Source organism: Sphaerodactylus townsendi, linkage group LG11, assembly GCF_021028975.2.
Source record: "Sphaerodactylus townsendi isolate TG3544 linkage group LG11, MPM_Stown_v2.3, whole genome shotgun sequence".
NCBI lineage: Eukaryota > Metazoa > Chordata > Lepidosauria > Squamata > Sphaerodactylidae > Sphaerodactylus > Sphaerodactylus townsendi.
Window position 1 is genome coordinate 47,896,793 of NC_059435.1, and position 72,089 is coordinate 47,968,881.

Consider the following 72,089-nt stretch of genomic DNA (forward strand, 5'->3'; position numbering starts at 1 on the left):
CTCTTAACCTCCTACGCCACTGCTGCTCCTGTTATATTAAAAATATAATAGCTTCAGGAAGGCATGATCTGATTGGCTGCCTTTGCTTCTAGGGCACATTTAGGCCCCTTCAGCACATGTGGAATAATGCACTTTCAATCCACTTTCAATGCACTTTGAAGTTGGATTTTACTGTGTGGAACAGCAAAATCCACTTTCAAACAATTGTGAAAGTGGATTGAATGAGAACGGGCCTTAGACTCAAGCCTATTCATTGGGGGTTTACTCGTAGTTATTGGTTCTTTGGATGGTGCTATATATAAACTGGTAAGTGTAATCTCAGATATACCAGCCAAAAAGTAGGCAGGATGAGCTGATTTTAGCCAGGAGGCTTTCCACATTGTGTTGACCAACAGATTAGAGTGGACAAAGCTAAGAGTCCTTTCTGAAACAAAAGCTCAGTTGTGCATCATTGCAATAACATTTCAACCCCCCATCAAATCCCTATTAATATTCAAAGTTGTGAATCCTACTACTAGGATTGTCAAAGCCTGAAATGTGGTTAAAGGTTATCAAAACAGTATCCCTCAGCTTGCTTGTGAGTGGAAGGAATGGTTATTTCTGCCATAATGCACAGAATTCTAGACACACATACACTTGGCATGACATTGCCAAACACAACCATAATTCTTAAGGTATGGATCTACTAGAAGGCTTTGTGACTATCAATAGTGATGAAAATGAATGCTCCAAATAGGACAGATGGTTGTTTCAGTCATGACTGAAAATTGTAAGTGAAAAGGGCCATAGCTCACCGGAAAAAACAAGTTCTTTGGATGCCAAAGGCCCTAGGTTCACACCCCTGCATCTTCAGTCATATTAAAGTATCTCAGGTAGCCAGCTGCAGAACAGACCTCTTTCTAAAACCTCAAACTATTTATTAAGGATTGACATTTGGAAAACTCAAATCAGGAAAAAAATCAGATCCCAATTTTTTCAGCACTTTTCAGGCCCTTTTGGCCCACCTCCTTAAACCCCCTTAGAAAACATCTCTCCCTCTTTCCCTCCCTCCCTCCGTTACCTGAAGCCTAGCCAAGCCCAGTGTTCAACTGCAAGCTCCATCTCCAAAGTCCACATGGAAGCTGAGCCTGCAGTTCAGTGCTGGTCTGGGCCTGGCTGCATCCAGTTTTCAGCTGTGATCTTCAGCGGTTGCGCCTGCAGTTTAAAGCTGGACCCAGTCACACCAAGCCCACAGTTTAATGCTGGGCTTGACCTGGCTGCAGATTAATGTTTGACTCAGCTGAGCCAGGTCCAGTGTTCAACTCTGCACCTGCCTCTGAACTCCACTTGGGTCTCAGGGACAGGCAGCATGCAGTTTAAATCTGGACCCAGCCAGGCTGAGCCTGCACTTCAACACTGGGCTTGGCCTGGCTGCAGCTGAATGTTGGGCAGGCTTGACCTGGCTGGGCCCAGCATTCAGCTCTGCACCTACCTCCAAACTCCATGATCTAAGAGGCAGCAAACAGCAGGAAATGCAATACCCATGCAGAGTTTGGAGATAGGCATATTTTTTGGGGTTCAGGTTTAATAACCCCAAATTTTGTAATACCAGCTTTTTTCAGGTTTTTTAAAAATTTCAGCATCCCTTAAACTCAAAAAATACTGAAAAAGGTGGCAAGGGGGGGGGTCAGTTCTGCACCTATGTTGTTCCCTCTAGTGGTCTATTTGACATTGCACAGCTTTAAATAGATCATTAAAAACTTCTGTTGAAATCTGGAGGGAGATACACTCCATTTAAAGCTGTGTGATGTCAAATCGATTATGAGAGGGACCAAAACACCTATGAAATTGCCCCCCTTCCCACAAAGAAACTGGGAGTTAAACATGAGGAGCATGAGAATTCAAAAAAGCCATGAGAAAGGGTGACTGGTTCAAGATCATCCATTGAGTTTCTATGGCAGAGTGGGTATTTGAACCCAGATTCCATTCCATTTAACCACAACACTAAGCCTTCTCAAAAATCAGGAAAACTGATAGTTTAAACCAGGAGTGTCCAACTTTAGCCCTCCAGATGTTTATGGAATATGATTCCCATCAGCTTCTACCATGCTGGCAGGGGCTGATGAGAGTCATAGTTCATAAACATCTGGAGGGCCAGAGTTGGACACCCCTGGTTTAAAGAGAGTATACATAAACTTTTTGGTCCAGGATAATTACTTAGCAAAATGAAGCTTGACGCTGAACATTATAAGCTGAGCAAAATTCATATTCTGATTATCTGAACTTCTGAACTAAACCTTCTGTGAAATCACATCATTCTGAAGCCAGGAACAGCGAGATCCCATGCCTTGTCTTACAAAGCAGTTTCCCTGGGTTCATCTTCTAGTGTTATCACACTGATGGCAGTTTACATAAATATGGGCAAAACTGAAATCTCACAAAGTTTGCATTCTTCGCATACTCTACTTAGACTCCACAACTACTGATTACGCTTTTTTAGTGGCAATTGGGTTAACAGAATATCATTGAAGTCCCTTTTCACTGTTAAGTGAAAAGTGACATGTGAATAAGATCTTGTCCAAATCATGTTTAAGTGTCTATACTAATAGAAGACAGATAGGTAGATAGTTGCTTAGAAATATGACACAAGTACAAATCAATAATTTGTCAGTTATATAACTCTCTGGGGTAACATTTTGCACTTTACTTCTAAAAATTAATGATGGCTATATTAGTCCTTGTAAATCAATGTAATAAGGAGGACTCCTCCTCCAATTATGGTCAACCAGTCCCTGAAGTCCCATCACAAAAATCTCTTTCACTTAATATTCCAAAATATGCTACATGTGCATATGACGGAAGAGGAGAAGGTGAGACAGTAATGGAGGTAGAGGTAACCATTATATTTTTAAACATCAAGAACATCCTATGCTTCAAACCCAATATGTTGTTTCCCTTCTATTACAATAAAATTAATGTTCTTGCCTCATTGGTTTCCTGGTACAAAGCGAACAATTACTAGAGAAAAGGGACCAATTCATATTATGTATTTACAAAAAAACCCACTGAAATTTACAGAATCTGTTCCTAGTAGAGAACATTAACTTTTGAATGCCAACGTTGGCCTGAATGAGATGCAGGATTACTTGAGTCATAACAAAAAATCAGCATTTCCTCAGGTGTTTTCATATGAGCTTGTACTGCATGTGCAGTAAAATAATGCATATATGCCATGGCTGAAATTCAGGCACAACAAGGCAGAATTAGATTCAGTAACTGATGACTGGTGGGAGTAAACAATTCTATCTCACAAGTGAAGGCTTACAGCCCAATCCTGAGCTTGAGGCAGATACAAACAGTGCTACTGCTGAGCCACTGCATTGCCCCCAGGTGATGTGGGGAGGCAGTTGAAGAAGCCCTTCACAGGACTTAACAGAATTACATCCCTCTTTCGGTTAGTGTTAAGTTAAAAACTTGGCCACACCATTCCTGGTCCTAAAGCCCAGGTACACACCAGGTTGTTCCACCAGTGCTGCCCTCTGGCGGGTTTTGCCATCGCAAAGCTGTAGGATGCCCAGGCACCAGGGCCTTTGCTCTCTACACCACCAGGAATGCCCCTTACACCAGTGGAGAGGGCCAGAGGTGTATGTAGGGGAAATGGCGCCCAGGGCAACACCTGCCCAAGTGCCCCGCCCCCAGTGCCCATGCCCCACACCACAGCCAGCCCAGAGGATGAGGAGCAGTGGGGGGCGGGGGCGCATGGGCCCATGGCAGGCTTACTTCAGCTGGCCCAGAGGAGCAGAGGAGAGCGGAGTGTGTGTGGGCCCACAGCAGGCTTACTTCAGCCAGCTGATGGGTGGGTCATTCTCATCAGCAGTGGGGCACGACATAGCTCTTTGGCATGCAAATGTGGCAGTTGCCTCTGTGCCAGCTTTCCTCTGCTGCAGGAACCATAATCAGCACTGGGTGGTGGTGGTGGTGCTCTGGGAGCATTGTCAAGGGTGGCCTATCTTTTATCAGCTTCCAAAGGGCTTTCAGCCTGAGAACCTCCTTATGCTGGCAGCTGGCTTACAAGAAAAAAATATGTTGTAGCCTGTTCATCTGCATGGCGTTTTTCAGGCAGCTGGGGATTTCTCATGTTTTTTCTGTTTGCTTCATTACCTGAAACTCCTTGGAGACAATTGTGCCATGACAGTGCTGTCCCCTGCTCTGTGAATCTGTCCTCCCATGCATGAGAGGTTGTCTATTCAGTTGTCTAGGAGGTGCCAGAGAACCTAAGTAACTTCAATTGCATAGGGCAGTTTTCATAGCTGAACACAATGTCACTGAAATTGGTATTGTTTTCAGCTAACGATGTCTCCCCTGTGTATTGGAATCATACAATCATAACAGTTTTACCACAGCAATCAAAACAAATCCACATGAATTTAATAACCATTGATTGCAGCGTTCTTTGCCTTACCCCTCCCTCCAAATAATTTTCCTGATATAAAATCTAATTGTCTAAATTCAAATTGCTCAGCATTAGGGTGTCACAAGCATAACTAGATATCGGTCACATTACAAGACTAAAAAAAAACCCCTTGTCTAAACATATAAACAAAGAAAGGTATTCAAGAACTGTGCACATCAAAAGAAGGGAGACAGAATGGGAGAGATTGGAAATGTGCCCAATCTTATACAGCATTTGTTGCCTTAAAAATCCCTTTTTACTGTTATAAAAATCCATTTCCTGTTACTACTGCATGCTTACTTGGAAGGAATTGATTTTCTGGACCCATGTCAATTTGGTTTCAGGCATGGTTATGGTATGGAAAGAGCTCTGGTTGACCTGACAGGAATCTTTATCAGGCAAGAGACAGGAATACTGCCCTGTTGATTCTCCTTGATCTCTCAGTGGCTTTTTGTCATATTGCAATGAATTAGCATAGTAAATAATATAGCAGAGATGCGAGTGATTTGTTTTGTAGAACTTTACTAGATAAGAAAATAACATTACACTGAATATAGGAGCAGTAGATTCTATCCATGCAAGTGCTCAGTTTGTGTGTGCAATCTATATGTGCCTATGTGTCTGTCTCTCCTTTTTTGCTGTAAGAAGAAATGGAGATCTTTCTAGAAGCCAATTGACCATGCTGGCAGGGGCTGATGGGAATTGTAGTCCATAACATCTGGAGTGCCAAAGGTTCACCACCACGGCCATAGACGATGGTATTTTGCTGGACTGGCTTGGGGGAATAGGGTAGGGAGGCATTGTGTTACAATGGCTCTTCTATCTTCATGGTCAGTTCCAGAAACTAGCATGGGGGAATCATGCCTGTAGTCCTGGGAATTCCCTTGTGGGGAAACTGAGGCTGAATCCAGACAAGGCAGAGGTTCTCTATGTTTTGGGCTCCTGGGTCCACAAGATTATAGGGCACCTGGTTCTGGATGGGGTTATATTGCCCCAGAAGGATTGGGTGCAAGATTTGGGGGTGGTCCTGGATTTATCACTGTTCATTGAGTTTCAGGTGATGGTGATGACCACAAAAGCCTTCCAGCAGCTCCGTCTGGTCTGCCAGCTTAGCTTGTTTTTGGACAAAGGGTACCTGGCCACAGTGTTACATGCTCTGACAATCTCTCAATTGGACTACTGTAAAACACTCTACATGGGGCTGCCCTTGAAAACAGTCTGGAAGTTGGAGCTAGTGCAACATGCAGCTGTCAGCTAGTACATCAGGTCAGTACATCAGCACATCATGCTGGTCCTTAAGAAATTGTCCTGGCTCCTAATTCATTCCTGGACCCAATTCAAGGGGTCAGTGTTGACATACAAAGCTCTAAATAGTTTATGCCATGCCTATCTGAAGGGGTGCCTATGCCTATATGTGTGTGTCCAGGCACTGAGGTCATTGGGGAAAGTGTTCCTGGTAGTATCTCCCCCAACTGAGGTAAAGGATTGGTAGCCTGTGGAAGAATTTTCTCTTTGATTGTCCCAGGATCTGGAATAGTCTCCCCTCAAAGATTTGCCTTGTGCCTACCCTTTATGAGTTTAGGCACATGGCAAAGGCCTTCCCCTTTGCCTAGGCATTTGGTTAGCATCACTGGATACCCCCTCTACAACTGCTGGTCCGGGGAGTGGGGTGGGGGGAGTTGGGGTTGGAGTTTTTTAAATGTTATTTTTATTTTGGTTTAATTGTTATATTTTATTTGTGATGTTTTTATTGTGGTTTTTATTGATTTTAACCTGTGTAAGCCATTTAGAGACGTTTGTATGAGGCAGGGTATAAATATAAATATTTATAAATAAAATCAAAATAAATAAAAATGGGTGCCATGACAGCTTCATAAGAATATAAGAAAAGGCATGCTGTATCAAACCAAGACCATTAAGTTCAGCAGTTTGTTCACACAGTGGCCCATCAGGTGCCTCCAGGAAACCCACAGGCAAGATAACTTCAGCAGCATTATCCTGTAAGCAGTAAGCAGCATAATATAATAGGCATGCTTCTCTGATCCTGGAGAGAATACTCATGAATCATGACTGGTATCCATTTTGACTTGTAGCCATGTATAGTCCCATTCTCCATGAACATGAAACTCCATTCTTGCAGTCTTCCAAGTTGGCAGCTATCACCTCATTCTGGGGCAGGGAGTTCCATAGTTTGTGTTGCATGAAAAAATACTTCCTTTGTCTACTTTGAATCTCTCACTCTTCAACTTCAGCGCATGACCCCTATTATGAAAGAAGGAGAAAAGGTCAGGCTGTTCTCTACTTCTTTTGAAGTAAGACAGAATTAAGGCAGGATCCAGCTAGCACTACCCCTGCCAGGTTCCCAATGGAAAGATGCTTTGTAATGATCCTACGCAAATGTGCATAAAACTCTGCAGTTCAGAGCATAATCAGCTGTTGTTTGCCTTCCAGCCAAAGAAAAACCCCTCATCTGTCAAATGCAATGATTTTGTAATTTGTGACTGATAGTGTTATTGTGTACTTGCTTTCCCTCCGTCCCTTTACAAAACCGTCTTCACATTCACTTGCTCTCAATGTCATAATATACTGTAAGGTGCCTGTGGGGAGAACGCCAGCCTCTGGGTACTTCCAGAATGCTCAAAGCCATTTCACTTTAAAACAAAATTCCTATCCATGCAACCTTACACAGCCTGTACCATTTACATCTTTGAAGCTGTTGGAGTTTATTGCAGGTGGACTCCAAAGAGCTCTAATTTCAGCCCAGGATTAGCCGAAAGTGATGGAAGAAACAACAATTCTCTAGATTGCCAATTCTAATGTTAATAACCCAGATGTTGCTGGTCGTTGCCAGCTGGGAACACAATGGCCGAAAGCTCTGCATATGGAATCTAATGATGATGAGTGAATCATTTGACCACAACGAGCATTCTTGGCCTATGTTATTATTATCACATGTAACCTCATTCTTTTGCCGATGTCACAGGGAACACGGCCACACCAAATGCCAGATTGAAGGCTCTTTTCTTTTATGCAAATGTTCCTCTCTACAAATCATCAGGTCTGTCACATTCTATTCACAATTTAAGACACAAATAAAATCCGATCCCTGCAAAGTTCAATAGTATCTGGTGCCACAAAGGAGCCATCCTTAAATTATATCATGATATATGCTTTAGCGATTCTTACGACACTTGTATTTCTTTACAAAAGGGAAGAAAATCTCAATTTTAACAGTGAAGTCCTAAACACAATTGCATCCTTCTGAGACCATAAGATTTTCCAGTTTTCACAAGGAGATGCTGATTCTTTTTCTAAACTGATTTTTTTGTCGGTCTGTCTATGGAATTCGTGTGCTGCCTGTCCAGAGTCCTTCCATCAAGTAAAAAAATACCATAAATCATAACAATAAATTATTGATACAGAAACAAGCCACTGAAAACCAACCCAGAGCACAAAACCAGCATAAAATAAGCAATTAGCTTCTTTAAAAGTGTCCATAGAACATACTTCAGACAACAGATCAACTTAGAAAAAAAAGATAAAATCTATTAGTTAAAAGGTAAAGTTTCCCTTCAGTCTTGTCCAACCCTGGGGTACCACTGCAAGCAGTGATTTCATAGGCAAGCCTCTTTTGTGGGGCAGTTTGCCATTGATTTCCCCGGCTATTCTTTACCCCCTAGCTATGAGCTAGGTACTCATTTACTGACCAAGAAATGGATGGATGGCTGAGTAGACCATGAGCCAGCTGCCAGAATATCTGACCCACAGGGGGCTCGACTCCTGACCGTGTGAGTGGCAGTGCAAGCACTTAACCACTATGCCACGCGACTCCTCTATTAGTTAAAGGACTGGGTAAAAAGAAATGTTTTGGCTTGATGCCTAAAATAAATATTGTAAACACAAGTGAGCCTCAAGAAGGATAGCATTCCAAAGGTGCGGTGACAACGTTGAAAATATCCAGTCTCTAGTTTTCATCCCTCTCACTTCTGTGGAAGGATAAAGTAGGGATTGGGAAGCAGATCTCATCTGGTAAGCAGGATATATTTATAAGCATTGTATCTTAACCTTACACATGCTGGTCTCCTATCAAATGTGTAGCTTTGCTCTGCCTTGTTTGATGTCCTATCAGAAACATCCTAATAACTTTAATTTGTATGCTGAAAGAAAGTATAGTGATATCCCAAGTAAGGAATGGATAGATACATCTTCCTACCACTCAGTAGTATATTCTAGCAAGAGGAGGACATAGGGCATTTCCCCACTCACCACGACCCCCCCCCCCGATGCCACGCGCTGCTCTCAGCACATGTCATTTCTGGCACGTGCCCAGGTGTCCCCATGACCCCATGCTCTGCGCAGGGTCATCAAAAGGCGCCATTTACAAGAGCACCAGGAATGATGCGCACTGAGGGGGCGCGTCAGCGTCAGGGCGGCTGCATTGTTGCCGCCCCTGTCGTGGGGAGTGCCGGGAGACCCCGCGCTACTTGAGGAGAGTAGTGCGGGGCTTAAGGTAAGTGGGGAAAGGCCCATAGTGAAGTATTGCATGCACCACATCTGGGAGAGCAGCATGGAGGATCGAAGTCTAAGAAAGCAACTTGTTCATTGTATAACTATATTTGAAGTCTAATTGAGTCGCACCCTTCTAAGCCAGGCAACTTCAATGGACTTAGAAGGGTATACTTTTGATTAGGAGTGTGCTGTTACCATACAGACCTGAGTAGAATTAACCATAGAATCATAGAGTTGGAAGAGACCACAAGGGCCATTAAGTCCAGCCCCCTGCCATGCAGGAACACACAATCAAATCCATCAGTGGATTCAAAATAAATGGGCTTAGGCTGGAGTAACCCTACAAAGAATTGCACCATTAATGAAACAAATGTTAGAGATTTGTAGTTGAAACTTTACTAACCAAGTTCTAATTCAAAAAGTGCTCATTAGTAAATAACTAGCATTAAAGCCCATTGTGCTAAACAACACAGTGGGTTCTAGATAGCTGTTGGTGGTGATCCTGGCCAGGCAGGATATGTTTTTGTGATTGTGTATGAAGAACCAATCCAAGTTACTGCATACTTTAAGTTCTCCGGAGGGGAAAAAAGAACCCAAGTTGCAGCTGGGTTGAAGGAGCCATTTTTTCAGACTTCTCAGGAGGGTAGAATGTCATGCAGTCCACCCTCCAAAGTATCCATCAAATTTGCCTAACAATTTGGTCCAGAAGGATTTTTTTGTGAGGAGAATGTTCTCCAGGCCCCAGCTGGAGGTTGGCAAGCTGTTAAGGTTGCCTCACAATGTGGCCCAGAATGAGGATTTTTGTGAGGGAATGTCCTTACTGTGAGGCTGTGACTAGCCCAAGGTCACCCAGCTGGAGTATGTGGGAGTGCCCAGGCTAATCTAAATTCCCCAGATAAGCCTCCACAGCTCAAGTGGCAGAGCAGGGAATCAAACCCGGTTCCTCCAGATTAGAATGCACTTGCTTTTAACCACTATGCCACATTGAAAGTGATGCTGTTTCAGGGTGGGGGCTTACTGTGAGGCAAGTAGTCAAGGCTGGTAGTCAACCTGTAGATGGTGGGGGGGGGGGAGGGTTGTAAATTAAGCCTTGATGAACAGCTCATATCTGGCAGTAAAGGATTATTGACAAAGTGGTAATACCTCTGTAAAAAACTAAAAGGCATAATTTTTAAGGGGAATAATACAAACATGTTGGTTAGAAACAGGCAATCAAAATAATATCAAATATTTGTAGTAATTCTCTACACAAGACGTCCATGTAAAGAGCCAGTCATTCCAAGTATCCCAGCACTGTGATTTACTCCACATAAGTGGTAGGCAAGAGGCCAGAGAGGGTGAAGTGGAGGTGGGAGAGAAAGTGAGAAAGAGAGAGAGAAAAAAACCCCAGAAATGATTATAAGTACCTAGTCATACAGGCATGAGCAAGGTGGGAGCCACAAGCATCTAGGGAGACAATTATTCAAACTTAATCAAAGGAGGGAGAGAAGAAGATACATATAATACACTTCAATGGAAACTCTGCAGTTCAAAAGATAAAGTCCTGGACAGGAAAAAGCTGCTTTGGGGACTGTTTCAGGCCCCAGTTATAAAGCCAGCAACAATGTCCCAAGTCAAAAGGGTTTTTTAAATTATTATTCTATTCAGATCTGGAAGGAGGGGAGGGAGTAAGATTGGTGGTCAGATTGCAGTATGATTGGTTGAAGGGGGAAGAAAGACCAATTCAAGCAGTTCCTGGGAGAGTTTCCAAAAAGGTACAAAAGAGACAGGGTGTCTGCTTGAGGGCAATCTTGTCAGAACAGCAAATGTTGGCTACATTTGATCAGTGGGGGATGGATAGGAGACTTTTCTTATAAATGTTAACATGGGGGAAATTCTGCTTTCAGCAGATGGTAAAATGGTAGGTTCCTCGGGTGGCTTATAGACACACTAATTGATTAGTGAGTGGCCATGATGAATGATTTGATTTGATGTTCTATTTCTGTTCAGGTTATGCAAGAAGAGCAGTCTGATTAGAATGAACACTATCTGACCTTTCAGTGAGGTGTCAATTCCTGAGAACTTTATCCCATTTGGGTGTAGTGCAAAGTTAACTTAGCGTCTGCCTGTATTGTCCTGTTAGGTTCCCTCAGCTAGTTGGAGGGAAATCTGTTGGAGGTCCCTGGCCCACGGGGTTTCTGGCTGGTGACCACGAGAACTTTTAGGAACCTGCTCCCCACCTGGTGGAATAAGATCCCAAGTGAGATCAGGGCCCTGCAGGACCTAAATTGTTTCTGCAGGGTATGTAAGACAGAGCTTTTCCACCAGGCATTTCCATCTGGCCAGCCAGCCTGACTTGATTACTACTCTCATTGCCCTTCCATGGGCATGGCGGGGAGGGAAGTCACCATCTGAGCTTGTTTTTATGGTTTTTATGTATCTGAACTGCTTTTATGACTGTTTTATTATTCACCGCTCTGAGCCCCATTGGGGATGACGGGATATAAATGGGAAAAAACCATGCTGTATATTGAATAGGATTGATTCAGTGGCCTCCTTGTGCTTTTAATTAGATCTTTATTAAATTTAGAGGGCAAGTGAATGGGTTTAGAAGGGAGTAATTCTGCTTAGAATTCCAGCATTAATATAAGGAATTATTTCCATTATTTCCTCAAGTTTCTAACAACTCTTGGAATGCAGTTTCCCTCTTATGCCACACATTCTAAGGTGTCCTTTAGGAGTTGGTACATATTCCAGCTTTTCTTTATGAGCGCCCTCGTCTATCGTTGGCCATTTATGCACTTGTGGCCTGCTCCACAGTGAGCGTACATTCCCTTTGGATCAAATTCTTGGTTGTGTACATGTTTCCGGTACTCCTGAACTCATTACACTGTGATTTCTGAAAGTGGGTAAAGTTTGACTTCTTTCGCGACTGGGCAGAGAAAACAGAGTGCATTCAGTCTATTTTGGGTTTTCTTGCTCCTCCCAAGCTTTTCCTGCCCACACAGCAGCAGCATTTCCACCCATTCTTCAGGCTAGCATTTCAGAAAGCTCAGAGGAAAGAAAAATAAATGCTGTAGGTCTATTGTAAGAGTGATAGACCAAAAAAAACCTGGTTTATTTTAGAGCACCAATAATGGTTGTTGGCTTGCCATCTAGTATTGTTTGTCTGTGTGCTTTTAATTGAATGTTGTATTTTGCCTGTGTTTAAATGGTTTAATTTTTTTTAAAAAAATTTGTCACCTTGATGGGGTGGAAAGGCAGCATAAAAAAGTTCCTAATAAATAAGTAAGGGCAAGTTTCATATCTTATAGCTGCAAATTTCATAACCTGAATGAAGAGATACTTTATTTTGTCTGTCCTGAATGAGTGCCCATCAATTTCATTGGGTAACCTCAACATCTTCCATTAGTGGAGAGGGGAAAAAAGCTCTATACAATGCATAATTGTGTAAAGTTCAGTCATGTCTGCTTTTAGTCATCTTTTTTTTCCTAAACTAAACAAGCCTCAATTTCTTCAGCATTTCCATCAAAGGGAAGTGCTCCAATCTGTTGATAATGGTGGTAGCATTTAACAGTACTCCACATATTATGTGCCATTAAGGATCAAAGCTATCACTCTGTCTACCATATCAGCATTCAGGAACTAGACCAGAAATGTCTAAGATATTTGCCTACTCTCCGTAAACATTTTGACTAATATAAACAATATAAGTAATGTAAAGGGCCTTCAGCTTCAAACACTGATTAAATTTTCTGTAGGACAGAACAAGGAAATATGCTGTGTAATCCTTTGCATATATATTTTATTTTTAAATTTTATTTTACATTTATATCCTGCACTGCCTCCTCATATTCCAGCTATGCAACAATGCAACACTTTCTTGTAAGGGCACAAAACAGTAACAACACTAGAAAAAGTGGCTACACTAAAACACGCACACAACTTTTAAACAATGAACATATCACAGATTAGAAAGTTTACAGAACTAAAACACACACATAATTAAAGAAAATTCAGAATTAAAATAAGCCAATAATTAAAACCACAGAGTTTTACAGAACACCCAATTAAAGTCAATGTAGCTAAATCCACTGAAATAGTTTACCTCAACCAAATGCTCTCTGGAATAAAACTGTATTTTATGCTTCCCTAAGTTTCAGGGGTAAATCACACAGTGTTCACTGGGCCTTACTGTCAGGTAAGTATGCAGGAAATTGCTGCTTTAATGTTTAATTGTTATACCTTTTGGGCAGGTTGTGTCTCAGCCTTAAGACAGTTCTGTCCAGCTTTGACACAAATAAATAAAGGTTACAGTGGAATGAATAATGGGTGCCTGTCTAGTCTATTTCATTTAGGTCTCAGTTTCAGACTTGTCAATTTCTTTCAGCATCGCTAGCTCCATAGAGAAACGGCATGTGTAGAAAAACAGACTACTCCACAATTGTTCCTCTTCCATGCACTAGTGATTTTCCCATCAAATATTCTTTTTCATAATCTTGTTGAATCTTGCAAAAAAAAATCTTCCAAATAGAACACTTTCAGATTTGAACTAGAGGAAAGGTTGCTCTTAAAAATTTTAACTTCTTGCAGTGATACCATACTTTTCATAGTACTCAGTCTCTGTTATCACGCACTTTCTCCACTATGAATGTAATCCTTGCTTTGGGAAGTATTCTCAGATTTGTATAATTTAAATTAAAATATCTCCGTAATCATATGATGCTCTTTTCCTGCCAAAAAGAAGTTTCTAACTCTACATGTAAATATGAACTATTAGTACAATAAAAAATTTAAATGATGAGTGAATGACTGATGATGATGATGATGATGATGATGATGATGATTGAAGTGAAGAACAGACATTTGCTGAAGACCCAGAAAGCCAAACAAGAATACAGAAGAAATGTACTTAAAATGAGGACTGAAAGCTGACACAACAAAGCACTGCACAGCCATTTTCTGGGGAAGATCCAGGACAAGGAGTTGGGGTTGGAGTTTTTTAAAAGTTATTTTTATTTTTGGTTAATCATTATATTTTATTTATGATGTTTTTACTGTGGTGTTTATTGATTTTAACCTGTGTAACATTTATATTTATGCACAAATTACAACATAAGAACAGCTAAAAACTGGGTGGGAACATTGTCCAGAGAAAGTCATGGAAAATGAGAAGATGAAGATCCTGTGGGACTTTCAAATCCAAATGGACAAAGTATTGGCACATAATACACTGGACATCACAGTGATCAAGGACAAGAAAGTGACCATCATCGACATAGCAGTACCCAGTGACAACAGGGTCACTGAAAAAGAACATGAGAAGGTCACTAAATACCACAATTTGAAAATCAAGCTTCAGCATCTATAACACAAACCCGCTGAGGTCATCCCAGTGGTAATCAGTGGGCGCCATTCCAAAAACACTAAGGCAGTGCTTGAAACATCTTCAAATCAACAAAATTAACATCTGTCGAATTCAGAAGGCTGCCCTGCATAGTGGGCCCTTTCCACATGGGCGGTAAAGAGCGCCCTAGGGATGCTAAAAACAGTGTCCCTGGGGAGGGGTTCGCACGGCCGTCGCCGCATCGCATCAGCACCGGCCATGCAACCCCCGAGCGGCGCAAAGACACTGCTTCCGAACCTTGCTCCCCCAGCGAGGTTTTTCAGAAGCAGCGTCTTCCAACTGCTGCCATGCGAATGGCAGCGGCTGGAAGGCGCCATTTCCCCCGCACTGTCCCATAACACTTACCTCATCTTCTGGCTTCTGGCTCATCGCAGAGGCCAGGGGAAAAGCCCCCCTGGTCTGCGACTCCAGAGCCGTCGCTCCAGCCTGCGGGGGCGTGTCCCCTGGCCTGTGTGACGAGCTGGAAGCCAAGAGATGAGGTAAGCGTTCAGCGAAGGCGCAGCCTGTGTGAAGACTGTGTCGCTGCCTGCTGCCTATCCAACACTGTCCGTGTGAATGGTCCCGGGTGTGTGTGTCGGCATTGTATTTCTTCTTCTTCTTCTTCTTCTTCTTCTTCTTCTTCTTCTTCTTCTTCTTCTTCTTCTTCTTCTTCTTCTTCTTCTTCTTCTTCTTCTTCTTCTTCTTCTTCTTCTTCTTCTGGGTGGGCTGCAGCCCTTGTTGAAGCAGAGGAAGAAGAAAAAGAAAAGTTTGGATTTATACCCCCCTCTTTCTCTCCTGTAAGGAGACTCAAAGGGGCTTACAATCTCCTTTTCCTTCCTGCCCCCTACAACAAACACTATGAGAGGTGGGTGAGGCTGAGAGAGCTCTGAAGAGCTGTGACTTGCCCAAAGTCACCCAGCTGGCATATGTTGGAGTACACAGGCAAATCTGGTTCCCCAGATAAGCCTCCACAGCTCAAGTGGCAGAGCGGGGAATCAAACCCGTTTTTCCAGATTAGAGTGTCCCTGTTCTTAACCACTATGCCACTGCTGCTCCCAAGAGGACATTTGGGGCAGCAAAATACATTGAGCCAGCCATGCTTCTTCACAATTCAGTGTGGGCCCCTAACTTTTCACACGAGTAATCCAACATCACTGAAATAAGTTGGGTAGGCTTCCTTCACTTTAGTGGGTATGACTGTGAGCTGGCTCTTGTCCCTCTTCTGTTGTTTTCAGCAAAGGTTTGGGGATAAAGATGTGTGATTTACAACTTTCATAAGAACTTATCCAACATCTGTCACATCCAATGTTAGAAATCACCTAGAGCAGAAGTAGGCAACTCTCTTCTCGTGTACCAAACAATAGTGGAACCAAACCATTTTACTCAATGCACAGAGCCAGTTCTCTGCCCAGAGACCTGAGGTGGGTCTGTCATGTACTGGCAATGCTGCAGGGAATCCACTTGCTTCAGTGTGCCTGGCTAAGTATGGCCTTCACCTTCCCCATCCATACTTTTGTATGCCAGCATACCAGTATCTTTACAGGCAGATGTTGCAGGCTTTTTGACACTCTTAAAAGATTGCTTACTCTTGGCACAGTGAGACAAATGAGGAATTACTGAGTGCATTTTTGACCCTTAATTCTTCTACCTCTGTGCAATTTGTTTTGTTTTCCAATGACAAGTATGGATACTCGTTGTAAACATTTCCAGTGGCACTGAACAATCTTACAGTTGAAGGCATGCACAGGATGAGTTTATGATCACAACAGCCTGCCAGATTTGGCCCTTAATGGACAGACCAGCTTTGCTATAATAAGAAGTGCAATTTGAATAGCCCTGAAATACAGCTGATTTGTCATTCCACAAAAGGTTTGAGTTCACTCTTGCACCTTTGTATCATCAATGTAATTACCCCAAATTGCCTGTTTATTGTAAATACATTTAATCAGACAATTAGAATGCAATTATTACACAGTTTTATCTGATTTGCAATCATATAATTGCTATTTGTGATGTCAAAATCCTCATGCAATGAACACTAATAGTGTGTGTTTTCCCACCCTTGATGCACCATCTTGGATAGTTTTAAATTGTTTAGATTGTGTTAAAACTTTATATATTGTATTTATTGTTTCATAATTATACTTGTATTTATGTAGATTGTTAGTTATGCTAAGCTGACCTAGTGGGGAGAGCCGAATATCCAGCTGCTGCAAAAAGATTGCCCAGACTGAGCACAAACAGAGGATGGATTTGTGCCTCCCAGCAAGCCCCTACTTGTTGCAGAGGACCAGTTGTGCATGTTTAAAGACTGATTAGGGCCACTGAGTTTTTTCTCAGGTCGTACATTTTATATGTAGAAGGTCTTGGGAGCAACGTGGCATCTCTCATTGATGATACTTAGGTAACACACTGAGAAGGATTTTTTTTTACCTGACATGATAGAATTGAAAATAGTGAGCTAGATGGACCAGTGGTCTAAGGAAGATTTATATGGTCATGTCAGGAGTCACTGGAAAAGACAATAATGCTAGGAAAGGTTGAAAGAAGCTGAATTGACTCTATAAAGGAAGCCACAGCCCTCAGTTTCCAAGACCTGAGTAAGGCTGTTCACAAAAGGACATTTTAGAGGGCATTGATTCATAGGGTCACCATGAGTCAGCAGCAACTTGATGGCATTTAACACATACACACACATAGCTCCAAATAAGGAAGGCAGCATGGTATAGACCAATCTTGTCAGGTCTTAGAAGCCAAGCAGGGTCAGCATTTGGAATTGTGCAGGAAGGGCACTTTTGCACATGCAACATAATGCACTTTCAATCCACTTTCACAATTGTTTGCAAGTAGATTTTGCTATTTCGCACAGTACAATCCAGCTGCAAAGTGCATTGAAAGTGCATTATTCTGCATGTGTGAAAGTGCCCAAAGACTCTGCAGAGGAAGGCAATAGCCAACCACCTCAGTTCAAACATTTACTTTGAAAGCCTCTTGCTGGCGTTGCCATAATTCATCTGTGACTTGATGGCACTTTAAATATACATACACACACATCTTCAAATCCATGTGGAGCCCATATATTTTGTTCAGCTCACTGTGGAATCAGATATCTGTTCCTCTCTAGCCTTCAGAGGAAAATGAAAACTATTCATGTTTTAATTTTCCTTGTTTGTGTGGGGTTTTTTTTTTGGGAAGCTGACATTCCTTTGCATTTGATCCCAACTCTCAGGAAAAAAAACACTATTTCGGTTAGCCCAATTTATTTATTTATTTAACATATGATTAGCATTCTAAATACAACTGCAAGAAGATTTTCACCTGGGGTTTCCCTCCAGGCTGCATTTTAAAGTAAGTGCTCCTCAACTGCAATGTAAATCCATTAGTTATTCAATCAGAGATCATAATGAATTTATTTTGCAGCAATGCAACTGTCATGTTGACTTGTATAAGGGTGCCACTATAACTCAGCCTTGGATAAACATTAATTAATTAATGGATGCAGACCAGAGCTAGAATGTGCACAAAGTAAACCTACATGGCACTTCTGATCCCATCATGTTAAAAATTCAACTTTCCAAATATTGATTTGGCAAACAGATACTGAAGAAGAGAGAAGCTTATTGTTAAATATAAATGTGACAATTAACCTCTTTTTTTCCTTTGTAACCCAGGCACACAGGGTTAATTGAACAAACCCTCAGCCAAGCTTACCTGCCTCCCCCCCACATTTCTCTTTTAAAATAACATAATTTAATTAAATTTGTGGATGAATAATCAGGCAGCTTCTGGAAATAATTTAATAGGTCTGTTTCACTTAGAATGTATGGGTGTGTGGCTGGGGAATGGAATGAACTAGTTCACAAACCTAAATGGTGATAATGAAAAGGAAAAATGAGCAAAGTAGAGTTCTTTTTGTTGACGATGGATGCACTTCATAGAATGATGCAGCTGAATTTTTCTAGCACTTTAAATATCTTTCCTTGATTACAGTTTCACTGTTTCCAGAGCTTCGCTGATGTTGGACATGATAACAGCTCTGAATGACACCCAATCATAGTACATTGCTGTCCTCAGTGATAAGAGTTTAAGCTACCTCATAGTTCCAACTTTGAGTTACAAAGGACAACAAAACCCCCTGGGGCTCCTCACCATCTTATAGAAGAATTGCAGGTTTTCTTAGTAATCAAGGCTTTTGCTCCATCAAAGTTTGTCTTGGAAGAGAAAAATATTACAGCTGGATTGAAATTTATGGGAGGACGAAGGAGAAGGTTTATTGTAAGAGAAAAGCTTTGCAAATGTGAATGTCCAGGTAACAGTCCATTTTGAATAACAAACATAGGTAAATGCTTGTTCCTGACTTCTGTGGTTTTAGTGTGGTATGTAGTATCTGGAAAATGTTAATAAATGTTATCAATAAATGTTAATATATACTTATTATGTTGCTTGAATTGAACCAGATGCATTGGAATGAATAAGTTGCAAAGGATTTGTTGAATTTCTCAGAGCTTGTTTAGGAATAGAAGATCTTGTTCCTTTTCCCAAGAGAGAATTTTCACATGTTTCATTGTTTAAATCAACTTTGCAAGGTTTAATTTTCATCCCTCTTACCAGACCTTTCTTTTGTAGGTCTGTTATAATCTTGTAGAAACACTGACCTTAGTGGTCCACTGGAGTTGAGATGCTGAAGATGGTGGCAATTGCCATATTTTCCAACTTGAGCTATTAACCCCCTTTGGTAGGAAACATCCAAGACATGTATCCCTTTTATATGGAATGAAAATATAATGAAACTTTGAAAGGAGTCCTCATCCTGCTCCTAGTAAACTTGACAAAAAAACTGGGAGATCTTCCTAAAAGGTACGGAATGATAAACGACTGTAGAATATAAAAAAGAGTCTAAAGAAAGTCATATTAAAAGATATTGCCTGAGGAGAAGACATTTAAATGAGAAAGCAGCTTTAAAGCAAAAACTCCAGATCTTCTTCCCCTCTCAGTTGGCTGGTTGTCAAAACAAAACTGGAAAAGAAACTACTTTACTAATACATCACCAGCCAGAGAAGAAATAATATGAATCTTTGCATTAAGCTACTGAAACTGTGGAAACAAGGATATCTAGTGGATCCAGGATCCTTTAAATAACTGCAAGTCTTAAGGGCATATCTGCTAGTATGCTAAGTCTTAGAGCAGAATTAAACTCCCTGAAAGACTCTGTCAATAGCAACATACCACAAATGATGTTACAGCTCAGTAAAATTATTAAAGAGATAGAAGATCAATTTCAGAAAGTAGCACAGATAGAGGAGAAAGTGGAAAAGACCGAAAAGGAAGTAAAATTCTTAAAGCAAGAGATGGACTCAGTATATTCGGAGGTTAAAATACATGACCTAGGCCACACAGCAAAAGTACAGTGGCTTGCAGTCAGGATACAGCAACCCGCTGTCCCCATCAGCACGTTTGCATGTGGGTTGCTGTCGTGCCTTTGCACACAGGCGCGTTTTTTGGTTTGGTACTTACCTTCCTTGGCTGCGTAGCTATGTGGGCAGGCAGGCATGGACCCCCACAACCATGCTGCCATCCCTGTGACCCTGCATGGATATGCAGCTGAGACGGGACCTCTACCAACAAAGGGAAGCGCAACCGATGAAAGTGCTTCCCGGCCAGCCATTCGCGAGTGAGCAACTGCAGCCTGGGTTAAAACTAAAGAATCACAGATAGCGTGATTCTCAAATAACCCATTTCAGGGGGACTAACATGGGACAGCCTCACTTTAGGGACAGGAGCCATGCAAAGTTCCCTGTCCCTGGTTTTGTCCCGTCCCCAGCCCGGGTTTATTGGTTTGGGTGGAAGGGGCCCTAGTCATTTTTCAACTGGAATATCAACTCAAAGAGAAGACCTTGAGCCTGAAAAAGGTACCAGAGGATTGAAATCCAGAAAAAGAGAAGCTAAATAAGAAAACTGTCTCAGTCCTGGCCAATCATTTGAAGATGAAAACAGAAGATATGGTGTCCCAGATTGAAATTTTTTTACAGAGTCACATAAAAAAACCCCTCTAAGTGAAAGGACTGTGTAGAGACATTGTCATCTGTTTCCACCCTAAAGAAATGGCAGAGCAGGTTCTGGAAGCGTACCAGAAATAATCAATCAAGATAGAAAACAAGGACATCATTGAGATGAAGAAGATTTCCTTAAGAGTCCTACAGAAAAGGAAGGACTATGCATTTCTGGTGGACATTTTGAGAAAGAACCAGATAAGATTTGAATAGCTTAGATGGGAAAGGGTTTTTTTTTTTACTTGCAAGGGACAACAGCAAAGAATTCTTCAATGATGAGTGCCAAAGAAAATTTAAAAAGACTTAGTGAAAATGTTTTGTAAGATCAATTAAAGATCCAATAAGAGGGGAAGTAAATGGATCTATTGGAGACAAATGATAAATAAAGCTAAGAGGGTAAATTCTCTCATAAAGAAGAGAGAGAGAGAGAGAGAGAGAGAGAGAGAGAGAGAGGAATCTAAGCTGGACTTGAAGGGTAATAAACCATGAAAAAATGTGTTGGATAAGATTGACAGCAGTGTGTGGTCAGGAAGTAATTTTGTTATATATAATCGTTGTAGTTTATGTAGTGTCAACCTTTGTTTTGTAAGAAGCTTAGGGTGATTGGATCACTGGTGTTTTTTTCTCTCCCATACTGTAGTTTTGTTGTGTAAATGTTATAAAATTAATAAAAATTATTCCTTTTTAAAAAAGAGTGTTTCTTTCATATAACTGTGTCAAACCCAGCCTGTGTGAAATGGTACACAGAGAGGCAGTTTACATCTTTTCTGAGGAGAATATAACATACACTGACAGTTGAAGTGGCATCAGAGCGGTTGGGGCTAGTTCTGGAGTGAACGTTTTGAGAAAACAACCCCTCTCCCTCCATAAACAGTAAACACTCTATGCAAATTAGGCATCATTGATTTTTTTTTCCCCAACAAAATTTGAGTGCTGGTTGGTGGGCGTCACCCAGATAAAATAGGGAGATAATAGTTAAGGGAATGCAAGAATAGGGCCTTTTAAAAAAACCTAATAGGTGCAAAACTAATATTCTTGTCAGGTGCATGTCTGTTGAATCACTTTGTATTCTCACCTCCTTTCCCGCTTTACACTGTACAGGAAACAATGCAGACTGCAAGGTACCAGAAGAAGAAAACGTTCAGCATGGGAGGTGTGTCACTATTTAGAAAGGTCTCAAATAATTATTTCAGGTTATGATGATAAAGAATAAGAGTGGCTTGGGTTGGATCTTGACTAATATTGTTCCAGCTGAAAATCCCTAATGCCAGCGTGGTAAATGTTTTCCAAGCTGCTACATGGCTTTCAGGTGAGAATGTCTCAAATAAGGAAATTAGGCTTTTAGACCAGGAAATCTGCTTGGTTAGCATCCTAGTCAACATGATCACATACCTGTATTTAATTATACTCTCATATTCAAATAACTTTCTAAATTCTTTTTCTAAATTCAGATAAATATGACTACTGATTGATAACTGATAACAAGCAGGGCACTGTTCCCAAGAAGGCACTGGAATTAATCCACTTGCTTCTGTTGAGTCCCCACTCACCACAGATCACCAAAACTAATAAAACGAGTTGGATAAGCAACCTGTGTCAGTGTTTGGAGATGGATTTCTCAAAGTCAGTTCAAGGGATTTGCAGCAAAATAATCTTCAAAGGAAAACCTAAATCTACTGGCATCCACACACATACAACCCTCCCTAAAAAGATAAAGAGGGGAAAAAGCAGATAAAATAATCTCGCCACCAAAGAGCAGCTATAGATGAGATATACTTTGGTTTCAGAAGGTGGCTTCTGTGGTATAGTTTTTTCATGCATTATTCAGTTATTTTACAGATCTTGGTTCCCAGTTCTTGACCATATGTGTGTGTGTGTGTGTGTATATCTATATATAAATGGTTACAACGGCTAATGTAGCTAGCAGAGGCTATTTAACACTATCAATTAATTCTTTACAGTAACTTAATAAAAGATCCTCCCCCTCATCTGGGGAATTTCAAATGCTCAAAGCAAGGTTGAAAAGGGGGAAAAAACCCCCAGAAATAAAAATAACAGAAAAGGAAACAATAAGATAAATTAAATTAAAATGCCAGCAAGACACCGCTTTCAAAACTCAGCCAGAACCTGGCAATATTCCTAACTTGAATTAAATACAAACACTCCACGAAACACGAAATGTAAAATACCATCTAAACAGATACTGAATAATGCCCCTGTCTCCCATTTGAGTGAGCTCAGTCCTAACAGTTCTAGCAAAAACTTAACAAAATGAGCATCAGAGCTCATTAAACAGGCTGCCACTCCCCTAAAGGGTGGAGGAGAGAAAAAAGCAAGTCTTCTGCAAGGAATATTGTTAGTTAAAATAACAGCCAATTAAACAAAAATAAGAACCAATTTAAAATAACAAAGTAGCAAAATAAAACATATAAAAATCCTAGGTAAAATAATTTAGAAGTAAACAAAGATAAAAATAAAATAAAATGTAACTCGTCAGCACAGAGCTGAATCTGAAAGCGTCAGACTGCACTAGAAGTGCAAGTTACCACTCTCAGTTGTAGTTACTGCTCTCGGATGCTCTCGTATCGTGTGCCATAACATCATCAGCACGGCTGTTATGACATCTATTCAGCATTGCCTGTCTCCTCCCGGCCTTGGGGCCTTGGGATCGGGCACCATTAGTATGACTGAAATTGACTGTAATTGAGTAATGAATGTAATGCTGCTATGTTTTTATGGAGTTTTAATTTGTGATTTTTAGTTGATTTTTTGTATTATTGCCTTTGGATGCCTGTTGTAAACCACCCAGAGCCCTCTGGGGGTTATAAAAATTGAATGAATGAATGAATGAATGAATGAATGAATGAATGAATGAATGAATGAATGAATAAATAAATAAATAAATAAATACTAACAATCAAAACAAATCAAACCAGCCAGTTGTCCAGGCAAAGGACTAGTCAAGGAGTCCAAGGAGTTCACTGCAGTGGCTGATGGGAGAAAGTCATTTTCTCTAACCTAGAAATTATCCTCTGATATCAGGTAGATAGATGTTCATGATTAATGTGTATAGAGGGAAAAGCACTCTGCACATACACAGAATGTTTACAGTCTCAACATAAGGGACTATTCTTGGCTCAACTTGGGACTATTCTTGGCTCAACTTGGCTGATTCTGATTTTTATGTAAAGAGATATGGCAGGGTTGAATCTCAAATTTTGGAGGAAGTAAGGACAGGAGTTTATTAACTGGTGAACATTATTTTACAAAAGCAAGTTACAGTAGGATGATTTTGCAACTAATGATTAAAAACAGCCACTACTTATTTGTGTGTGTGTGTAGTTTGTTTTAACGTTTTTGATTGTTTGCCATCCTGGGAAGAGGAAGAGGAAGAGAAAGAAGAAGACTTTATTTACGGTCAATGACCAAATATCCATCCTGGGAAGGCTTAACTGGGTGGAAAGGCAGCATAATTTTTTAAAAAATAAAACAAATACTAAACTGTTTCTTATCCGTGGCCCTGAACACTCATAAAGCAAATTCTCCACTGTAAACCCATCTGTAAGCATTAAAGAAAAGACAACCCATCTGTAGCTTGAACTTCCTCCTAGGTTTCTGTCCAATGTACCAACTTTTCACTACAAATATTAAAGAGAGAGAGAGAGAGAGAGAAGTGAGGGGTCCAAGGAACAAAGCTGATGGGGAAAAGAAGATAAGAATGCATTTTGTTGATCCACAAAGTCACTTACAACTTCTCTTCTCCTATTCCCGTGGTGGCAAACTTTTGGCACTCCAGGTGTTATGGACTACAATTCCCATCAGCACCTGCCGACATGGCCAATTGGCCATGCTGGTAGGGGCTGATGGGAATTGTAGTCCATAACATCTGGAGTGCCAAAGGTTCGCCACCACTGTATTCCTTCCCAGGCAATCTGGACAAAACTGACTGCACATTTCCCCTCTTCGGTATCTTTCCTATCCAGTATAGGTAATACTTTTCTAAAGCTACAAGCCTCATGTGAACTTTATTCCTAAAGTAGCACCCCCCTTTGGAAGGGGGGTCCTTCCTCAGTGCAAGATGGATAAAACCCTTACGTCCATTGTTGTACCTTGGGACATTTTATCTTTACTATATGGGATCTCGTAATGCTTGTACTGATATGTGCTTAAAGAATGCCTGGGAAAACAAACACCACAGATTGGGTTTCATTGTAAAGTCAAGAAGGTAGATATGTTAGTGGGATGTCTGTCTGAACTCCAAAACTAAAAAAAAAAGGATTCATAGATGTCACATTGTTTCTATTTAAGTAGTTCTGCTACAGTCAGCCATTCTCTTTTCTTTTTTGATCTCACAAGACATTTTTTTTTAATGTAGGAACTCTTGTTCTCCACTGGGATGGATACAGATGAATAAGTTATAGAACTCGACTAGAATCAATACAATCTGAACATAAAATGCTTCAAATTATGAGGCATGAGACTGAAAAGAAATGCCACTTAACTTGGAGTTTGTGGGATTGGCTTTGCTTTCACAGTTATAAACATGCATGACTGATTTACACTGAGGAAAAGCAATATTAATTTTTTTTTAAAGCCTATCCATGGATGTCTTTTTAGTAAACCATTTCATTTAAGAGTTCTTGAGTTTCATGCACTATCAATATAACATATCATGCCTGGTTTCATCAGCACATTATAAAATGTCATTCACCAAATACGATAGCCTCAGCAAATTATGAAGGTTGCAATTCACTAAACTTCTTGATGGGAGCTTTAGTTAAGGAGGGGGGAGGAAAGAAGGAACCTACTTCCCAAAAGCTTTAAAGTATCTCAGCATACCTTAATCTTTTTTTGCACCAGGATATATTTATAAAAGTAACTGCATTGTTAATTGTTTTATTTTATGGATAGGTTGCAATCTTTTGATGTGATTTGATAAATTCTATCCAAATCAGCCAGCCAACCATTTCACTGTCAATCAAAAGCTAATGTCAGTGAAATAACAATTGTTACTCACAGTGTTCAATCATTGCTGCATAGCAGTATGGTGCTTTTCTTAACACACTTAAGGCTTGCGTTATAACAAACTGACACCCCTCCAAATCTTGTGCTGACATATATACTCATGTATAAGCTGACTTTTTCAGCACATTTTTTGTGCTGAAAAAGCCCCCCCCAGCTTATATTTGGGTCTTATACTCAAGTATTTATATACAACTGTTTGTGCTATAGCTGAAGCTCGGTTTGTGTAACCCAGGGTTCATTAGGGGGAGCTAAAGAGCTCAGATTTTCCATATAAGGAAGAAAAGGCTCCATTTCCTCAGAATTGTTAAGAGGCCTGTAGCCAGTCAACTTCACAGAGTTCAGTTGTTATGAACTGTATTTGCATATTTCAGGTATGAGAATGTTTGTATTGATTGTTGAGAAGGGGATATTGTGTTTATATTGATTGACTATTCGTTTGTATTTTGGTTTCCTGTTACAAAATGTTATAATGGGTGCTATATAAATGTTATTTTCCTCAGAATTGTTAAGAGGCCTGTAGCTGGAGCCAGTCAACTTCATAGAGTTCAGTTGTTATGAACTGTATTTGCATATTTCAGGGCTACCCTTGAAGGCTTGACAATAAGGAGAGAGGGCTCAGCAAAGAACAGCAAAGCTGCAAGTCCAGGAGAACTGTGAAGGACTGAGACCCTGCTAGTCTGTTTTGCATAGCAGGCCAGAACTATTCTATGTTGATTATTGTTTCTGTATTGGTTTGCCATATTTCATTGTTATACTGCACACTATTGTTTATGAAACAGAAAACAGATTTAAAGTTTCTTTTGTTGTAAGTCTGGTGAATGTTAAGGGTCACAAGGTGGGATCACACTGTTAAAGACTTGAACTCCTTTTCCATTTCTGATAATATCTCTTTGGCCGTTTCCGCACGGCCTCCCTGTCGCCTCCACGCCGGCAAGAATTCCGTTTAAAAACTCAGCAGAGGCCGGCAAACGGCAGGTGGCTCCGCACGGAGCCTCCTCTTCCCCCTGCCCCGTCCCACTCACCTTGTCCCCGTCGTCGCCTGCTGGCCGTCAAAGCCCCGCCCACGCTGCCCTCCGACCTCCAGGGGTCGGAGGACAGCGTGGGCGATAACTAATCGACGACCAGCGAGCAGCGACGGCTGGGACAAAAGTGGGACGGGGCAGGGAAATAGCGGTGTTCCTCGGCGGTCGCGGTTCGCGACCGGGGTCATCGCCGGGAAGAGGCGCTTTCCCCAACAACAACCCTTTAAAGGGTTAGTTGTTTAGGGCGACCTGGCAGCACGCCCTGGGGAGGGGAGAGTCGCCAGTCAGGTCGGCTATGCGTTACTGGCTGCGCCGCCCTGTCGCGAGCGGCTGCCTGCAAAGGGTTTGCGGCGTTTTTTAGCACGCCTCTAGGCCGTCGTTTTTGGCCCATGCTGAAAGGGCCTTTTAAAATCTAAGTTGGGTTACATTTGGACATACAGATGATGATGAGGAATCCAGTTTTGAAGGATTTTAACTCTTGTGTTTTAGCTTGGTTGCTGATTGAGCTAAGGTTTTTGTACTTTTAAAGTTATTGTTGAGACCATATTGCTTTTGTTGACCCTCTTTCCCACTTATAAGCTAGTTTACTGTTTTTCTTTGAAATAAATATTCAAAAACATTTAAACTACTGATGCCTCAATTAATGTAATTTTATTGGTATCTATTTTTATTTTTGAAATTTACCAGTAGCTGCTGCATTTCCCACCCTAGACGTATACTCGAGTCAATAAGCTTTCCCAGTTCTTTATGGTCAAATTAGGTGCCTCGGCTTATATTCGGGTCATCTTTGAATATAAACTGGTAATTTATACTCCATTTATCCAATGTAACATAATAAAGGGGTTGAACATTCTGTTGTTTATCTACTCCCCCTTTTTTTGTCTCAGTGTATTTTTGAATTGCTGATAGATGAGGCTAGCCCAATCTCTTCAGATCTCCAAAGTCTAAGCAAAGTCAGGCTTAATTAATATTTGGATGGGAGACCACCAAGGAAGTCAGAGTCAGATAATGGCAAACCACCTGGGTTTGTCTCTTCCCTTGAGAACCCTATGAGTAAGATTGCCATCTCCGGGTTGGGAAATACCTGGAGATTTTTGAGGTGGAGCCTGAGGAGGGTGGGGTTTGAGAAGGGGAGGGTCTTCTAGGAATAATGTCACAGTGTTCACCTTCTAAAATGACCACTTTCTCCAGGAGAAGTGACCTCTGAGGCTTGGAGTTACATTGCAGTAATAGCAGTAAATCTCCAGCCACCACTTAGACATTGGTAACCCTATCCATGAGGTCACCATAAGCTGACTGCAATTTAACAACACTTTCCCCCACCATGATTAAAGTTATGGTAATCCTATGCATATGACAAATCCAGACAGACTTCATATGCCCACCTTCAGCTCTAAACACTTAGTAAAGCCAGTCAGCCATGTCAAAAGCTGAAGACAAATTCAGTAGCAGTGGAAGAAAGGTTCAACCTTCAGACAGTGGTCATTCACCAGAATCAGAAGGGTCAGCCTCTGTGCCATAGCCAGCCCAGACTGAAACATGTCAAGGGCAGATCCAGGAAATTCTGGAGTTGCTGTCACTTTCTCCCAAAATGACAGGTTAAAATTGGCCAATAGTTAACTGTATCCTTTTTATCTAGAATATTGTTTTTTAACAAAGAAAGAATAGTTGTTATTTGACCCCTTGGAAAGACACTCAGGTTTCATGAACCAGTCATGATTTCCAGTACAGGCTCATAAATTTTCTCCAAGCAAGCTTTAATCAGCCAGGATGGTCAAGAAACAAATATACATGGGGTGACTTTCACAGCCCCAAGAACCAGTGGTGGGATCAAAAAAAAATTAATAACAGGTTCCCATGGTGGTGGGATTCAAACGGTGGCACCGCCGCACACTCACCTCCAGTCCCTATTGGGCAGGGAGGTTGCTTTAGTAACCCCTTCTCAGCACTCAGAAAAAAATTAGTAACCACTTCTGGAGAAGTGGTGAGAACTGGTTGGATCCCACCTCTGCCAAGAACCCTTCAACATTACTCAAAGAAAGCAACCCAAATCTATCTAAAAAGGGACCAGATGGTGCACTAGATCCCTGAACTACCTGATCTATTAAACTACTGGCATCTGAAGCAGAGCAGATTTGTCAGTAAAAATCATGCAAAAAATATCACAACAAATTGTCAGTTCTTTTCTTTTTACCTGATGTTAAAATTAAGCCTAAAACAAAGTAAATAAACATACGTGTTTGATGTGTCATAGTTCATAGTTTTAAAAGAATTATGGACATGGAAGACAAACACCAAAAAGGGAACTACTGTGATCAAGTGCTGAGCCTGACACAATGCAGCAGACTTTCAGACACCGTATTTCAGAATAATATGGTCCTTTAAAAAACAGGTTCTACTTTCATGCAGGAATGGTCATCACCTGGGAAGTCCATTCTTCAACTCAGTTCAGCCAAAGTACTTGGATTATGATGATTAAACACTATTGATTTCAAAGTGTCTGAACTGACTTAAATTCAAGAACTTGAGCTTAACTGGCTTGTGAATGAGACAAGTTATGTTTCTGAGTAAATCCCAGAAGCAGATAGCTTCCACAGAAAAGCCATTCATGAGGATTTCAGTTCCATCTGGCAACAAACAGAATTGTGATAAAGCCAGCAGCTTTTGATTTGCCAAACCAACAACTAATCCCTAACAAGTCCTTCTCTACCTATAATACGTTACGGATACATTCAGGTTTGGATTTTCTTGTGTTACATAAAATTATTTTAATATTCTGATGAACTTCTGAACTATTGTGCAATAAACTCTAGGCTTTTCAATACTGTTATTTTTAATGTATGTACTTTTCTAATTGGGTTTACTTCTGGCAGATACTACTGCTGAAAATCTCAGGGAGAAAGTATCACATTGAGAGGACTGTTCAGAGAAATTATCTTAATTCCTTTCTATCCAGTTTTTTCCCTGAAATCCAACAATATATTTATTCCCTCTTTTTAGAAATTTGGAATCAGTTTCTAATCAGTACCATTAACATTATCATCTGGACTGTATGTATGTATTTTAACATCTATATGTATTTTAATCTATCCATGGATCATTTCTTGCACAGGTAACAGACCACAACAATATAATTCAAATTAGGATGGCATTACAACTGTCTTTTATTCATACATTGTATATTGTATTGCTCATTGGAGTGTATTCAGCATAAATAAACAGAAAAAGGTTAAAAAGCCTGCCTGTCTCTTCAAACTATTCTGATATATAAAGATCAATCCTGCAGTAGTTTCAATGGTATCTTAAAGCCAGGTTTCACAGTGTGATGATATAGAATTGCTTAAACCCTTGGCTTTTAACCTGTTAGGGTCTGTTACTCCGGTCATCAAACGAGACTCAAGAAGGTTTCAAGAGTTTTATTGGAATTATGTTAGCCCAAGGCTCCGATTGCTGAAACCAAAGTTTGGCTCTCTGGCCTCTGATATATACCTGTAAGCAGAGGTGGGATTCAGGGGGTTCTGAAGGTTCTGTAGAACCTGTTGTTAAAGTTTAAAATATCACTTTTTAATACTTAAAATATTTTTATTAAGTATTAATATTTTTAATACTTAAAATAAAAAAGTGATATTAAAATATTTTTAATACTTTTTAACAGTCATTATTTGAATCCCACCACCATCGGAACCTGTTGTTAAAATGTTTGAATCCCACCTTCCTGTAAGTTACAGTATGGGTCAACCCATAATCCCCCCACCCTCGCATTCCCGTAATATCAGAATTATAAAGGATGGTGGGAACAGAAGCATTTAGGACAGGCGGTTCACTCCTTCAGAGGAAGGCAGATAAGAGTGAACGTTTAAGCTCTATTGACTAGTTATATGAGAGCCTTGGACGATGATAATGCCTAGGCCAGCTGTGGCCTTGAGGCGGATGTGCAAACTGTCAGGCCGAGAATGGCGCAGGCCTGACATGACCTATGAGGTCTTGCAAGGACCCATCCTGTCCCTCACGCTTTTTAACATTTACATAAGCTGCTAGAAGAGGTCATCCGGATATCAGGGCTGAGTGGCCACCAATGTGTGGGTGACACTCAGGTCTATCTCACACTTCCTGCAGATCCCAAGGAAAGAGCACAAACAGGTGCTGATCAGTTTTGGGATGGATGAAGGCTGGGATTGCACTCTTCCTATAGCTTGGAGGTGCTGCTCAGCATGGATATCCAACATGGATCTCCTGTTAGATAAAGAAGTGGTATTGGTGACTTGAGTGTCTTTTATAAACTTTGTCTAGTGAGCCAGCTGTGACACTTCTTGGATGTAAAATATTTTGCCCTTGGTTCATGCCCTGGTAACACCTGGATTAGACTGTTGCAGTGTGCCTTTGCAGGCTGTACATGAACTACTGTTAGTATACAATGAAATGGCCAGAATGTGGGATCACAGGAACCATATCACTTTAATCTTGCTCCCTCTATACTGACACCCAGTTCTCTTCCAGAACTAAAGTCAGGCGTTGATATTTACCTTTAAAGTCCTATACAGGTTGAGGCCAATATGCATAGACAGCCTATTCCCATTTGAACCTTCCTGTCCATTCTGTCCATTCTGTCCATTCTGGGCCACTTCAGAGGCAACACTTCAGCTACTCTCACCATTTAACACTAGATGGGAGGCAACACAACAAAGGGCCTTCTTGGTCATAGCATCAAAATTTTGGAACTTGCTCCCTAAGGAGATTTGTCCATCACCATCTATCATTGTCTGCCATCAGTAGTTGAAGACTGTTTGTTTTGTTTGATGTTTCCTTGTGTTATGTGTGTTTGTGTGTTGATATGTTTGTTTGTTGATGTATTTTATTAAATTATTTAAAGTTGCCACTTTGGGAACTCTAGTTGGATGGAAATACATAAATATTTTAAGTAAATATGTAAACAAATATGAATCTACACTGGCAGTTGAAGAGTTTCCATAAATGTTAAATAGAAAAGGAGAACCATAAAAAAGAACCAATGAAAACCACTGCTTGTAGAACAGTTAGATTTGTGCCCGCTAAATAAATTTAAAATAATTACAATCTGGGCAACCAGTGGAAAAGGGTATACAAGTAGGATTGGTCCAATTTCTTGGAATTATTCCTGAGTAACTAGTAAAATTTGTTTTAAAGATTTTGCATACAGAACTATTGTTGTGTATTAATTTGCACTTGTGGTCCTCCAGTCAGCTGGGGATAACATCCTGAATGTCTGCTTGGATATGCAAAGTGCAACAAGCTACAATGAAATAAGAATATCCATCATGGCTTAGATATGTAGGGTTGAGCTGTTTGTGAAGAGCAAAACTGTGCATGCTCCTCTGTGTATTGAGTCAGGGTGCCTGGACCACACTGCATTACATGCATTAATTATGAACAAAAGACCAACAATTAGAAAATAACTAAAATGATTGAAATAGTCACTCATTGATCTTTGAACCTTTTTTTTTTGGTTGCTTCCATCCTTAAACCTAGACTAAAACATTCTTAAGTCTCAAGTCTGGAAAAGTAGGCTATAGAAGTGCTTAGAGTGAGGAAGCTCAAAGCAAAAACCTTAAAAATGCATTGGATTTAATTAATACAATATTTAACAAAGAGATTTGGGGTTATAAAATAGGAATGGGCTTAGACTGCTTTTGTAAATTGGGGCTTTAAAAATCACCCCATGAGATAAATTGAATGCAGATTATTAAAATAAGTATAGGAGCATGTATTTCAATAATTAAAACCATGATTTCAGCAAGCACTTATAAGCCTGCTGTGCAAGATTAGCAGTGCTAGATGTTTACTGAGTCATTGAAGCAGCTTCTTCTTTAGTGATGATAGTTGCAACCATTTATGGGGAGAAAATAAGGTAATAATACCTGATGAAGGTATTACTCATTTTATTTATAGATGTTACTTTAAATGGCAGACATTTAAGCTGCTAGGATGTTTATGAAGTCAATAACAAGCAATAAGAAATAGCAGAAGATCCTTGAAAACCCCTCAACATTTTCATAAGGTTAGTAACAAAATAATGATATATATGGATTTTATGCCCAGGGCAATTGTTGAGCTGTGTGCTCCCCAATTCCCCTCCAACTCCATGTGGAGTTTGCGGGGTGGGCAGCTTAAGGCTCGGTTCAGCTGAGTCCAGTTTTAAACTGCAAGCTCCAACTCTGAAGTTTGTAGTTTAAAGCTGGGCCCAACCAGGCTCAGACCAGCCTTGAATTGCAGGCTTTGCCCTGGATTGATCCAACATTATACTGCTGGCTCCACCTCTGAAACTGTGCCTCCAAAGTAATGTGGACTTCAGAGGTGGAGCCAGCACTATAAAGCTGGACCCAGCCAGGGCAGAGCTTGCAGTTGAAGGCAGACCTCTCACTCGCCGGGTTCAGATTTAAACTTTGAACTTCAAGGCTGAGCCCACAGTTTAAAGCTAGACCTGACTGAGCCCAGCTTTGAACTGCATGCCCCTCCCCAACTCCACAGAGAGCTTGGGGATGGGTGCACAGTTGAATGCCAAGTGAGATCATTTTGGGGTTTGGTTGACATATGTAGGTGATTCATCCCTGATTTTAGTGGTATCACAGTATATTAATTAATGTTTCTAACTCCTACAATGAAAGAACCACCACAAAAAAGAAAGAAGTTAAGAAAGAAACTTCCCAGTAACTTCCAAGAGAAATCACTCTTAGTAGAAAATAAATTTTAAACACTTGAATGTGAACCACCTTGATTTCACTTGAATTTAACCCTCAAACTTCTCAGTTCTGTTATAATGTTGTGAGCCAGGACAGTTTGTAAAGGTGTCATTATTATGTATGCATACAATTAATTATGTTAACCATTTATTTAGTCAAACTGTTTATTTAAAATATTTTTATCCTGCCTTTCTCCTAGCAATTGTTTCACAACTCATTCATCATCACAAGCTAGCAAAATTAATTACATTGCACCCATTTTATAGGGAACAACGATTGAAAAAGACATTTCTTCTTGTACCAAATGTTGCAATATTCTAATTTTTTAGTTCATAACTGGCCTGAAATTAAAAAAACCCACCTTAATAGATGAGATCTATAACTTTGATAAATGTCTATATCTTAGATAGATGTCTGATATTCAGATATCCAAGATAAATATTTTCATACCATAAAGATAAACAATCTTACCTACTTACTTTAACAGATAAAGATGTCCTAAGATGGCTGTGCATTATGGAAACCAAAATGGTATCTTCACATGCCACAGTATTTTACCAGTGTGTAGACAATATGTTTTTAATGCTCTCAGCATTCAGAATTGTACTGAAATCTAGCAATTCAAATTCTGGAAAGGAGACTAACGACCTGATCCATCCCCAGAGTGGGAGGGACAAAAGGAGTTGTGGAGGCAGCAGGGCCCTACAGATTTACCCTCCATGGGACCCTGGCAGAGGTGAAAATCCACTGGTGGTTAGCTACGATGGCCTACCTCGATGGCTAAACATGCCACAGAGTGCCACGTCAGAACTCCTATGCCCCTGCCAGCTCTGCTGGTGTAGCAGGAGTATTCCATGTCTATATGCAACCCCTGGCATGACTAGTCTAGAGCTTTGGAATGGGTTGTTACCAATATGTGGATGACATACACCTTGTTCTGTTGATGGAGGGCTGGCTGGCTGCTACCCCAGATGCTTTGATGCAGTGTCTGGAGGCCATAGCTGGATAGTTGAGGAACAGTAGGTTAACGCTAAATCAATCAAAGATGGAAGTCCTGTGGCTGGAAGGAGATACCAGAGGGCTTTCAACTGTCTCAATTTGATGGAGTAGCTTTACAACCTGTATCTTCCAATCAAAGCCTGGTTGTGATTCTGGAATCCTCTCTATCAATGGAGGTCCAGGTCACACCACAAGGGTGGTGATTTTCCATCTTGGCCAGGCCAGGCAGTTGGCCCCCTACCTCTCCCACACTGACCTGGTCACAATGATCCATGTGACAGACCTCCAGGCTAGACTACTGTAACTCATTCTATGAGGGTCTACCCTTGAGATTGATCCAGAAGTTAAAGGTGGTTCAACATGTGGCAGTTAGGCTCCTTACATGAGCTACAGTGAGGGAGTATATCACTCCCATGTTACATCAGCTCCATTGGTTATCTGCCAAATTCCAGGTCATGTTCAAGATATTAGTTTTGACTGTCAAGGCCTTGAGTGGTCTTACTTATTTGAAATGATTTCAGAAGTCCCTCTTATGGATACATGACAAATTCAGTGTTGCTGAAATGTAGCCTCAAGACTGAGTTTATGAAAGGTTCTAATTAGTTAGTGTTCTTTCAGAATACTGTTCTAAACTAGATGTCATCCATTGTTGCTCAGTTTCTGAGTAAAGTGATTCAGAGATGGTCATTCATACAGCTCTCTTCAATCCATCTATGAGTCATCTCTGTGGCCAGTTCAGAGCCATTATTTTTTCCCACTTTATTTTCCAGATTTTTTTTAACATTCTGAAATTTGTGCTATAGTGCTATAGTAACATAGCAATCCAACAAATCAAAATGTTGGTGATATAACACTTAACTGCTATATAACCAGAATTGGGATGCACTGGATTGCTATGGCACTATAGCATTTACCTTATAATGTTAAAAAAAAGAAGGAAAAGAATGTTTTTCCCACAAGAAAAAGGTGGGGAAAAATAGCAGTCCAGGCAGTTCAAACAGCAACTGGAGTGATTCAGAAGTACAAGGAAAACCTGAGATCAAGAGAAAGCAGTTTTCATACAAACCAGCAGAGCCCTGAAATGCTGATGGTATGCAAGTGCCTTTGTCTGAATAGCTAAAAATATGTAAGGAGGCAAGAGCCAAACCAACTGTGTCTGAATTATCACAAAAAACCTGTTAAGCAGCCTGCTGCTCTGATAGATTATAAGGATAGTTGGAAAGGGGCCATTGTAAGTTAGCTTGTTTCTAGCATACTGGAAGCTGTGAGAAAGTTGTGTCCTCAGACAATGATTTAGAATGGGTTTTCCGGGCTGTGTGGCTGTGGTCTGGTGGATCTGATTCCTAACGTTTCGCCTGCATCTGTGGCTGGCATCTTCAGAGGTGTATCACAGAGGAAATGTTAGGAACAAGATCCACCAGACCATGGCCACACAGCCCAGAAAACCCACCAGAACCAATTGAATCCGGCTGTGAAAGCCTTCGACAATACAATGGAGTTTTAAAAACTGTCAAGAACTATCAACCAATTGACAGCAGAGAGTGGCTTCAGAAAATATCCCAGCACAAAGTTGACATTGAAACTTGCATTTCAGTACAGACTTTTGAAAGGCCATCAACCAAGTGACAACTAACATTAACTACAGAAAATACCCCAGCACAAAGTTGTAATTGAAACTTGCATTCTGGTACAGAGTTTGAAAGGCCAAAAAACTCAAACTGGCTGAGTGAAGAATGACCAAAACATATGCTTCAGATCTTCAATATCCTTGCCCAGAACTTACTATCCTTGCCCAGAACAATGGCATTCCTTGAATGAAGCATTATACCTACATTATGTCATAAACTATTCACTAGTGTCTGGTGTAAATCAGTTTTGATACAACAGGCATTATCCCTTAACTCTTGGGATCTATTACACTGCAAATTGCATAGGCTAAGGATTGATAGCTAATGAGACATGTAAAAAGTAATTTTTTTGTAGATTCCATTCCGTGGGTAAATATGCTTTATTAGTTTACATGAGCTTGAATCCTAAATGGCTCTCTACTTTTATTATTTGTAATAAGAGAAAGTTGTATTATGCTAATAGGTTTGAGAGAGACTTAAAAGAGGAATAATTTGTATTTGCATCATCCCCAAGGACATTTCTTTTGTGGGCTGTTAGATTGGTGCCAAGTGGCCTCAGAAGTGGAAAGAAAACTCAGAAGTGCTCAATGAGTCTTCCATATGAAAGTATTATTTAATACTTTCTTCCTCTTGGGAAGTACTTAGAAAGATAACTACAGACATCATCAGAGCAAATGTTTTCCCATGAACCTCTTACTAAGTCATGGCCTTTTTGACTTTAGAGAAACAGAAGTATTTCTTTAATTAAAAGATTCTTTTGCTCTTTGTAAAGATCTAATGCAGCAGATGACAGGTATTATGCATTCTCCTAACGATGCAAATGTCTCCAACCATGACATGTGAGATGATTAAACTGGGGGACTTTGATTTTAGATAATTTAATGAACACACTGAAGTTAACTTTCTTTACTGGGAAGGAACAAGAGGAAGAGTACATATTTTATTTATTTATTTATTTATTTATTTATTTATTTATTTATTTATTTAATTCAATTTGGTATACCGCCCCATCCTTGAAGGGCTCTGGGGGGTGTACAACATCAACATAAAATACAATAACGGGAGGGTGAGTAAATAGCAACTAATAAATAATACCTAACATTAAGAACTCAGCCCCATAAACTCTAAAATTATTAATTTAATTTAAAACAGCGATTGCTAAATAAAATTGGCGTCCCACAAACCCTTACTTAAAAAATCCTCCTAACAAGGGAAGAGGGGGGCATGGTGGGTCCCAGAGATGTAAGGGGACCCTCACAAGAGAACAGAAGGGGGGGCACAGTTCAGCGACTGGCCTCTCCAAAGGCCCGGTGGAACAGCTCAGTCTTACAGGCCCTGCGGAAATCACCAAGATACCGTAGGGTCCGGACAGCTGGAGGCAGAGTGTTCCACCAGGCCAGGGCCAGAGCCGTAAAGGCCCTGGCCTGGGTGGAGGCCAGTCGCATCATTGAGGGACCAGGGACTTCCAGTAGAGGCCGAATGTAGAGGCCGAGTAGGGACATATGGGGTAATGCGGTCTCGAAGGGGGGCAGGTATCACCACCCCCGAGGTCCTAAAATTACATGTTGATTGGTGGGCCCCTCTCTTAGCCACTGTGTTTACACAAATTAACAACTCTGGTGTAATTCCTAAATCCTGGTTATTGGTGATAGTGGTACCCATCTACAAAAAGGGAGCTATTTCTGACCCCTCCAACTTTCGCCCTATTAGTCTCCTATCTGTAATTGGGAAGATCTATGCAACAGTCCTTTTACGGAAATTCCAGAAATGGGCTCATCAAATGCGAATGATCAGGTTTGAACAAATTGGTTTAATCAAAGGGAAATCCCTTCTCGATCATGCGATAGTTCTAGCCCACCTAGCAGCCAAATACGCAAGCAAGCCACACTGCTAACTTAATGCTGCCTTTATTGATCTGAAGGCAGCTTTCGACACAGTCCCCAGAGAGTTTCATTGGGCCAAGCTCGCTGCTCTTGGGATTGAGGATAGACTTCTCTTCCTCATAAGGCAAATTCACTTGGGCACCAGCTGTCGTATTAAGTGCTCTTAGGAAGGCCTTCTTACTGACTCCATTGAGGCTACCAAAGGAGTTAAACAGGGATGTGTGTTGGCCCTCACTCTTTTTAATCTCTATTTGAGTGATCTCCCCTCACTTTTGACAGGCCCCAATTTCCACACTCCCAAGCTCTCCTCACATTATTTATCAATCCTGCTTTATGCGGATGATTCTGCTCTGCTATCACATTCCAGGGTGGGTCTAAGCAGGCTCATGAAACAATTTTCTGAGTACTGTGATACCAATAAATTTATTTATTTATTTATTTATTTATTTATTTATTTTTTAAGCTTTTATACCGCCCCATCCTCTAGGGGCTCTGGGCCGTGTACAGCATAAAACATGGTAAAACAAGTCACTAAAATCTTTAAAACAGCGGTAACAAACACTAATAGTAATAATAAGAAGAAGAAGAGGAAGAGGCATCCGACCAGCCCCATATTTCATTACAATTTCCCAGAAGAAAAAGAGGGGAGGGGAGGGAGGCGAGCCACATTAGATGATAGCCTAGATAACAGGCCGACTGGGGCATTCGGGGGCACAATTAACAATCAGAAACAATTAAGTATCAGAAAACCAAAATCATATTTTTTGCCCGATCCCACAAAAAATACTTTTGGAAACTAAACAATGTCCTTCTTGAACAGGTTTATTGTTTTAGATACTTTGGTATCACCTTTTCGCACAACCTTTCCTGGACCGTGAACCAAAAGGCAGCGCTCACTCTGTCCTCCTCCAGTATTTCTGGAATCCTTCGCTTCTTTCATAGTAGAGGGCTGCATTAAAGATCTTCAATCCAAAGGTTGAATCCCAACTACTTTATGGGGTCCCCATCTGGATCCAAACAGTGAACCATGCTCTAAATGTTCCCCAATCTAAGTTTTTCCACCAAGTAATGGGAGTTCCAAACTGCATCCCCTACGCAGCCCTGTGTTTAGAACTGGGGCAAAACACCCTGGAACATAAAGCATGGCTTAGAGCCTTCAGATTCTGGCTCCACCTCCACTATCTGCCATCTGAATGCCTATTGAATCACTTTACTTAATGTCCTGTTCAGAAGCTTACAATAGGATTAGAGATTGGCTTTTAGATCTGGAATTTGCAAATTTACATCTAGCAGCCAAACGAACCTGCTCTCCAATACAATTCTCAATCCCATTCGAGCAGAGCCATATGGCCTATTACCTCTATGCCCTAACGAACCCACGTGCAAGGAGAGCCCTTACCATTGCGTGATTTAATGTTATGCCCTCTTCCCTACTAAAGGGTAGGTACAATAACCTAGATAAATCTGCAAGGCTATGGAGCTGCAAATCTAATGTGTGGATCGTAGAACTCCTGGCCCACCAATTCTTGCACTGCACCAGATTTGATAAAATCAGATCTAGATATACCACTCTATAATCTTTCTTTCAATCTGGGCTACCTGATCTGACTAGATTATCTCTATTGTTGAATAACCCAGACCCTGGTTTTTGTGAAGAGGTCGCTAATTTTATTATGGAGATAGCTGAGAGCTCCCAGTAGCATGTATTTGATATTGTCCTTGTGGGGCCTTCTGCTTTTATTGTCTATTTATGTATCTGCTTCTGATTATGCCAATAAAGGCTTATGTATGTATACTGGGAAGGAACAAGAGGCAGAGTACATATGTTTGCCATGAGGGGGCATGTAAGTCTTCCTACATTGAATTCTTCATCTCAGTATCCAGTAAAATATGGATGGATTGGATCTCCCATGCCCTGCCTGAACCTACAACCAATGTTTGTCAAGTTCAGTGGAGATCCATTGCATGATCTCTCTAATCTAATATTTCCCAATGTGAAGGTAGGGATGACTACCGTTTTCTACTCAGAAGCCATTTTCAGTGGCACCTCTATGCCAAGCCTAAAATCTCAAAATTTGCCCTGAAGTCAATCTCGCCAGGGATATGTATCAATGATTATAGGTGCATATCTTTTATTGCCCTTTAAATTCTTGTGTTGCTGCTCAGTCTCTTTAGAATGACCAGTGATACTATTTAAGGCTAATATATCTGAGACAGAGTAATATTTGCCTGCAGCTTGACTCTTTGCAAACAGTGAGATGAAATCTGGGGCACCAGCTTGTTGAACTCATCACTTAACAGAACCACCTTATGTCAAGATAAAAGATGAGTTATAAATACCTTAATAGCTAAAATCAAAATCATGGGTCCCTAAAAAGTTCATGCATTGAAGCTGTTTTAGGATTGTGCACATAGTGTGATGTAGTTCCCTTCACCCATAGTTTTCTGTTGTGATCACAGAATTTCTGTGCCCACTGATAGATTGCTGCCTTTGAACTCTATTAGCATATACTGTCCCTCCCATCCTTTCCTATTATTCTTTATATCTCTTGAGCTGATCCCACTTCCTTCCTCCATCTTCGCTTTCTCCATCTTTCCACCCTTCCTTGCCATGTCACTGTCCTCCTTGCATGCCTTGTTGGAGGTCACTTAGGCTCTACCTCCAACATCTCATCTTGGCCAGGCTAGGCAGTCAGACCCCAGCCCACACTACCCAGGTAGTTGGTTCTGTAGTCTCAGTTGCAGCAAGTGGACAGGCTCCATGAACTCTTATTGCTCCATGCTCTTCCCAGTCTGATGGATGACTCCAGGTAATCCCTTTCCTGGATGTGCTGATCTACCTGCTCTTCACAATCAGAAAGACCCCAGGTGTTTTGGCCCCATTACTATAGAGTACTGAACTGATATAGAAAGCTTCTTAAAAATCTAATTGAACTTTGTAAAAATTCCAATTCAAACCCCCTTAAAACAGTGCAACATATTTTATTCATGGAGAACTATGGTTTATCGTTCCATAAATAAGAACTATTTTATCTGTGGATAGAAATATACTGTTAAGTCACTTTCCATTTTTTACTCCACAAGAGCAGTGTTTTGTGAAGTACAGTAGATCCATATTTCATATATGTATAATCTATTATGGGGAAAAATTCAATTGCCTGTATTAAATAGCATCTCAAATCAGCACTGCAGCTATCATTAACTTACCCTAGTGTTGCCAAAGCTGAGCAATATTTCTTCATTCAGTGATGTCAAAATAACATTGCACTCATCAAAGTAATTGATTTATTGCATTAGCCAAAGGCCATAGCATTTAACAATCAGAAATACAAAAACGGTTAAATTCCAAATATTGTAATGAACATATCCATTAACTACAGCTCTTTCTCCTTGAAAAAACTAAATATGTCACTTGGTGAAAGAATGTAGTTTCCCAGAATAGCCATGTCTTAAGTAGACATATTTATGTACTTATTTACTTCATTTACACTCTGATTTTCTCTTCAATGGTAGCCCAAGGCAGCCTATTTTCAGTTCCATCTTCTCTATTTTTTCCCTAACAGCCCTATGAGGTAGGTTAGGTGAAGAGTGTGTCATTGGCCTAAGATCATTCAGCAAGTTTCCATGACAGAGTGAGAAGAAACTGGGGTATCCCAGAGCCTAATCTGACTTTCTAGCCACTTCACCATGCTGCCTTACAGTGCAGTCCAAAGCAGAGTTACAGTAAAGTCACTGGGCTTCAAAGAACGTAACTCTGCCTAAGTTTGTATCAATATTTGTTTATGTGCTTTCTTTCCAGTGGGGACCCAAAGCAGCTGATTGTTTTGATATAATATGCTAGTTCATAGATTCAGTACTAGTGAACTTCTGAGAAACTTGCAGGAGTGGCCATCTTTCTTTCTTTCTTTCTTTCTTTCTTTCTTTCTTTCTTTCTTTCTTTCTTTCTTTCTTTCTTTCTTTCTTTCCCCCACTTCATCCCCATCTCTCTCTTTTTCTGCCTTAATCAGTCCTACATTTTCTTTTTCTGTTTCTGCCCCATCTGTCATTCTCTCTGGCCGTTTCCGCACGGCCTCCTGCCGCCCCCATGCCGCCAAGAGTGCGGGCGGCGTGGGGGCGGAAGCCCGTTCGCATGCAAGCATGCGAACGGGCGAAGCGGAGGCCGGCAGGCGGCAGGCGGCTCCGCACGGAGCCGCCTCTGCGCCCTCCCCCGCCCCACTCACGGTGTCCTCCTCGTCGCCTGGAGGTCGGAGGACAGTGTGGGCGGGGCTGCGACGCCCCGCAGGCGACGAGGAGGACACCGTGAGTGGGGCGGAGACGGGAGACAGCGTCTTCCCGGCGGCGCGGTTCGCATCGTGCCGCAGGGAAGACGCTCCCTCCCCAACAACAACCCTTTAAAGGGTTGTTGTTTAGGGCGGCTTGATGCTGCCCTGGGGGGAGGGAAGAAGAGTCAGGCCGCCGCTGCTGCATTGTGCCTTTTTTGGCGCCCCCAGGCCGTCATAAATGGGCCATGCGGAAACGGCCTCTCTTTCTTCCTTTCCCTTCTTAGCTTCATTCTTCCCCTCCCTCTCCCTTTGTGGATTCCCCTTCCCCAGTCATTACCAAGGCTGGAGCTCCTGACCACTCCTCCATCATGGGAATTGGGCCTAGCACAACTCCCAGCATCAGGCCTGACCCCATTTCACCATTGCCAATATCTGCTGCTGTTGCTGGGGCTGCAGTGGCTCTCAGCCTCCATTGCCTGGCCTGTTGCAGCTTCTGCTCCCAATACTTCTGCTCTCTCAGACAACCCACCACTATCATTACTGCCTGGAGGAGGTAGGTCTGTAAATAAGCAGACACTTTTTTTAATGTAATCCCCAATGTATTTTAAACTGTTTTTTATTTTTTATTTTTGCAAACCTGGAGGACCCCCTAAGTTTAGAGAAAATTTCCTTTTGGTCATTGTAGGCCTAATCAATTGATTTAAGTACTGCAGATTGGCCCACCCATGACTATTAGATGTACAGATTTATAATGCAGAGGAAAATAAAAAAAGGTATAAAGTATCTACTTTACTACTGCAAGGAGGTTCAAAACAGTTTACAATCACGTTCCTTTCCCCGCTCTACAGTTTAAAAGAACAATAGCTAAACACTGTGTTGATAGCATTTCTGATTAAATAGGTTTGGCAAAACAAATTTTCCTTTTGAAAAACCTATATATGGTGAATTTGGGAGTTTCAAGTTTCACCAAACAAGAAGTGAGTCAACCAACCTTCTGCTCAACTCTGCTCCTAATTTTTTTTTTTTGGCGGGGGGATTGTTTTTAAAAAACCTCATACTGCTACTCCAACTCCCTTGTGGAAAAATGAACTAAGAACAGTAAGACAATAAAACAGAACTATGGAATACAGCCATACAGCCTAGGCTCTCACCCACATTGTCTCTCTCAACTCAGCATGACTTAGTAATAGCACAGCATACAGTTCTCCAGTCCAGGGAAGCAGCATTCCTGCATGAACTATTAGGAAAATAGTGGGAGCCACAACTGTATGAAACTTGGATTGCCCAGGAAGAACTGCTCTCCTAAGGTTTCCCAAAGATCCCATTGAGAGAAAAGTTTGCCTGTTGCTCAGCCAACCAGGAGACTCAACAAACAAGCACCTCCTAAAAACCTCAGAATTCTTTGGGATACCTGGCTGTAATTTCAAAATATTCCTCAATTACATTAAACACTCCAGAAATCTTGGAACCATACCCCAATGAAATTTTTCTGGGGTTTTTCGGGGAGTCAGATTTATAGATGCAAACCTTTACTTTCAGACTCTGGGTGTTTCCATTGCTCCATTAACTGACATTCTTCCACAGCAGAGTTTGCATTTTGAATTTAAATTTTCACTGAACTGAGCAACTTTTCGAATGATTTATATAACTGGAAAGGCTTTGAATGGAAAAGATTACATATATTCCTTCCAGCTAGATTTGCAGAAATGGCGATACCGTGATCTTGGAATAATGTTATACATACTTGAGAGTTGCTGCACTCTTCAAAGGATCATCAAGACATTTCAGTCAAACCTCTTTTTTAAATTTATAGCCAGAAATTCTCACTTGCAACTTTCACCCAAACCTTTTAAGGTAATTTACCCCTAATTATAATCTATGGTAGAATAACTACATCGTTGCCTCTCCGGTAGATTCCCTGGCAGGTAGTGAAAGACGGTAAAATGTAGGAGGGATCCTTCTATCATGCTTGTGCAATCATTACTGTGCTCTTTGTATAGTAGAGTGGTTGTCCAATCTGAGTAGATGGGTGGTTGACTCTTTTATGGTCTTATGTTCTAAGGAGTGATAGGAGGAAGGACATCCCTTGTCAATTCTTGTCATCAGTTTTCAAATCAATTCTGCTTACTGCTTACAGGGAAACAAACACGCACAACAAACCAGGCAATGCAATCCATTTTTGATTAGCAATGTAAAGGACACATCTCATTATGCAGGTGCAAAGAAGGGATAAACAGCAAGCAATTTGCATTATACAATTTTTACCTGCAAACCAGTCTTATCTACTAAATGAGATAACTCAATCCATGAACAAGGCAAAAATAACTGCAAGTGGAATGACCAAGCACCTACTTAACAGGTACTATGTTCCTAGAGATGGTCCACAGACAATATAGAAATATTTGAAATACAGAAATTATGACTTTTGTCAGGATTTGAGGTTTCCAACATCCTTTCAAGGTAAGTCTCTGGAGATGCATCAGTTGGTAGGTGGTAGGACTGACTGATTCACATCCTCTTTCCCATGCGCCTCTTCCCTGTCCCTAAGGGTCTGTCCTCCTTGGCTCACCTATGGCCAGATGTTTAAAGAAGAAACCTTGGATGAGATAGCTCCAGGATCATCTAGTACATCTTAAGATGTAGCTCCAGGCTCATCTAGTACGTCTTTGTGGGGCATTGGAAACAGATGGGTTGCCATCATAGGCCTCTTCTCCTCTTTTCACACTGCACCCTCCCAAATGCCTCAAAGAAGCTGCTCACTCAGCCAGAGACAGCCTAAGACAGTCAGAGAGGCTGCCGCTTTCATCTGTGGGATTGCAAACAGGTACAACCTGGTGGCAGAGTTCTACCTCCCTTCTTAATTTAGTGGTAAGTACTGCTGTCTCTTGGAGTGATCATGCCATGCCTTCCTATTCATGTAACTGCTAGCCATGCCTTCTCTTTACTTCTCGTTAGGGTTCAGGTCCTGTGGACACTAGACTGCCCTGAGCATTACAGGAGCCAGCGCCTTCTGACTGGGAGGGTTCTTTGATATAGTTCAGGGGTAGGGTGACCTATCTCAGATAACTTTGTAAATGAAAAACAGGTCCTCCTAAAAAGAAAACCCTTATGAAAACTGAATATGCTCCAGGAGGCATGGAACACTGAAAGCAGTTGTGAGTCAGCTTAAGGGAAAAGGGAGAAAATGTTCTTGAACTCAAGAGCATTCAAAATTCTGAGAGATTTTTAAGGGGTTGGGTGGGATTTTCAAATTGTTCCAAGCTTGTTCCTTTCTAATTCTAAGGTGGGTCAAGTGATTAGATCAAAGGAAATTGTACAATCTATAAGGTGATAAAGCAAATATATCACTGCTCATTTATAGTACTCTAGGTACAATGATATTGTTTCCTCTTTGTATACTTTTTGTATCATGTACCATAGAATCAAAATATATGAGAATAGATATTAGATTCACTATATGTCAAGATAATCAATATACACTTTTTGTAGGTTGCAATTTTTTTTTGTCATGTTAACATTACCTTAAAAAGAATTAAGTAAAATTTGGGTATTGGTAATATGATTGCTGTGTTATAGGTTTGACATTTGTATTTTCCATAATATGGAAACATCAATAAGTAGAAAGTTTACAAGGGCTGAATTGTAGCAAAGGGATCAAAGGTTCTTCCAATAATTTTTACAAAGGTGCCCTTCTTAGAAATTGTACAATTTAAATCCAAAAGGCTAATGCTTAATTGGAAAATTCATTTCTACCCCAAGAATTGAGTTGTTTGTCTTTTGGTTCATCACTCAATATACCCCCTAAGTGCAATAGTTTTGTGATTTTCCAGAGTATATTTCATTTAATTTCCTTTTGGATTAACTGGTTCTCTGAGCTTGAATTTCAAATTTAAAGGAACCATTTGATTTTAATAACATTGGTGTGAAGTGCTCCATTGAGTTTGGATTTTTGGGTCCAGAACTACTTTTCTGTAAGGTGATTTTTTTTAGTAAATCCCTGCGTGTAAAAGCAAGATAAACACACATCACTGAGTTTGTTATTGCAATTAAATTATTGGATTTTTTACATCGGAATATATTTTGAGCATTGAATAGCATAAAAAAACTGTTTCCTCCTATTGGTCGTAGACATTTTTGAAGACTTGGAAATCAGTCACTCTGCATTTTTAGATCTCTGAGCATAGCATATGATTCAAAATACAGAAATTCAGGGAAGAAAAAAATCTTCAAAGAAAACACGAAACCAAACCTTTACAGCATCCTTTCGTTTTAGATTATGCACTGTCAGATAAATATAACTTAAGGTTCCCTAAGTATATATGCAATCTTCTACATATTACACTCCCCTTGTACCCTCATCCTGTTTCTTTAATTTATTTCATAGAATTTGGTATTATCTGGTACCTAAAACAATATATTTTATCATGGAAATCTAGCCCGCACATTAGACATCTCATACTTTCAGTTTATCTTCCTGCCTTTTATCTTCAGTTTATCAAGTATGAACTAGAAATAATGACTGTGGGGAAAGCAACCCTAATCTGGTCTCCTCAGAAGTAAGTTCCATTTTATTCAGTAGCATTTACACGCAAGAAATTTATTCTTACAACTGCATCCTTTTCAAGGTAGTTTTTTTTTTTAATCACAGGAAGACTTGTGCACTTGAAATGTACTTGAAATGCATTTTGGAACATTTAATGAGCTCGGTTGTGTACAAAGCCAGGAGAGACTTAAGGAACTTAATGCTGAGAAAGATTTGGGTTTAGGGGAGCTGGAATTAGTACTTGTGAGAAAAAAAAATGCATTGCTTGTGATTTCAGTGCACTAAATACTTCCTGTTAGTGTGTACACTTATAAATAAACAGACTATTTAGATTTCCCATGGGATCTACGGTAAATGGATTTATAAATGGACTATTTCTCTCCCTTATCAGTGTATTGATATAGGAATTATTTGAGGATTCAGGATGAAGTATTTATTGGAAGTTTTTTTGTTTCTTTTATGTCATTGGGTATTGTTATGTCTCAAAGAATCAGGAGTCGGAGGAACAAAACATGGTGCTTTATTTCAAAGCTGCTACTCACACATAGCCTAAAATCACTCTGCAGCTGTGCTCAATATAACACACCTACTGATTACCAATTCCAGTGCAACAGCTGCAGACTCTTAAAACAATACAGTACCTCACAATCAATACAATACATTACAGGTATTTTGTGTGTGTTTCTGCGTGTATGTAGTCTGTGTTGTTTACATGCAATGCCCCTTTCACTCAGCACTTTATTAAATTGGCACCTTACATCTTGCTTTATATAGTTTGTGGATTAAAGCCATATGGTTATAGTGATTTTATTTGTTCTGTCTACACTGTACCCTACCAGTTGTATTTCATACTTTGCCAAAAAAAAAACCCCAAACTCATCCAATACAGCCTGAAGCTTCATTTTTATCACAGGCAGGCTGAGTTGGATCCAAGGAATCCCTTTCATTGTGAGGAACCTTCCTCCAGTATGGAGGAAGAATCCTCACTTAGTGGAAGGGAATCAGTAGACCCAACCAACTATCTTTTCTCATGGAGGTTCAAATTGAACTGTCAGATACTGGTTAATTAATCTTGTATGAGTTGTCTCATTCATTTTAAAAGCTAAGTGGTTATTCAGTGCTTGTCTGCCCCTGAAAATCAAACAGAGCTTTAAGTGGCTGAGACTGCATCTGTACATTGTTCTTGAGTGGGTCAAGTGGTCAAAAGGTAAGGGGAAAAAACTAATTTTGAAGGTGCAATGCTGCCTTGGGTATATTACTAGCTGTGTATATTACTATGTCTCACCAAAAGACCCCCATCCCATTGTAACTTCAATGGCCACATGCTGGACCGCCTTTGTTTTAAAATGCCCCATTTTGGTCCTGGTGCCTACCTAACTGCAAATGGGAAGGAGATTCAGTGTTCTTTTGTCCTTCTGATTACTGTTGGCTACATTTCTCCCAGCTTGAAAGTCTTATGTGATTCACATGTTAGGGAATGGTTTTCCAAATAAGAAAAGGGGGAGGGGTCAAATTGGCATTCTTGGCTAAGCTCCATTAGTTCCAATTCTCTCTTGATGCTAGGGGAGCATTTGAATATTGCTGATTTCCAAGCTTAATGTAAATCTAAATTAGATTGGAAATATGCTTCAATTCAACATGCTTGATTTGCATGCCTCTCTGTTTATTCCTAACTTGTTTGGGGCTGTCATAAATTCCACATGCTGCCTTTTAAACAGCTGAGATATTTTGCATCCTATCATATTGTTCAGTGAAACACTCTGGACCTTTTTGTGTTTGAATGGCACTCTTGGGACCGTGTGTGCCAAGAAGCGAAGGATATTCTTTTGCTGGTAGCATCTGGCTTCTTGGCTGGCTCCCCAGATACTATTGGCAGCTGTGCATTTGCTCTCTGAGCTGTCATGTATTTAAGTTCCCAAAAGGCAGTTAGCAGTTCTGCTATGTGATCATCAGGACTCACCCTTGTTTTTAAACACATTTAAGTATCATCTTTCAAAAGTAACATAGGAATTGGATGGCGCAAAGTAGAACAAGAGGCAGTGATCAGTATAGCAATATGGGGGGAAAATCCTGATTACACGGCAGTTCCTGGGTGGAGCCAGGTGTAGGCAGGTATAATACAGTTTCTCCTCAGTTAGGCTCTGAGTAGTATGGCAGAAGGCCAAGACTGAAAGAAATCTCTAAATTAGTTGCTAATATAAAGTTTAAATTTTGTTGAAAGACTAAGAATGTTTTAATACAAAGATATAAATAGCATAACACTCACTGAAACAATCAGAAACACATGCAAGGGAGGGGAGGGAGGGAGGTATGGCATGCAAGGGAAGGAAGGGGCGGGGGCCCGGCATCTGGACATGGCCCACCCACCCTAGCGGAGGGAGGGGAAGGGAAGGGAGGGGTGGCATGCAAGAAAGGGAAGGGGAGGGGTGCAAGAGTTTGGATGCATAGTTCTTATGTCAGATTGCTCAAGATTCTTGTTACTTTTAAAAATGTAACATGTTAAATTAACAGTTTACAGACAGCTGAGCTGATACAGAATGGTTTACAGATAACTGATATTGAAGGGAATATGGGGTGGAAAACATGTACGAAAGGATTCTGAGATATCCTGTTTATTCAGTATCATGTTAGTTGAATCCACTTGAATCCATTGCTTGGATTCAAATCTTTGAATGAACTGTACTGTAACTTTGAAGAACAATATAGATGAAAAAAGTGTGCAAATGGCCTAGGTCAGCACTGGTGTCGTATACACTGGTGCTCCAGCACTCCCAGGGCTTGTGCAGAAACAGCCATTGTTGGATACTTGTGATCTGTCTAGCTACTGCCCAGTATTTAATCTTTCATTTCTGAATAAGGTAGTTGAGTGTGTTGGCGGAACAGCTCCAGATTTTTCTAGATGATACATCAGCTCTGGACCCATTTCAGTCCAGCTTCTGACCTAACCATGGGACAAAGATTGTGCAAGTCACCCTCACAGACAATTTCTGTAGTCAACTGGGTAGAGGCAATCAGTACTGTGATTCAGGGGTGCTTGACATGCCAGATTATGACCTTTTGGCCCACCACCTCATCAATTCTGGTATACATGGGACAGTCTTGCAATGGCTGGATTCATTTCTTCAGGATCAGGGACAGATAGTGGCATAAAGGGAGAGGGTTTCTCCGTGATACACTTTGGTATGTTAAATCCCTCAGGGGGTGATCCTCTCCCCAAAGTTATTTAACATTTATATGTGGCCTCTCACCCAGCTAGTCCGCCATTTTAGGCTGGGGGAACTGGCATATGCACTGCAGAACGCACCATCTTTCCACTGCAGTTGAGCTTTCCACACCTCCTAGGAGCAGTATAATTGGGAGAAGAGGGTCATGTATGGCAGAATGAGCTATCTCTCTTGGTAACTGAGCCTCCCCCACCTCCTGCCACCATTTCCTCTCTGTCTGCCACCCTAGGTACCTTCTCTCTCCAGCTCTCCTAGACCAAGCCCTATCTCTGCTGAGAAAAATTCTGTCCCTCCTACAGACCCCTGTGTTCTACACAGCTGGAAAAGTGTTCTTAGGTGCCTTTTGAACTTATTGCCAAGCATACTGCCCCTTATCATGATTATTATTCTACATAATTCAGACCAAACACCAGTTGCTGCATACTGTATGAGGAGTTAGTGTGGTAGATAGTGCATGGGCAAGCTCTCTATAAGGAAATTGTGGTTTGCCGATAAAACTTCAGCCACTGGTCAAAAGCATTTGATCAGTGGTTCAAATCCACTTCTCTTTAATGTCAAATTTTAGCCCAAAGTGAGATTTTACAGCTGAATGCTCAAGCCCTGAAAAGGACAGCTGAAAACAGAAATGCTAGCAGAGCACATAGCAGTGGGGGGATGCTATATCATATACTGCAGAACATCTAAGCCAAGGACAGCTGTGGAAGCAACTACTTACAGAACATCCGGAACACATAAAATGAAATGAAAAGCCTTTTGAAGATGGTAGAATTTTTTTTAAAAAGTGCAATACTGAATACTAAAAAGCTCTTCTTGAGGGCTATAGGAGTAATGCAAATTGAACACTGATAGGAAACAGCAGGAGGACGCCAAGATTAAGTAGCCTGAGGGCCAGAAAAGTTTAGTTATAGCAATCCTGTCTTGCTCAGCTATATAAAATGTGTATTGCTGATATTTGTAAAAAAATAATCTAGAATGTTAGCTTCAAGAGAGCTGGGAAATGGATCAATGATTTTACAGAGTGCTTCATTGTCTTTTATGCTCCTGCGCAGCATTAAAGTGTGCTTACTGTTTGCTTGGGCAAAATTTCCATGTTGGGATTAGACCCAACACCAAATTTATTACAGAGATGGAGGGGCTGAGAGGTAAAGATATTGGATATGGTTGTCAACCAGGGGGAAGAAGAAGAGGAGTTTGGATTTATACCCCACCTTTCCCTCCTGTAGGGAGTCTCAAAGTGGCTTACAAACTCCTTCCCTTCCTTTCCCCACAACAGACACCTTGTGAGGTAGGTGTGGCTGAGAAAGTTTTGCAAGAACTGTGACTAGCCCAAGGTTACCCAAAAGGTTTCATGTGTAGGGTTGGGGAACAAATCGAGTTCACCAGATAAAAGTTTGCCACTCATATGGTTGAGTGGGGAATCAAACCTGGTTCTCCAGATTTGAGTCCACTGCTCTTAAACACTACACCACACTGGCTGTGTTGGAGGGGGGACTCGACAGCACTATATCCTGCTGAGGTCGCTCCTCATATCCTGTACTCCCCAGGTTCCACAGCCAATTCTCCAGAAATTCGCCAACCTTGAAATGGCAAATCTGAGGAGGCTGTGGTGGACTGGGTCTTGTATGTGCATGGCATGGCCACTCAATTTCAGCCTAGCCAAGGATTCTAGCATATCATCCATCCATCACATTTTCATCTTGCCCTTTCTCCAAAGAACTCAGGGAGAAATACATTGCTTCTCCATCCTCTTTTTCATTCCCATAACAATTCAATGTAGTAGGTTAGGCTGAGAGAGAGAATGACTAACCCTGAAATCTTCATGGAACAATTTGGGGCTTGAACCTGAGTCACCTGTTCCTAATTCAGCACACTAACCACCACACCAAACTGGCTTTCTGCTGTGTTTTCACATATGTCCAGGTACTCTGGAATTTGCCACTGGATTTCAGGTAGTATCCTTACTTATATACAGTTCAGTCTCCATTTTAGATTTCGCCACACATCTCAAGAGTCTTTGCAGACTGTGTGCTCCACCCCAGCCATCAGGGATTTAATATCTGACCAGTTTCACAGTTAATCCGTTCCAGCAGCCTATTTGCTCTGTTTTGCAGATAGGATGTCATGTTGTTATTACTGGATCAGGACCTGTGAAGATTCAAACTATTGGTGCAAAAGTCCTTGACAGAATGAAAACTTAATCATTGGAGAAAGGATGGATTTAAATGATAAGCAGTCGACGGTGGTCACTTCAAATAAGACCACATGGGAACCACTGTATTTCAAGATATGGTAATGGACAGTAGATTACTATGCAGAACCTTCATCCTAGTCTGAAGGCATGGTTCGTTTGCAGTGGGGTGGGTGCTGATGATTCCTTACTTTCTCTTAATTTTTCTACCAAATGACACAACAAGCAGCTTATAATATAAAATCAACAGCCAGACACAATAATGGTTGCATTTAAAGCAATCAGTATGCATCACAGTGTCATTGCAATCACCCTCAGAAGGGTGAGGAAAAAATGAAGTTGGTTTAAATAAATGATCGAGAACCTCTATAAATCTTTATTAAAGTTGTTTGCTCAGTGCTGTGTTCAGAACAGTTGCCCAAATTAACAAAATGTGTTACACATTTGAATCTTGTGTTTCATTTTTGGTACATACTAAATCAAAGCACAGACACCTGTGCAATCAAAACACTGTTAAATTCCTTTGAACTCCTTTAATTTGAGTTTCATGCAGCACATTTGTTTAAAATGTTCAATAACTTACTCACTAATTGCTTGTTTAAACCAACTCTGACTATTAAGCATTCTGCTATAACTGATAAAATATAGATCACTCAGTATACAGATGTATATTCAACATGTGTTTGTGACTTGAGTGTGAATAACGTTTAGGATTATTACAAAATTAATGTGTTACTGACAGCAAATAAGAAGTGTCTGTATCATTTCCTGAAATGATTTGGAGGGGGCATTAATCAAGGCATCTTTTTTGTCTTAATCTAATGCCATATGAATGTGTGAATATACCTTTTGGTTTTCTGAAGTAAACAGTTTATTTTACTGATGAGAAACCTTTGTGAATGTAGTGTTCTTCATTGTTTATTTTATACTTTAGGCATGTAGGTAATAACTGCTCTAGGGGGAAGAAAATATAATTTGTCTGTCTTCCAGTCTAAAGGGGTAACATTGTGATACTGCAGTGTCCATGATCTTTCAAATCCTTCACTACATTGCATCCATTTATGCATATCCAAAACAGAACTATGAATCTGAGGGAACATCTAGTTTATAGTAACACTCATAATTGTGTTAGTCATCAAAGAGTTTTACCAGGCATTAATCCTCTCCAGGAACCTTATGCCTGTGGAAATCATAATTGTTGCAGGTGAACATACAATACAAAATATTTCATCAATCTTTCAGATAAATTCAAGTGTACTTATGCTTGCATGGAAAGACTGATGGATCCTGACAGTTTCCAGAATGGGCTGTGGGATTTACCTAGACCTCCAGCAGTTCCATTGATGAGCTGATGTTTCTGCATGGTGACAGAAGCAAATGTCCACCAGCATAATTAATGCTGGTGGAGCCACGGAACTGTTCACACAGGCCCGTGCAGGTGGTCTTGAAGCTGCTGCGAATCGCAGAGGCAGCTTCACATGGAGCCGCCTCCAGTCTGTGTGTTTTGTTTACCTTGTCTTCCCTCCGAGGCTCCAGAGGGAGGAAGTTGACACGCCCTCACTGCCCTCTGACCCGTGGGGTCAGAGGGAAGCGTGGACATGTCCCTTCTCCCTACAGAGGCTTGGAGGGAAGACAAAGTAAACAAAACATGCAAACAGGCAGCACCTGAAAGCTGCACACTCTCACCGGTGCCCTTCAGATGGCGCTGGCGGGAAGACACCACTTTCCAAAAAACATGCTCATGGAGCATGTTTTGAAAGCAGCGTTTTTGCACCAATTGGGGGGGGGGGTAAGCACAGCACTGCTGTGCTTCAGCAGTGGCAGCTGTGTGAACAGCACCCTAGGAATGGTGTTTATACCCTCCCTAGGGCGCTGTTTTTGGGCCGTGCAGAAACGGCCTATGATTTGGAATAGAAGACTGAGATTTGGAATAGTGCTATTGATCGGATTGCTTCCAGAACTGTGGTGCCTTGATATAATGAGAGCTTCATACTACAGAACTCAGCTGAAGTCCTATGAGGTGGCAGTGAAAGTGGCAAAAAGATATCTTGCTGCCACTTCCATTATGTCCTCAGGTTTGCAACCAGCTCTGATATTTAGATTGGTTCAAAAGCTGACCACCCCTTTAATGAGCACCAAATTTAATTTGAATTTGGACTTTACCTGTGATTCATTTGCAACTTTTTTTGCTGATAAAGTCTCAAGGCTGTGCCTAGATTTGGCTGCCAAATGTGATAGCAGAGGTGGAATGGGGGGCTCCATTTGTACTTTTTTGGACCCCTTTGATCGGTTTACCCTTGCCAATGTCGAAAGAATCCTGATAACTACGAAGCTGTCTACCTGCTCTTTGGACCCTTGTCCCTCATGGTTTGTAAAATCATGCCTTGAAGTAGTAAGAGGCCCTATTAATTTGTCTCATTCGCAGGGCTGTTTCCCTAACTCCTTTTAGAAGACTGTTCTCAGACCTTTGTTGAAGAAATCTTCCTCAGATAAAAAAAGGAGCTGACTAACAGATTCCCTTGAAGAAATCTGTTGGCAAAGCACATAGAGAATTTTAAGGAGAAAAAAATTAACTTTACTTGCACAACAGGCATTGACCTTATTTTTTTTAAATCTCCATTTTAAAAGGACAACGAGCCGCCTTTTGCAATGCTTAGGATGCCTTTCTTCACCAGCTCTGGGTTTGACTAACTAATATGAACACTGAAGGCCAGCTACTACTCTCGGCTTTTTATAGATGTAGCTTGAAGAATTCAATAAAATCCCACCTGCCCCGCTGAGAGTGATGTCCATTATTTGTTAATGGTGCAGTTCCCTTGTAACCTTGAAAAAAATGAAGTGGGGGCATAAACCATATCCTTATTCACAGTGATTCACCTTCGTTCTGTGTCCTGTGCTTCTGTGCTTGTTTTTTAAGACAACGGGTGTTTCTTCTGCACTGTCCATTACTTAAATGACAGTGAATTTTCCCAGTATGAAGACTAGCCAGGAAGCAGTAATATATAGAATCTGATGTCACATCTCCTCCCATCAGCACCTTTTGCCAGAAAGAAAAAGGAAATGGCAGAAAGAATTGGGTATAATTTCCTTACAGGTCTATTTAAAATGGATTGCCTGTAACCTTTGCTACAATGAGTATTCTGGGCTGGCTTCCTATGATCAGCAAAACACAGATAAAGCTATGCTGACTCAGTGAAGACAGTTGACTTTGGCTGAAATCAGGTACGGACTTAAAGGTGGCAGTAGAATTGGATGCAACTGTGCATCAGTCCTCTTGCTTTGCCACCAGTCAGTTCAGAAATGTGATCAAATCTGGTGGAAAACTTGCTCTACTCTTTTTGAGTCATGTACTCCAGGAGCCAAGTTGGTACCTGTGCTGTTTGCTCAGGAGCTGGTTCAACCCGGGTTCAGAGAAATATAACGGGCCAATCCTGCTTTGGGGAGGAACCTGTGAGAAGTACTTCCCCAAGCATAGATATTTCCCCTTGTCAAATCATTATATTTCTACTGTGCAGAATCCACCATCCATCTGCCAAAGGACACAGCTGCATAGTTCTACAACTACTGTTGGCAGAGTGTCTATGCAGCAGTCAAGACACTGAACTGATAGAAACTAACAAAAGCTTTTTTTGTATTGCCTAGGCTTTCACGGCTGGAATCACTAGGGTGCTGTGTGGTTTCCGGGCTGTATGGCCGTGTTCTAGCAGCATTCTCTCCTGACGTTTCGCCTGCATCTGTGGCTGGCATCTTCAGGAAGATGCCAGCCACAGATGCAGGTGAAACGTCAGGAGAGAATGCTGCTATAACACGGCCATACAGCCCAGAAACCACATAGCACCCAAAAAGCTTTTTTTTCCAGAGTTAACAAACTGGGTAGTAAAGAGGTCAACCTAGCTGCCTTGCTAGTTGAGATAGAGTGTGTGTGTTGTAGAAGAAAAGCCTAAGGCCCTTTCCGCACAGGCCTCGCGAGCAGGGGTGCAGTGGCATACTTCTTTCATCTTCTTTGTAAACAAAGGCATTGGTATATTCCAACAGCTGCAGTGTAATAACAGTCACTACTGATATCTCATATCTTTCAGCAACAAACAAGGAAATATTTTGAATTTCCATTATCAGATAATTCTATGAACAAACTGCTGGCTACACAACTAATATCTGGAGATGCCCACAAATGTTCAGAGCTACATTTTTTGTATTTCAGCCATTATTCGTCGGCACACTTGGAGCTTTCCTTCCCACCAAAGTTAATACGGGAGCTTTCTTGGTGTATACATTGGAGCTTGTGAATTTCTACTGAGTCAGTACTATGACAGTGTAAACCTACACAGAAATGCCTGCTGTGAAGCCCATTGAGTTTAATGGACAGAAAACTGTAATTCTGCTTAGTTTTTGTGAGTTTCTCATGGACATGCTGGTATTTCAGTAGCTATGAACTTAAAGGAGTAAGATCCAGTCACCACTCCATGAAAAAGCTCACAGGGTAACCTTGGGCTGGTCATGGTCTTTTCACCTCATTTACCTTCTCTGTGTTTAAAGTGCTGTAAAGTCTTAGCTGACTTATGGCACCCCAGCAGGGTTTTCAAGGCAGACTATCAAAGATGATTTTCCATTGTTCTCCTTTGTGTATTGAACCTGGTATGCCTTGGCACTCTCTCGTCCAAGTATTAATCAGGATAGACCCTGTTTAGCATCTGAGATCTGACGAGGGGGGTTATTGTAATGCCCTGGGCTTCTTGGAGATATAAGTAAAAAGGAGACAATCAAATGATAATCAAATAGCAAATAAATGAATATAAAATGCATACAAATAAAATGTTAGAGTTTCTACTACACAGTCAGTTTGCATAATCACACAATAAAATTTGCCACAAAACAAAACAACTGAATGAAATTAATCAAGTCTTGAAAGATGCCCAACCACAAAACCAATTATGCCTCAACGTCTTAAATGGTTGCTTGGTATAACCCTGCTCATTTATGTTGGGAAGAACAATCCTATTTGTCATATGCTAGGAAATACTACTACTACTACTACTACTACTACTACTACTACTACTACTAATAATAATAATAATAATAATAATAGATCATGTCCTTAGCTGCTGCAAAAAGATTGCCCAGACTGAGTACAAACAGAGACACAACTCAGTGGCCAAGGTGATCCACTGGAATTTATGCAAGAATTACAACATAAGAACAGCTAAGAACTGGTGGGAACATAGTCCAGAGAAAGTAATGGAAAATGAGAAGGTCAAGATCCTGTGGGACTTTTGAATCCAAATGGAAAAAGTGTTGAAACACAATACACCAGACATCACCGTGATCGCGGACAAGAAAGTGACCATCATTGATATAGCAGTCCCTGGTGACAGCAGGGTCACTGAAAAATAACACGAGAAGGTCACTAGATACCATGATTTGAAAATTGAGCTTCAGCGTCTATGGCACAAACCAGCTGAGGTAGTCGCAGTGGTAATCGGCATGCTGGGCGCCATCCCGAAAACACTAGGGCAGCACTTGAAACATCTTCGAATTGACAAAATTAACATATGTCAAATTCAGAAGGCAACCCTGCTGGGATCCGCATGAATACTATGCCGATACATTACAACTTCCTAGGCCTCTGGGTGAGGCTCGAATTGTAATGAAGGCCAACAACCAGCTAAAGATCTGGCAGCTGTGAAATCTACAATAATAATAATAATAAAGGCCACCCTACTCAGCTCTGCACGCATTATTCGTCGATACATCACACAGTCCTAGATGCTTGGGAAGTGTCCGACGTGTGATTTAATACAAAATCCAGCATAGTGATCTTGTTTGCTGTGTATAACTGTTTTTATCAATAATAGTAATAATAATAATAATAATAATAATAATAATAATAATAATAATAATAATAATAATAATAATAATAATAATAAATCTTCCAAAGCAAAGCTAATACATTTTCCCATTTTGGAAAGAAAGAAAAACTTCTGGAAGGTGGGGGTTGGGCAGAAAAAATGAGGGATCAGCAAACACATCTGTCCAGAGGCAGAAAATGTATTAAAAGGTGATGATTTTTAGACAGATCTTTCTTTTGTGAATGCTTAAGGTATGTTTTTATGTGCTGGGTCAGGAAGATAAATTACATCTCTTCAAGCAGTAATTTCAAACGTAACAATATTTTATTAGCATAAGCCATTGCATTATTAATTTTAGTGGATGACAGTAAGTAGTATAAATAGTTGGGTTCCAGCAGTAACTTTATTATTATCCAAACATAGTAATACTTATAGAACACACATTAAAATTAATTATTTCTTCCTAAAGAAACAGAAGGACAAAGTTCCAAGAAAGCATTCCTGTCCTGACACAGGGAACTTTTTCAGTATAAGTGCTAATTTACTTTCTTTGCAGGATATATAAATTACATTGTCAGCTTACTACTAGTGTCAGTTATTTTAAAAATTGTATCTTTTATGTTAGAAAATCTAAGCATAAATATATGACACCAGAAAAATAAATACTGATTCAACTGAGCAGAACAACTTATCGTGATTCACCAAACTGTCATGTATTTTAGAGAACATTTTTAAACTGGTCCACTCAAAATCATAGTCAGGTCTATTCAATAGGGTTTATTCCAGGAAAGTAGTTTTAGGATTACAGTTAACCTGATAGATGCCTGATGATCATGGTTGGTTTTTTTTTTTAATTACAGATGGGACTGAAAATTGAAAAGTGTCTGATTCAGTTAGAATATCCCCATTTTGATGTTGTTTCTCCAGTCTTAGAAATGAAACTGTTTCTGTTCATTTTTCAACCTACTTCTCATTCCTGGTGCGTAATTTTCCCCATGGAAATGAATGATTTTTTTCAAGATTCTTTTCTCGTCAATTGCAAATAAATGGCATACAATATACAAATGGCTTTTTCTGCCATCAAGCCAGATCTGACTTATTGCAATTGCTGGTGGAGTTTTCAAGACAAGAGACACTCAGACAGAGGTGGTTTGACTTTGCCTGACTCTGTGCAATGACCCTGGTATTCCTTGGAGGTCTCCCATCCAGATACTTTTAATGTATAGAGCCATTTTATATTTTATATTTATATTTATTTTTTCTGATTGTGCTCCTTTTGTTTGTTATGTTGTTTCGGCTGTACACCGCCCAGAGCCCTTCGGGGGTGGGCAGTATATAAATTAAATTATAGATAGATAGATAGATAGATAGATAGATAGATAGATAGATAGATAGATAGATAGATAGATAGATAGATAGATAGATAGATAGATAGATAGATAGATAGATAGATAGATAGATAGATAGATAGATAGATAGATAGATAGATAGATAGATAGATAGATAGATAGATAGATAGATAGATAGATAGATAGATAGATACATACATACATACATACATACATACATACATACATACATACATACATACATACATACCTGCCAGGGGACAACCCTGCTTAGCTTCTGAGATCCTACCAGATCTGATTATCCTGGGCTATTCAGGTCAGGGCACAAACAGCATACAGTGACATAAAAGTAAAAACCAAGAGTTGAGATAAGGTAACATAAACTGATGAAAATGGCAATATAAAAATTAAAAAAGAAAGGAAAAGGACTGTGTTGGCTGATTCCCTCTTTTGCTGTCCCAGGCATTCTACTGAGGTCTTGTTCAGCCATGTATGGCAGGATGGATTTGTGACACTGCTATGAGTGGCCTGCTTTAGCTTAAACCATTCAATATAGTGGTGATTTTTTTCATGTGTTTGTGAGATTTGTGAAACTCACTTCCTAAATGTGTTTAACATGGCACATCATATTTTCAGTGAATTTTCTGGGGCACTTACATGGGGTCACCTTGTTTAAAGAGCAGAATTTCAAAATCAGCTTCTGGGGCAGATATCACTGAGCTTGTGTGAAGACCTTACTTACAAGTAAAATATTTTGAGCATGAAATTTTGTCTGATGGGCAAATCTCCCTTGAGACCTTTTAAAAATTCTTTGGGTTCCTAATCACAACAAGGGGCAAACTGGCAAAATCACAGGGAAAAATCCTGGGGGCACCATCCCCACTGAGACTACTCCAGCACTGAGTAAGTTGAGTCTTGAATTGTATAAGGAGGATGGAACCTACTGGTTCCATACGCTAGTGGGCATTGCTTTGCGTAAGGTCGGCTGGTGTGAGTATATAACCTCAGCTTGTGAGTTCTGTGGGGCAGTACTTGGAAGGAATTGCCAAGAAACTAAATTTAAAACAAAATGGTTTACTTTCTTAACAAATAACACTTTTAACATTTAACACATTACAGTCCTGTTAAGTTGCATTTTCAAGTCCTTATATTTACAGTCTACTGATATTGCCAAGTCGAATTCTTCTTTGCAAGTGGGTTGGCTCCTGAAGACTCCAAGGGCTTGATGAACAGGATTCAACATGATGAAGGTTTCCAGGACAACTCTCACCCATTACAACCACAAAAAACCCTGAAACAATAAACTTCAACATTTACAACATAGCAAAAATAAAAAAACCAGCTTCCCACTAGTTCCCACCAACATTGCAGTTACCTTAACAAGGTGTAAAGGGCTTATACAAATCAAGGTTCAAGTCTGGTAGCCTTGTCTCCTCCAAACTACATGAGCTCTGCAGCCTCCTGCTGCTTTGAGTCTCTACCCCTTTCTGGGTCAACCCATTCTGAGCATGGGGATTACATGAGCTGGAGAGCCTTTCTTTGCATTAGATGAGTGGGCAGTAGCTGGTCAGGCTGACAAGTAGGACCCACCATGATCCAGCAGCCCTGACTTTGCATGATTTGTCATGAACCAGCTGCTCTTGCGTTCAGCCTGCTCTTCCTCCCTCCTCCATCTGTCTAATGGGAGATGCTCTTTTCCTGAGATTTTGGGCCTCAAATTCCTTCTCTCAGGAACTGCAGTTCAAGCAGTGAATACTGAGACCAATCATGGACTGCAAAGAAAGCCAAGGCAATTTTATTTGTCTTGTTCCCAGTACAGAGCTATCTGCAAAACCTCTAGAACACAGGTGTCAAACTCGTGGCCCTTCAGATGTTATGGACTACAGTTCCCATCATCCCCTGCCAGCATCATGCTGACAGGGGATGATGGGAACTGTAGTCCATAACATCTGGAGAGAAACCGAAGTTTCTGAAGTTCTATTCTCTAGAACCAGTGTAATTGGCGAACAGCAGCACTCCAGATGTTATGGACTACAATTCCCATCAGCCCCTGCCAGCATGGCCAATTGGCCATGGTGGCAGGGGCTGATGGGAATTGTGGTCCATAACATCTGGAGTGCCAAAGGTTCGCCACCACTTCTCTAGAAGGAGGAGGAGGAGGAGTTTGGGTTTGTTCCTCACTTTCCTCAACTGTAAGGAATCTCAAAGCAGCTTGCAAACTCTTTCCCCTCCCTCTCCCCACAATAGGCATCTTGTGAGGCAGATGGGACTGAGAGAGTTCTGAGAGAACTGAGAGAAGCCAGCAGGCTTCACGTGCAACAGTGGGTAATCAAACCCAGTTCTCAAGATTAGAGTTCGCTGCTCTTAACTACACCATGCTCAAGGACATAGGTAAGGGGGGGGGGTGTTTCTCGGGTTCAGACACTCCCCCATTCATGTCTGAAGCTCCCCCCCACGCGTTTGTAAGTTTTTAAAACATTTTTAGTGTTTTTTGGTTCTTGGCCTGCAGGGGGCGCATTATCTAGGCTAGCAGCACCAAACTTTCAGAGATTGCTTGGGGGACTCTCCTGATGATACTACCCAGGTTTGGTGAGGTTTGGTTCAGGGGGGTCCAAAGTTATGGACTCCCAAAGGGGGTGCCCCCATCCTCCATAGTTTCCAATGGGAGCTAATAGAAGATGGGGGCTACACTTTTGAGGGTCCATACCTTTAGACACGCTGAACCAAACTTCACCAAACCTGGGAGGTATCGTCAGGAGAGTCTCTTATTGATACCACCCAGGTTTTGTGAAGTGTGTTCCAGGGGGTCCAAAGCTATGGACTCCCAAAGGGGGTGACCCATCCTCCATTGTTTCCAATAGGAGCTAATAGAAGATGGGGGCTACACCTTTGAGGGTTCATAACTCTGGACACCCTGAACCAAACTTCACCAAACCTGGGAGGTATCATCAGGAGAGTCTCATAGTGATATCCCCCAGGTTTTGTGAGGTTTGGTCCAGGGGGTCCAAATCTATGGACTTCCAAAGGGGGTGCCCCATCCCCCATTGTTTCCAATGGAAGGTAATAGGAGATGGGGCTACACTTTTGAGGGTCCCTAACTTTGGACCCCCTGAACCAAACTGCACCAAACCTGGGTGGTATCATTAGGAGAGTCTCCTAAAGATACCCTAAAAGTTTGGTGCTGCTAGCTTAACAATTGCACCCCTGACAGCAGGCACCCCCCAAATTTCCTCAGATTCTTCTTTTAAATCCACCCCCTTTAGCATGGATTTAAAGGGAGAATCTGAGGTCCTCAGTTTAGAAGAAGAGTTTGGATTTATATCCTCCCTTTTCTCCTGTAGGAGACTCAAAGGAGCTTACAATCTCCTTGACCTTCCCCCCTCACAACAAACACCCTGTGAGGTTGGTGGGGCTGAGAGAGCTCCGAACAGCTGTGACTAGCTCAAGGTCACCCAGCTGGCCTGTGTGGGAGTGCACAGGCTAATCTGAATTCCCCAGATAAGCCTCCACAGCTCAAGCGGCAGAGCAGGGAATCCAACCCGGTTCCTCCAGATTAGAATGCACCTGCTCTTAACCACTATGCCACTATGCCACGGTGTGGGATAATCCACTCCAAAACAGCATGTTGTTTAACTGGGGACCCCAGATTTTCCCTTTAAGGTGGATTTAAAAGGAGCATTTGGGGTCTCTAGTTTAAACACCATTGAAAGTGATGCTGTTTGTGGGTGGATTCCAGCATCATAGCGGCTGCTGCCCCCCCCCCCGCAAAACTCAGATTTTGCACTGGGCTCCATTTTCCCTCTATGCCTCTGCCCAGAGGGGAGGGCAGAAGAAACTGCCAGCTGCCGGCTGGGAGCCCAGCTGATGGGGGGCAGGGGAGGCCAGGGCAGGGGAGTCTGCTGTCCTCGGCCTTGGAGAGCCAGAGGCGGGGCTTGGGGAGGCGTGGCCATGCCCTAGGGGCGGGTGGGGGTGTGGCCCCACCCCCGAACCCCCCCCATAAAAAATCTATACCTACGTCCCTGACCACGCTGGCTCTCAATGGTACAACTGTTTCTCAATGGTACTGCATCTGCTTGATTTGCAGAAGGTCCCAGGTTTAGTCCCTGATGTCTTCCATTAAAAAGATCAGGTGGTGGCTTCTGTCTGATACTTTGGAGAACTGCTGCCAGTCAGAATAGACACTACTGGCCTGATTAGGCCAGTGATCTGATTCAGTATTGTATGTGTATTCTAGAGAGCTGCTCTGGAGTTAATCTTGTACAGGAGTCTGCAACCCTTCGGATCTCCAGATGTTCATGTACTACAATTCCCATCAGCCCCTGCCAGCATGGCCATGGTGGCAGGGGCTGATGGGAATTGTAGTGCATGAACATATGGAGAGCCACAGGTTGCAGACCCCTGATTCTAGTACCAACTGGAAGTCCTGCAAGTAAGAAGAGAAGAGTTTGGATTTATACCCTGCTTTTCTCAACTGTAAGATCCCATCCTCTATCTGAGCTTGGTCCTCCCAACCTCTTCCTCAGAATCTGCAGATTCCCCCTCTGATTGGGAGAAGTGAGATACTCAGTCCTTGATACGCAGAGAGACAGTGTCACCTCTCTTTATTCAGATAGCCATTATTCATACATTTCAACCTTTTCATATTTAATAATGGCTTATTCTGATCAAATTTATTTTAAAGCAGGAAATTGATTTGAACCAAAGACAATGCAGGCATCATAATACAAACAGTGGATTAGAACCCCTGCATATTTACCATTGTTCTATAGCTTTCCAGCTGAGTAAGTTTTGATTAGCTAGCTGTAGAAAATGAAATGGGAAAGATTTCATGCATTTGGGAAAGTGCAGGGTTAGAAGTCTGAGTGACATCATCCTCAATTGCTCACTTTGCAATTTTCATCTATACATTTATAATTACAGATTCAATGCAAAACTATGATGTCAGTCCTAATTAATCTCTAATCTTTAATCACAAGCGTAAGTAGTTTTAAAACTTCATTTCAAATCTTGAGAGGGTGGTATTTTGCTGGAACAGAAATATTTGGTTCTTTTTTGTAGTACTTTGTTGAGGCCACTTGAGAGCAATTTTCTCCCTCCCCCACAAAAAAACGTCTTCACAGATGGGAAAAAAAGACCCCGTTTTTGTCAAGTGGAATGTAAATTCCATTTTAATATCATCACAGTTGGATGTATAAGTGGATGTGAAAGCTCATAGAGCCTGGCCTACACATGAGGTGTAAATGAGGTGATAAAATAGACTATACCATTTCAGATTCCTGGTGAAGGCGCTAAATTTTGTTGTCTCCTTTACAATAGAGTTGCTGAAGGTACAAGAGTAGCATAGGAAGAAGTAGTCTCCCTGATTTGCTGGGATGTTTATCCAAAGGGTGTTTTTACATGGGGACTGTTCAGAAATCTCCTATTGAAGTAGTATAGTCTACTATCTTCAGTTTATTCAAGTTGGTAGCCTATCTTATCCTCAGTACTGTTGCCCAGAGTAAACATCAGCTGAAGCAGTCATGTGAAGACCATAAAACAGCACAGTGGCAGTATGCAAAGTCCCATCACCCTGGCTGTATCACCACAGAACTGTAGCTTTAAACACAGACAAGGCATGGCAACGAAAGTGAGGGAAAGAGCGGGGCTTGATCTGGATGGCAGGTAAAGGACTGGAGAGATGAAGTGGGCATGTAGAACAAGAATCACAGGGAGAGAGAAGCATGCTGTAAACTTTTCCCCTTCTTGACTTATGCCCACCTTTGAAATGGCAAACACTGCAAAGGAGATACTGCCACTGAGTTGATCACTGGAATTGTTCAGGTCGGTTTGTTTAGGCTATCCGACTCATGATCCTACCACCTCATTCTACTTTATGTTTAGAGCTGGCCTGAGAATCTGAAACCTAAAATCATATAGCCAAGACTAGCCCAGTATTAAGAGTCTTTTGTGAAATGTGGAAACCTATTGAAAAAACATGGCAGAGGAATTGGGCAAGAAGAATGTGCACTGCAATGTTTTCAGTGCGTTAGATTGTTTGGAATCAATCAGCGGCAGGGAAGTCAAAATCCCCAATCAAGTGTTGACAAGGATATCCTTGTCAACTCCTGATTGACTTGGGGATTTTTGACTCCCCTGGCTCCCATCCAAGTACTAACCAGATTAATATTTATGGATGTGAAGGTTGAACCTTGAAAAAAGCCACATGGAAGAAAGTTGATACCTTTGAAATGTGGTGTTAGAGGACAGACTCCCCTGGCTCAGAAATCCAAGGACTTCAATATTTACAGCAGAACGAAGGATAATAACAGCAGTTCAGCAACTATCTATTCTTGATACATACCTAACTTTTAATTGTTTCACCAGATATTTTCCAGAATGAGTTGGATGGGAGCCGTAGTCTCTATACAGTCTTTCACAAGCATTTCGTGGTATTGATATAAAGCAAAATTGAAACATCCCAGGCTAAGCTTGCTGTCAAGAAACTCAGTCCCTTGCCATTCCTCACAGCTGGGGAGACAAAATAATCTAACAGTGATATCGACTGCATTAACCAGTCCCACCAACGACGAATCATGGTCTAATATAGCCTTGATAAGGTTACTTCAGAGTTTCTTTGTTAGTTGTCCTTAGCACCTATTCTAACAGAAAACCTGAAGAGAAATCATAGCATAACTCACACCATATGTTTAGCTATTGGATAAATTCTGTAATTTGTAATGATGCTGTGAGCACTGCTGAATAGTATGTGAAGTTTAAAGGCCCTTTGCCAGCTTGTTGCTGAATCTATGAATATTGAATTAACAAGTGAATATCAGAAAGAAGACAAGAATGGCCCTCCAGTTATCATCCTGTGGCAGCCTCTGAGCATAATCAGTTGCCTAAAATAGAGAGAAATCACACTTCATTTTTATTGGATTATTGTGATATTTCAGGCCTACAGTAGAAGCCACTTGTGTGTTGCAGCTTTGTGAATTTTCATAACAATCACATGGATTTTTTTTCTTGATTTGATTAACACCTGTGATAGATGGGTCTAATCCCCTGTATGCCTGTTTGGTGTGCATGCATAGTAACTACAACTTATCAGTGCCCATAGATGTCTGAGGAAGCTTTGTTTTGGTGATGGGGGGTGGAGTGAAAATGAAAAAGTTGTTACAGATGCAGCTCAGATCTGATAGGGGTTGTATCTCCAAAGATTAGTTGGGAGACAACCTTATCTCCGGAAACTGTAGAAGTGTTAATGTCTCTATGTCAGCAGGCTGGTAGTAGAAAGTGCTGTCAAATTATAGCTGAGTTATGGTGACTCCATAGGGTTTTCGAGAGAAGAGATATCCAGAGGTGGTTTGTCATTCCCTGCTTCCATTTGAGTTGAGAGAACTGTGACTGGCCCATGGTCACCCAGCAGACTTTATGGAGAGGAGTGAGGAAGCAAACCCAGTCCTGCAGATTAGAGTCCACCACTCTTAATCGCTACAAAACTCTGGCTATATCAGTGAATGTTTGGAGAAAGAGTTTGTGCTTATAGAGGGGTAGGTTGATAGTCCTTTCTTAGGAGAGTTTGGGAAATCTCAAAGATAAAAGGCTAGCACAGTGAATGCTTGAGAAAGGAGTGTAGTTGCCTCAAAGTCAAGTTTCTGAGGAAAATTAGTGAAAGATTTGTGGTTTCTGAAGAGAGCTCATATTAACATTGGCCGTTTCCGCCCGCGGTAGACGTGAATGAGTGTTGAACCTGAAGGCGGTAAAAGCGCCCGTCTCCAGGCATCAGCCATTCGAACGCCGAGCGCAGCACAGCGCCAGCAGCGCCGCCCTTCAATGCGCCGCCCTCCCGGCCTGAAGCCGGCGTTTCCCAAAGTGCTTCCAGCACTCTTTTTGGGGAAACGCCGCCCAGTGGCACCGCTTTACCCGGCGGCGGCAGCGGCTTCACACCGCCTCCCCCACCCGGAACTCACCTTTTTCCCGGGCCTCCGGCGCATCGCCGAGGCCTGGGGACACGCCCCCTGCCCTGCGCCGCTGGAGCAGGCGCGCAGGGCCAGGGGTGTGTGTCCCCAGGCCTAGGCAACGTGCCGGAGGCCAAATTCAACTGCCGAGAATGGGCCGAGGCGCCGGCGCTCCGTGAAAGCGCCCGGCTGCCAGGCTGTTCCCCAAGACAGTCCATCGCGAGAGGGCCGGTCCCAGCGTCGAAATCGAATTACGGCGTCATAAAGCGCGCCCGACCAGGCGTTTCCTGCCGTCGTGCGGAAACGGCCATTGTGAGAATCACAACCATGTTTACAACTGAGCAGGCTGGTTATACCATGGAGAAGCACATTAGTAAAGATTTTCTTCTTTTTTCACATCCATCCATGTACATGGTTGGACAAAAACAAACAAACAAACAAACAAACAAACAAACAAACAAACAAACAAACAAACAAACAAACAAACAGAAAAGCTACCTAAATAGAAATACAGAAGAAAAATGCAGGCACAGTCTCACTCTGGGGGAAATGGCTTTGCCGGTATAAACTGGCATTAATCCCTTAATCTGAAAAACTATGTTGATCTGTGCAACTGAAGATCCACCCCACAGAGTGGAAATTGGGTGCCTCCTATCATACTTCCCCTTTGCTCAAGTATATTTTTCAAGTCTTGCTTTAAAGACCAAAGCATATCAATGATCTGTTCCTCACAGCACAAATAAGATGTCCTAAGGACCTAAAAAAAAAGGCATCGGGAAGAAATTCTGCACAGTTCCCCCCCCCCCCCCAATGTCCTCAGAATGCCTCATTTAAGCTCAAGGAATCTTATTTTGAAAATGCTTCAAAGTGCACCTTTTTTTTTTTTTACTAAAGGTGCTCTCAAGATATGCAAGATGTCCCCTACCTGGCAGAGGAGAATGCAGAGCTAAGGAGGTGTCTTATTTTTCCCACCCGACTGTTTTACCCTCTGGTCAGTTTCACCCTCAGCTTGCACCCAACGTTTAGTGTGCTGCTGAAGGGATTTTCCCATTTTCTGAATGTTGCCCCAGGACATTTGTTCTGCAGGCTCCGATGCTACATGCCTTCAGCTTGAAAAGTACATAGTTGTACCTGCCAATTCCAGCAATATATAGTTTCCTTTTTAAAAATTTCTGAGTGCTATCTTCATAGCTATGCAGACACATGTAAGAGAATCTTAGCTGCTCGGAGAACTGCTTTACCTCCCATTGAGAAGCACTGGCTAGACCTGCCCTCCATGGACAATCTTCATTTATCTGTGCAGTAAGAAAAAAACAAATACAGTTCATGGAGGGCAGATCTAGCCAATCCTTCTCAATGGGAGGTAAAGCAGTCTAAGATTCTCTTATGTGTAGCTATGAAGAAAGTTTGTTGAAGGAAAAAAGAGGAAAACGATATACTACTGGAATGAGCAGAACTAGCTGAGTACAGCTATGTACTTTTGGGGCTGAAAAAGTACCCAGGATCGGAGCTTGCAGAGCAAATGACCTTGTTACCTTTCTGGCTTGACCGGTGCTCCTCTGGGTAGGCATGGCCTCCTTCTCCTTCCCAGCATGACTGGCCAACAGCATCTTTCTGGCTCTACTGTGCCTGTAGCTCAGCTAGGAATAGCTCCCAGCACCAGCCTCCAGGGCTTTACCACAGCAGGTGCCATCAGCTGGCCAATAGTAAGTGTGCTGTCTGTGCAAGTGCAGACAATGTTCTTTAAAAACATTTGGGGGAATTTTAATCCCATCTTTTTTGTCTTTCAGATTTCTCTGCAGACCCGGGGGTCCCTTGAGTCTGCAGTCAGGGGCAGTATCCACAGGCAGGGAGGCATATGTGACAATTAGATAGATAGATATTGTATTAATGCAAAAAATTTATTCCAAAAAATAGTTTATTAAATAGAAGCAAAAGAGGGAAAATCCACTCATCCCTACTCCTGTGTGGATAAATGCCCCAGTGATCATCCTCCTGAATACTAAGAGACAATCCACTGATTCTTTGCACTAGAAGAAATATTGTAAATGATATGCAAAAAATGTTTCATAGATTGCTTTTCAAACCTTGACAAACTGGGAACAAAATACTAGATGAGGGACAAATGTCAAGTCCCTTTATGTACAAGCTGCCAATTTCCATGAGCCCTGCTGTATCTCCCTCCAAAATAGTAACCTAAAGAAACAGCTGTGACCCCCTCAACCTCTCCTTGGCTGTTCTATTTGATGCTGTCAGGTTCACATTCTTCACTATCTCAGTACTTCTCTGACTGCATTTAATGTACTCATCTGTGTTGCTGTGATGAGGAGGGGGGGAGATAATAAAGGTACTGAGGCAGCGGTGCAGTGGAAAGTGTCTGGCTGTGTTAATAAGAAGAAGGGATCAGTTCTAGAAAGAACAAATAAAGATGATTTGATATTCCTATTATTCAGTTTTCTAGTAGAAGAAGAAAGAGAGGCTAGCTACAACTATGGAAGCAGTAATCACAGAAAAGCTCAAAAAAGGCTTTCTCCTTCATGTTTTTTTCCTTAAAGTCTCAGGTAAAGCGGCTATATATTTTCTCTCATGCTTAACAAAATGACTGAATTTTATCAGGTTGCTATTTTCACATGCAAGAAAGAAATGCAATAAAGTGCTGGCCTAAAGGAGAAGAAGCGAAAATACAAAGGAATGATTTCTAGAGAACAGACTGTTTATCTGCTTTGAAATTGACCACTTACAGATACCTGCATCCGTACAGGCTTTGTATCAGCAATACCCATTTTGCTGTCTCATGTGTAAAGTTTCAGCTTGCATTGATAACAGTTTTAGCTGACCACATTAAAAATATATATATATATGTTGCATATTCTATCCATCTCAACTATTATGCTAGGGTTTAAAAGACATGGTCTGAGATATTTGATAGTATCCACATTGGCCGGAACCCAATACTTAACAAAAAGGAGTATGTGATATTTTTTCCAGTGATTATTATTTCATGGGAGGGAAGCCTTGGTGTCAAACAGAAGCTCAGTTCAAACATAACACAAATCCAGGGTTTATTCTTGTGAAGCCAAGAGTTGGTTTTAGGCTCTCATTCAAATGTCAGTTCACCTCAATAGACATCTTTATTCTTTCCGTTAGCTTCTCCTACAGAGGCTCAACCGATATTCTGTCCTGTACAGTGGTGAGAAAGATGCCGGGGAACAAGCCAGGATGCTCACATGCAGGTATCATAAAATTCCATAATGGAGACGAACTGAGGGTAATAAACCAGCTCCAAACCGTGGTTTCAGATCCTGCATTGACAGACTGTAACCATTGTGGTGTGGCCCATATTCAGACAATAACCAATGTCTTCCAAATTCTATACCTTCTTTGGCCAATAGGAGAACTTTTCTAAATCTCTTCCTTTCCTTCAGTTCACTTCCTCAACTGTTGCATTTTCTTTTCTTTTTAAAATCTGGCATTTGTACCAAAACTGGCAGAGCACTTGCAGGAATAGTGCCTGGCATGAAGTCTTCACTGGGAAAGACAATTAGCAAATATTCTTTGCCATTCTGCAACCAGAATATATACACTAAATACAACAATGTTTTGTCATTTGCTATTTATGTTCTATTGGACTGACATGACTGGTAAGACCAGAATTAGAAGAAGTCAGTATAGAGGAAATCAGCTTCTTTAGAACGTTTGTAATACCCATTAATAATTTCTGTTTTGTCCTAAACTGTTGTGTTTATTTTTGTAAGCAGTTTCACAGCTAGTTTGGCACGTCTACATTTCACTTTTAAGACATGGCAGTGCTTAATTTTGTTTGGAATAATACAGCTCTCAGCTTTCTTATCATCGTGACTGGCTAATTAGCCCTTTTGTGGCTGGTGCGTGCATTTACACACCAGGGCATTTTTCAGGCAGACAACCTACAATAAATACATGTTTGTTGCAAAATTCATATTTTCATGTATGAGTCTTAGGATTCCCTTTTCAAACCATGTCTCCATCTGTGGTGATATTTATTAACCACAAACAAGCAATGTTTTGAAATATTCTTTAAACATGGCATTCTACTGTAAATTGGCATTTTAAATGTAATTCATCTATTGTGTAATTTTAACTGCCACTCCCTTTTGAAATTCTTTATTGCCAGAGCCCATATTATACAGCAGGATTGAATGTTTCACTAGTTTCAGACTGTCTGTATTTTCCGTAATCCTCAGAGAACATATTTTTCCTTCACATGAATGCCAGTGCACATAGATTTTGTCAGAACTCCTTTCCAACTGTTTTCCTTCCATATGCATACAGGTGAGCAAGAGAAGCAGAGTCTGGAATAGTTCCATTGGAGATTTCTCCTCGCCCCCCAGTTGCTGAATTAAATTACATAGAATGATCCCTAATACATGTTCATTCACTACAATGGCTCTCTTTGAGCTCTGGCTTCTAATGGCATGTACTCATTTGTGAAGATTTTCGTGCCACTTGCTTGAAAGGCCCTCAGCAATCCACCACTTTTGAGCAAATTACAGGCCAGCAATATTGCTTGCCAATGGGGTTACTCGGCATGGAGCAGGTTATTTAGCCCTATTTGGCATCTTGGCTAAGTTTCATTGCAAAAGGGTAGGGGGAAGGAAGCACTGATGGGTGAATAACAGCAAAGGAGTGATCAGAAACATAAATTAGCCACTTACACTTTCACAGGAAGACAAAAAGCTTAGTACATACTCCCTGGGTCCTAAAAGAACAACCTTTTCTTAAACTGTTTTGCCAAAAAAAACACACCCCAGAATAAATGAGAACTAATTTTTGAAGTAACTGGGCTAGAGAGAATAATTTTTGGCAAAATTCACTTCACAAAGAATCAATGGCTATTAGCTGGTAAAGTCATGATACACATAACACTGACACTTAAGAAAAATTTTGCATTCTGTGAATTTTCATATTCTCTTTATGGGATAATCTTGCTGAGCAAAAGAACTTCGTGAGTTTCCTGAATGAATTTTACTCTCAAAATGCATGCTTTTCAACCCCTCTTCCTAATCTTCTTATATGGACAGAATTCTAAGGTAAAAGGACCATTCTGGACAACTTCCTTTTTAGGAATACCA